This window comes from Oryza sativa, chromosome 9, assembly GCF_034140825.1.
Source record: "Oryza sativa Japonica Group chromosome 9, ASM3414082v1".
NCBI lineage: Eukaryota > Viridiplantae > Streptophyta > Magnoliopsida > Poales > Poaceae > Oryza > Oryza sativa.
In genome coordinates, this window is record NC_089043.1 from 18,976,733 (window position 1) to 19,045,312 (window position 68,580).

A 68,580-nucleotide genomic window follows, 5' to 3' on the forward strand; every position below is an offset into this window, starting at 1 on the left:
TTATCAGCATACGTTGTCCTCAATCCTCATCGTCTCCGCGCGCTGCCTCCAAAGCCCAAATCGATCCACAGCTCGATCCCGTGGTCGTCGACGCAGCAAACAGCTGCGCCTCTGCCACCGCCGCCACCACCACCAGCAGCAGCAGCAAAGCAGAAGTAGCAGGACGAGGAGGAGCTCGCCGCGGTCGTCAGCGGCGGTGGCGCTCTGGCGCCGGAGACGTACGTGCAGTACTACTACGCGGCGCGCACCGACCACAACGCCTCCGCCATGGTCTCCGCGCTAGCCCTTGTCATCCGTGCTGCCACCGACCTGCAGCTCACCCACCACCACCCATCATCTTCATCCGCCGCCGCCCACGCCCACCCGCGTCGATGGGGAGCCCGACGCCCGGCCACACGTCGATGGCGAGCCTGGCGCCTGGCCGCGCGTCGATGGGCATCCGAGCGGCCGGCGGCGCGTCGGGTAGTCCCGGCGTTGCATCGATGGGGAGTCGGCGCCGCCTCACTGGAACTTTGGGAGACAGGGATAGATCAATTTGTCGGGGTAGACGGTGTGCTAATGTTTTCAATCAACAAGTCAAAGGTTATTTTAGTCACTAAAAGAAAATTAAATACACAAAAGGATGCCAACTAACGGCTCTTTGACGGTGATGGCATGAAGCAGAGGTTCAAGAAAACACGATGGTATATTGTTCAACTTAACAAAATCAGTAGTAGATTATAGAAGTGGGGAAAACTCAAAGGTACTAAGTGAATTCTCTCATTTTTTTTTAATAATGATGTGAAGTGTGTAAGGACCAACAATATAACTAACTATTGTATGTATAGGTTGCAAAGTGAGCTATAGATAAGTTAGGTATAATTGTAGCCAACTGACTACTTTACTATTGACCCTGCTCTTATAGTTGACTTATAAGCCACTACTCTAAGCAGGTTGCCTTGTGCTCTTCAGCTGATCAAAAGGAAATGGCAAGGAGGGGATGAATTCTGTAAATTGTGTGGCAAGATTGAGTCTACTGATCATGCCCTTTTTAAGTGCCCTCTGGCTGTGTTTACTTGGTGTGTGGTGAGAGACGCTTTGGGACTAACTAATAGTCCTACAAACATAAGGGATTGCTTGAGGCTAAAACCAGGGGAAAATGTTCAGGGTGTGTGGGTGATGTTCTTTGCTAGTGTGTGCTGGGCTATCTGGCTAGTTAGGAATGATTGGGTGTTCTCAAATATTTTGGTAAAATCTCCCTTACAAGTTGCTTACAAAGCTATGTCTTTTGTTCAGCGGTGGTGTATCATGCTAAAGGAAGGAGATCAAGCTGCTATGAAAGGATGGGGTGATCTACTGATGGCTAAACTTCAACGGCTGAAGCCGTGCTGCCTCCCTGCTTCAGTGTGATGCTGTTGTTTTTCAGTTTGTGTAGGCTTTTGTTTCGGGTGGGATAATATCTTGGGGAAAGGTTTCGCGTTTAGGAGGGTCAATGCCGAAAAGTCTGTGAGGTGTTTGTAAGATTTGCAGCAGTGGTCCAGAGAGAACCAGTCTTTGTACTGGCGTCTGTTCTTTTGTTTTGCTTTTGCTGTTTACTTTCAGCCTGTGTAAGACTCTGTTCGCTGTTTTGGGCTTTCTTTCAAAGCCGGGTCAATGAAAAATTTGATCTGATTTTTTAAAAAATAATAAATCACTACTCTAAGCCCTTGTTTAGTTCTAAACTTTTTTCTTCAAACTTTCAACTTTTCCATCACATCAAAACTTTTCTACACACACAAACTTTCAACTTTTTCATCACATCGTTCCAATTTCAACCAAACTTATAATTTTGGCGTGAACTAAACACACCCTAAGAGCAAGTTTAATAGTATAGTCCAACTAATAGCTCCAAATCATCTATAGCCAATTGATACAATAGTTACCTATAAATATATACTACACTATTAGTATTTGCTCACACCTGTCATACATACATTGTATCTTAAAGCCAGGGTACAAATCTGTAGCCCATTGCTCATCTCTCTCTTTTTTTATCTTCTCGATATATGTTTATAGCTGGCTTATAGTCCACATTTGTACCTGCTCTAAGCCCCTTATCACTAGCCCCAAGGTACCATGTAGATCCATAAGATAATGTGCAAGAGAGAAAAGAAAAGGAAAAAGAATGAGCAACTTCTCTCGTGCAAAGGTCAATCTCTATCCAATCTTTAAGGAATGAGAGAGAGAAGTGGATTGGTACAGACGACGTGTTTAGTTCCAAAATAATTCTTCAAACTTTTAATTTTTTTATCATATCAAAACTTTCCTACACACACAAACTTTTAGCTTTTCCATCACATCGTTTAAATTTTAACCAAACTTCCAATTTTGGTGTGAACTAAACACAGCCAGAGTGTATTGGGAGTAGTGTAGATAGATGCATGGCCCTATCATTTCGCTTATTTAGGGAATAAGCAAAACGGTATATTTATAAACGAAAAATAATTTGTGAATAGAACGTTTATATATGTGTTCTTAGTGATCTAAAAGCAAAGGCTGAAAAATAAACTTCGATGAGAAAACCCTAAAATCAACTCCAAATTTAAGATTGAAAATTCAAACTTTGGCTCATAAACATAAACATAAGTATAAACGAAAAGATGAAGTCGGCAACCTGTTGTATGTGTTAGTTCTAAATTAATAATAATTTAAATAAAATTAGATGTTATCGCTATCCCTATTATAAAACTTGCTCGTATGAAACTTGCGCGGGCAATAACCTTAAAGACGAAACAAGCGAGGAAATCATCTTCCCTTCACAAGGATTCCCATGGCGCGGCGTTGTGGTCTAGCTGCCGTGCCGCTCGCCTGACAAAGTCGGCCACGCAAGCTGAAACACGGACCGAGGAACAACGGCCAATCTGGACGCAACGCAGGCACGGATCGAGGCGATAGAGAGACGCGACCTTTGCCAGGTTGGTTGATGCTTCGAATCGAATCGGATCGCGCGCGTGTCCGTCTTGTCTCTCCGTGCAGCTACGACTCTCTGCGACGCTACGCTGCCCCAAGCAGCGGAAACAATTACCGATGCGGCTACTACTCTGCCGGCCATGGCCGAGCCAAAGCCAAAGCCCAGTGTCAGCTCCAGGTCTCCCCGTCTCCCGGCACGACGTGACGAGCGACATACCAGATGCCTCTCCCTTCTCTCTCTCTCGACAAATCTCGTTCCCGGCTTCGTTTCCTGAAGGTCATTGGTAAAAAATGAACATTTCTAAAATTTAGTAGTAATACTAAAAATGATAGGCTATCGTCGAAATTTTATTTACATCACCAATATTTAATAACTAGTTAAAGGCTTGTTTAGTTTGAAACTAATTTTTACTCTACCAAAATCTTGATAGTGCCAAAACCGTGGCAAGCTTTGACACTACCAAATTAAGTAGTGTTGAATTTGAACTATTGTGACAAGACCAAACATGCATTTGCTATTATTGAAGTTACCAAGAATTTGGTAGGGCAATAAGTTAATATCAAACCAAACAAGCTCTCAATGTAACTACATAATTATTAATTTTACCAAATTAATGGTATGGTTTAAAATGACATCAATCTGAACAGGCCCGAAGTTTGGGTGGGCCGGGCTCATTCATCATCAGCCCATCACCCTGGTCGCGGGACGATGGATGCCGCGGTTGCGGGCGAGAATATTCCCGGCTGCTGCAGCCCGCGGGGGACTCGCCAACGGAAGATCCGGTGGGAATCAGCATCGTCTCGCCTCCCGTTCTCTTGGCGTCTCGCGCACTGCCGAGAGAATTCAACCCAGCACCGCGACACGGGTCTCTCCATCCCATTCCACATTTTCCTTCCCCCTTCGCGCAAACACGCGCACTATTTATTTCCTCCCGCCGGCTAGCCGCGGCTGCTGCACCGCATCGGCCGGAGAGGAGGAAGAAGCTAGCCAAAGCAAAGCAGGAGGGGGCCAACCCTGATCTTGCTCGTTCTGCAAGCTGTGAAACTGTGCTCGCCACACGGGTACGTTGATTGATGGGGGTCAAGCCGTCTCCCGGAGTTCTGGATGGGCTCTACGGGGTGCAGCTTGGCCGTCGGCCGTCGCCGGGCGACGGCGGCGGCGGCGAGGAGGAGGAGGAGGCTGTCAGGACGACCGTCGTGGAGTACTCGGCAATCTCTGATTCTGAAGCCAAGTTCGGGGACGGCACAACGCTGCAGAGATTGCCGATTAGGTAATTCCATTTCGGCTGTGTTTAGTTCATGAAAAAAGTTAGAAGTTTTGGGAAAGTTGAAAGTTCGGAAAAAAAAGTTAGAAGTTTATGTGTGTAGGAAAGTTTTAGATGTGATGTGATGGAAGGTTGAAAGTTAGGGGTAGTTGGAGATGCACTAAACATGGCCTTCGTCAAAAAATAACTGGCATAAGAAGTGAACATGCCGTCAGTAGAAAAGCTCTCTAAAAATTTATACCCTTTGGTTTGCTGAGTCTGACGTTCATATACCGTTGTTGCAAACTGCAGGCGATTGTGGCAGCACAGGCCCTCGTTCTTGAAGCCCGTCCATTGTAGAATCTCATGCGGTAAAGCATCCAAGTTATAGCTGCACCAACATAGCTCTTCTCAGTATACAGTTTCTAACTGAATTTTCCTGCGAGCAGGTGACAAGCATGCTGGTGAAACTATAGCTAATGTAGTCACCTCGCTCCCCTTCATTATTCTCGGAATGCAAACGCCAAGGCGAGCTACTCTAGCTAATTTCTGGTTCTTTTTGGTTTAGATTCTATGCTTCCCGTCTAACGGGGCTGCTACCAGCTTTGCAGGACGAACTTAAACACGGCGCTCTATGCGAATTCGCTAGTCGGAGTAGGGATAGCTTCAAGCTTGTACCATTCCTCCAAGGGAGAAATCAGAAAACTCCTGCGGTGGGCAGACTATACTATGATAGCCACCACTACATTGGTAAGTCATATCGTCGGTATTACTTATTACTCCCACCGTTTCATATTATAAGTCATTTGACTTTTTTCCGCATCAAACTTTATTAAGTTTCACCGAGCTAATAGAAAATTTTAACAACATTTAAAATATGAAATTAGTTTCATTAAATATAGCATTGAATATAATTTGACAATATGTTTGTTATGTGTTGAAAATAGTACTATATTTTTCTATGAATTTAGTCAAACTTGAAAAAAAGTCAAACGACTTATAATATGAGACGGATGGAGTACTCTAGTACTCTCTGTTCACAAAAAAATGTTGTTTTGAACATACAATGTTAACCACTATATTCTATAACAATATATCTATTACAACAAACAATTATCATAATATTATGAAAGTGCTTTCCGTAATGAATCTCTACATACATTTTTTATGATCCAATCTAAACATATATAAAGAGATATGCATGTTTAAAGTTTCAAATGTTTGACTTAAGGCATGCCAAAACAATATTACCTCTATCCCAAATATAAGGCATTTTGCCCATGCATGTAGTTGTACGAGCAAAATCCCTTATATTATGAGACGGATGTAGTAAGTTTTCGTGACCTGATGGATAATTGTTGTTACATTATCTGACTGATGCAAATCATGCCATTGTGACAAGCCTGTGTTTTGTGCAGTGTTTATCAAGAGCACTTCGGAATGAGAACCCGCGATTACTAATGGCAGCATCAGCATTGCTCCTACCATTTCAGCCTTTGATGGTTTCAGTTGTTCACACTGGAATGATGGAGGCAAGTAATATTAATGGCATGGCATATTGGCTAAATAAAACCAATCATCATTTCAACGATCACTAGGCATATTTGCTGCATAAATCTAGACTTCTCTAAAGATCTAGCATTTTCTATGTGCCAGGTTTCCTTTGCAAAAAGAGCATCAATTGAACCAGAGCTCAGAATGGCACATAACCTGCACAAGATGTCGTCTCTGTTAGGAGGCGCGCTGTTCATCGCTGATGATTGCTTCCCAGAGACTCCCTATATCCATGCTGCATGGCATCTCGCCGCTGCGCTTGGCATCGGTACATGTAACAAGCTTCTTGAGTGATATGAGGAACTGCTAGTATCAAAAGTAGTTGACTTCAGTTACTCGGGAGGCCAGACAAAGGAATTTAGCAAACATCAATTTGTCGACATTAAGAACAATTTACAGCATAGGTTCAGACAGAAGAGAAGATTCAAGCATTTTTTAACTTGGAACAGAATAGTGATTTGCATCTCCTAGGAAGGATATAGACAAGAATGAGATGCATTAGATCAGCTTGTGTATGTATTCTGCTATTACTTTATTTTGGTATTCCATTATGACAATGTCCTGAGTTGTCATAAATAGTTTTGAGCACAAGATTAATAAGATGAAACAAGGGATTCAAAAAGAAAGCATCTCATTATCAGAAGTTCTGAGCGATAATTTACTGAAATATACATGTTCCTAGCAGTTTAGCTATAAGTTCAGTAAAAAGAGGATTCTCGGACAATTAAGGGTAAGTAAGAACATATAATATGCTAACCTGAAAAGAAGCAACACTACTGCATAATTTCATGGCTTCACCAGAAGATCAGGAATGCATGCTATACTTTTGCCCCAGCTCAACCTTTTTTTTTTTTCCCAAGGCATTCACGAGAACACCAAATAATTTTGTGCTTGCCATTTCTCTTCAAGCTCCCATGCTTACTCATAGATTCCTCCGAAGTCTTGTTAACGAAACTGCAGAATCAATTGGGCTCATGCCAGCATGCTATGTACCAACATGCTGGATTGGTTCGGATTCACCCTGCTTGTCCCTGCAGGTTTTCCAGCATTCAGGGCAGCTACTCTTTCTCTTACCTTCCCAGCCTGCTCCCATTGTCCAACACCAGCATACATGTTAGCCAGCAGGACAAGGTGCCCAGCTGCTCGCTCTGGCTGCAGCCTAATCAACCTTTCAATCACTTGTGCTGCGAGCTCAAGATTGCCTTCCCTCTTGCATCCGCTAAGTAGTGCGCCCAACACAGCATCATTAGGCTGCAAATGCATTGTCTCCACAAACTCAATTGCTTCACGCAATTGCTTCCCGTGGCAGAGCATGTCAACCATGCAGCCGTAGTGCTGTATCCCTGGAGTGATCCCGTAAAATCTTTCCATACTCTGAAAGTATTGTCGTCCATCATCAACCCTCCCTGCATTGCTGCATGCCAACAACACTGCAAGCAGAGTAGCACCATCAGGACGCTCCTGCATTCTGTGAAACAAGTCTAGTGCCTCCTCGGCGCGGCCATGGATCGCAAGCCCTGAGATCATAGTCGTCCATGAGACGGTACTCCTCCTTGGCATCACCAGGAATAAGCGGTGCGCATCCTCCACAGCCCCACACTTCACATACATATTGATGAGTGCATTGTCCAGCAAAACAGTCCGCCACTGTCGTCCTTCCTGCTCGACATGGGCATGCACCCACCGCCCGAGCCGCAGGTCTCCCTGCTCGGCACAGGCCGTAAGCAAAGCAACCATGGTCACAGCGTCAACCTTCGCATTTGCCTTCCTCATCCTCCAGAACAGCTCAACCGCCTCTGCTGCCTTCCCGGCATTCACGCAACCAGCAATCATCGTTGTCCACGCCACAGAGTCTCTCCCAGGCATCTCATTGAAGAACCACAATGCGGCGTCCATCTCACAGCACCGAACATACGCCGCAAGCATGCAATTCCATGCTGCCACGGTCCTGCCAGGCATTTCGTCGAACACCCTCCGGGCCTCCCCCAGTTGCCCAGCCGCCGCATAAAGATCAAGGAGGCTGGTCAGCACGTGCCCACTGGACAGCACTAGCCCGCACGCTAGCGCGCGGGCGTGGAGAGCGCGGCCGTGTGGGAGCGCCGCGGCGCCCGCGTCCGCGAGGGCAGCGAGGAGCGTGGAGAAGGAGAAGGCGTTGGGGCGGAACCCGTGGCGGGAAACGAGGCGCGAGAAGAGTGCCACCAGCCGGTCCGGCGGCGCGCGGGACGACGCGGCGGCGCGGAGAACGAGGTTGGCCAGGGTGGGCGTCGACGACGAGGTGGAGGAGGAGCACTCGGCCGCGGGGGCGGCGAGGAAGAGGGACTCTGCGCGGGGGAGGTCGGCGGCGGCGGCGGCGAGGGAGAGGAGCTTGGCGAGGAGGAAGCGCTTGCGTGGGAAGCCGTTGAGGACCACCTGCGCGTGGAGCTGGTCGAGCGCGCGGCGGGCGGCGGAGGCGTCGCCGTCGCCCGGGGGGATGCGGCGGCGGCGGTGCTGGGCGAGGAGGTAGAGGCGCTGCTGCAGCGCGCGGGAGTAGGGGACGTGAGGGGGCAGGTTGGGTGGGTGGCCGGGAGGAGGAGGAGGAGGAGGACGGCGGCGGCCATGGCCATCGCCGTCGCGCGGCATGGCTTGCGCGCTGCGCGGGAATGGGTGAATCCGATCGAACAAAGAGAAGCGCCCACAAATACCTTGATACAGTTTGGAGTTTGGACTCTGCCACAAATGTGTAACAAAGTGGCCAAAATGTGAAATGTGCCTCGTCAATTTGAACCGATTTAAGCGCAATTTATAGGCTTTTTTAATTAAAAAAAAGTTCGGTTGACGTGTTTGAAATGCAATAACACTACAAGTACTAGTGCAAATGTGCAATGATGTCCAATTTTTGTTTGTATGAAGGAAAATATTGATTTCAGGAATTGAAGTGATATGACTACTGGTAGAGTGGAAGTCATAATTTTGAATGTTGGCGATAATTCCAACTTTGTGGAGTACTCCGTAAACATCTACTACTATTGCACTGGTTACGGCACAAGGTGCATGTGCTAGAATATCATTTTTTTTCTCTTTTTCTTTCATTAATTTGCTATTGCACAGTGGCATTTTACAAAACCTTCTCTACCCTCAGAAAATGAATAAAAAGTCTCTAGGATTCCCAGAAGATAATTTCACCATTGTCGCCAACTAAACCAATATCCTTGAGTCTCCGTTCTTGGTAGTACTCTAGGCCATCCAGTTCCTCCTCCCTCTGCTTGAAAATGTCATCAATCTGCTGTAGCACTTTCTTCTCACCGGCCCTGACTTCAACGGCAATTTGAAGCCTTGGCTGAAGATTTTCACTTCCCAACAGTTCTTCGTCCTACATATATTTTGACATGTTTCGTAATACTAATTTGGAGATAATAACATAAAAAAGAAAATGAACAATGCTTATTCGGGTTATAAACATACCTCTTCTATGGTAGTGTGGTAAGCACCAAGGGCAGATTTGCAGGCATTTCGGATGACCTGACATATCGCTTCTTCATTATCTTGACTCACTGGCAGTTCAAGGTGGCCCCAAACAGCATTTCTGAAGAGTGCTTCCAAGAGAAATGCATCTGTTCCCCCAAGGCAGAGTAATCGCAGGTAAGGTAGCATTTGAGGAGGAAGAGATTCACCAAGGACAATATCAAAGTATGCAGTCTCCCCCATCCCATTTAGCTCTGCAATGTCAAGCTTGTCATCATAAAATGGATCAGATTCAGATATCTCCAAGGTCAGAGTATATGCATCCCTTGATGAATTTGATTCGGTGAAACCATAATCAAGCGCTAATTCTGCGTTGCTCTTGTCCAAATCATACTGAATATATATCTGTCAAAACATTATTTAGTATATAAATGTTGTCAGTGAACAAAAGTCACAGCTGCACAACTATATGATTTCCTTAAAATGAATAAATGGGAACTTGTACCTGTTCTCCAGATTTAACATTCACCGGTGTTCGCAAAGAAAACACAACATCCCTACCAAAAAGACCCTTTCCTTTGATCTCCCAACTGGACTCTTTTGAGGTTATATCATCGCTGTGATTTACCTGGTTTGGCAAAGCACCAAAATGATTAGAACATAATGGTTTCCCAATATTTTGGTTGGATTTGTATTATATATCGAGGGAAAAGTATTGAAAGAGCATATTATAGTGTATAATAAAAATATTCTGAACGTTTTGGCATGACAAATTACAGGCATGGTTTCCAGTGGTATCTATTTTGCAAAGATAAGTCGGTTCACAGCATGTTGGAAAAGCAAATAGAAAATGCAGGCATGATTGCATTTCAAGATCTTACAAGATCAGCAAATGGTATGAGAGCAAGCTTATCTCCACGGAGCTCCGCAAACACCCGTGATCTGAGTATGCCGAATGCCCATAGGAAATCATTGAATGTTACAGTACCAGGAAAGAGCTCCCTGTTCTCGCTTATGATCTCAGCTTCAACACTCTCAAATTCACTCTGCACATACTCCTTCACACCCATTGTTGTGCTCAGTAACTGTGTTCCTGCAAGGAACAAAAGCATACAGATTTCAACAAAGATACTAGCAACCAGTATGAACAAAACGAGCTCGCTTTGTAATTTAAATTCATGGATTTTGAACTTTTTGCAATGGACGCCCACCTTGTATCTCCAAGAGCTCTTCTTCTGACCTGCACTGGAGGCACGAAGCAAACCACTCAAAAGCATCAGCACGGAGAGGAATGTGAGGTTAATCGTGATGAACCACCCAAAACAAAAAGGAGCATTTCGTCGAACACATGAAGAGCGATGAGCGATCAGCATCACCTCAACTCACCAGAAGATGGTGGAGTCGGTCTGGCGCGGGAGGATGGCGAGGTAGGGCGCCCACGGCGAGCCGGCGCCGCGGGCGGCCTCGCGGAGGAGAAGCAGCGCGACGGCGACCCAGGGCCTGAGCCCCCCGCGGCCGACGGCGCCGCCGAGGTCGGAGGCCGCGACGGCGTCGGCGTCCAGCCAGAGCTTCTTGGGCACCTCGGCGAGCACCTCCCCGCGGGGCAGGTCCCGCGCCGCGACGAGGCCGAGGCCACCCTCGGGGACGGCGGCGGGCGCCGCCGCGCCGGCCCCCGCGTCCGCGCCGTGGGACGACACCCAGCGCCTGAACTCCTGCAGCGCGGCGTCCGTGGGCGGCGGCGCGGCCGCGGTCGACGACGACGTCCCGGCCGCTGCGCCGGACGCGGCCGCGCGGCGGGGGAGCGGGCGCCGGAGGCGGAGGCGGGGAGGCTGCGGGTGGACGGAGAGGAGGCGAGGAGGGAGGAGGTGGTGGTGGTGGATGGCAGCAGCCATGGCGCGCAGCCAGAAGGCGGACGAGAGCGGGGTTGCGGATTAGAGGAGACGACGACCGTTGGTTCCGCGCGCTCTTGGGGGACTATGGATATGAACAGTCGCTCACAGCTGCTCCGTCAAGACCGTCAAGGCCCTTTTATTAGTTTTAGGCTTAGCTTATTTGTTTAGAATTTTAAGTTACTAGTTTATTGGTTTGTATATGATTTATAAACCGATGAATTTAATGTTTTAAGGTTAGTGATGAAGTTATACATCTATCTCACATAAGAAAAAAAACTTCTCCAACCAAGTTTTTGGGTTAACAGTGTTAGAGTGGCTTATGATTTTAAAAAGACATTACTTGTTTGTTTAGTCTTAAACTTTTCGGTTTATAAATTGGCTTATAAGCCTAAATAAAGAGGGTCTAAATTCTGCTTATCGGTGTCGTTAGCTCAAAGCAAGCTACGTACCAGATTTCATTGAATAAAACAGAAGTAAAAAGTTTGTATAGTCGTGAAAGAAAATATCCAAAAAAGTAAAACTGAGGATGAGCTCCGACAGACGTTTCACTCCAACTGAGTTTCACCTTCCTCCTTGATTTTCACCACCCACGCCATTTCCGTTGTGGAGAAGTTTACACAGTAGTATTATGGTTCAATTCAGGCTGAGATCAAGTACTTCCTCCGATTCATATCATAATACTTTCTAGCATTATCCACATTCATATAGATGTTAATGAATCAAGATATATATGTGTATAGATTCATTAACATCTATATGAATATGGACAAATGCTAGAAAGTCTTGATTCATTAACATATATATGAATATAGACAATGCTAGAAAGTCTTATAATATGAAACGGAGAGTAGAACTTATGCTTTCTAAACACTGAGTTGACTGAATATAAGTGTCATCGTCTAAAAGCTCTTGACATTCGGGAGATTCCCAGGACAGCAAGCCAGCAACAGGAAACCACATCTACAAATGCTATGTTACTCGGGATAAATTGCTTATATGGCGCACAAGGTTTACGCATTTTCTAATTTTCAGGCAAGACCCGCCTTGTCGTAAGAGGAGGAACCATCCAATTAGAGACATAACAATAGCTAACAAGATGCCAATTAGATAAGAGACACAGACAAATGCTAAATCTCAGCATATCCCAAATAGATGTCATGCTTGACACCACAGGTTACTTACAGAAAGCACAGTTTTTCAAGACTCTTTCAGAGAGCATTAGAAAGGCTAAACATAGAATATGGATGCCCGTCATTCAGTGCTTATTAAGTTGACAGAGACACGAGGCATCTGCATCTTGTATAGACTGAGGTGCTTCTGTTCCAACCTGAAGCAGACTGATCAGTTCTTCCTTCCTTCACAGAGGATGAAGTGGTACCCATGCCTGAATGTAAACAAACAATGATCATGTTAACTGGTTAATGATGAGGCAGGCGATTAATAATCTAAAGGTGATAACAGTGCAGGCTAAATAATTTAGAAGTCCTTTTATTTTTGTCATAGACCACTTGTTGAAGAAATTCATAGAACCTACTTGCTAGGCCAAAAGGAACACTACGGTATCGCACAGATCAGCACTCATGTCATAGGCGCTACTTGCATTGTTAATAGACCGAAGATTGGAGGAAAAAGGGTAGTAATACAATTATACACATACGTTGACTTAAATGGTGCGCTAGTAGCTCCCACAGGTGTGCTAAATGCAACATCCTGAAAAGGGCCAGCCATTTTTCCACGCGGGAACCATCCAAGATCTCCACCTTTCTTTCCAGATGGACATTCAGAGTATTCTTGGGCTATCTGCAGTATCAAAATAGTAATATCAGTCGGATATATACATAGTGTCTAGTGGGTTATGAAAGCAGCCTGAGCCTACAGACAGCAAGCAACATGTAAGTGGATAGCCCTGTAAGTCAAATAAATGATTTGTTTGAAATTGAAATCAAGTAGAAATATTGTCCTTATTTTCCTTCTGATGTCACACACAAAGCCTCAAAAGTAAGGTAAAATAGAAGTCTCAACTCTCAAGTAGTGATTACACAATCATACAGAGAGTGAGTCAATTCCCATAGAAGGCAGGCCTACAATCAAAACTATATGTTGTTCAACAACTGACTATTGTACGCTTATTCCACATAGGTAATTCCCATAGAAGGCAGGCCTACAATCAAATTTATATGTTGTTCAACAACTGACTATTGTACGCTTATTCCACATAGGTAATCCATCTTTTAAGTGTGTACTGTTTAACCACAATATTCTAATAGTATTATTTGTAATAATGAATAATGAGATCTGGGATCTCATTTTTCAAAAAACAGATTGATCCTGGCCAAGCAAAATATCCTAAGATTTCCTACCACAGTCCTTTGGCTAGTTATTATTCAACCAATTGTCCTAAGCAATAGTACTTTTTTTCCAGCCCGATACAATCATACAACCAAACATACCAAGTTCCACTTCAAGTATCAATATGCAATACTATCACATCAAAGCCAAAAAATCATTGAATGTTAGATACACTTCTCATAAATACCATCTGTGATTCATAGGAGATAACTGGAACTGCAGCATTCAGCTGTGCAAATCCAACAGATATGCATGATTGGTGGAATAGATTAGCAATTGAACCATCGAATCATCAATACTAACATACATAATAAAGTTGTACCATACGAATGTACCAAACTCCTGAAAACTGTAATTCCTTACTCTCTCTTTGGGCCAACCACATTAGTTTTCAAGCTGAGCTGCATGTACATCTGCCGCTTACCTTTGCAAACTCGGCAGGAGGGACCTTGTCCCCGTTGTCCAACCAGCCATCCTGCAACTTCTTGTAAGCTTCATTGATCTTCCCTTGCTTCTCGCACAGTACGTGCCTAGCTGAAAAACCAGTAACAACACAGCAGTCAAGTACCCAAAAAAAAAAAAACAACATGAAATTTACCACGAACAGAATAATCCTAACCAAAAGAGCTTTAAAGCTAACAATAAATCAGCACCGAAAACAAGGTAGGTTCAGGCCCACATCTATTTCAGTACCAAAGACTAAATCCATCCACTTACGATTAGGGACACCCGGTCCCCCCTCCCGCGCACCAAGATCCCAATCCAATATCGCGCCAATCCAAACCGATCTTACCAATCACGATCGAGTCCGAGAACAAATTGCTCGTAATCCGACCGAGAGAACTGGAGATACCTTTGACGTAGGTGCAGGTGCCGAGGCCGTCGGCGGACTTGCCGCCCTTGCCCTTGCCTCCCTTGCCGCCGCCGCCGGCGTCATCGCCGCCGGACGAGCCGGCAGCCTGCTTGCCCTTCCCCTTGTCCTTCGGCTTGGAGTCCTTCCCCATCTGCTCTCCGCTCGAGCAGCAAAAACCCTAGTCTACTGCTCGGATAGAATCGACGAGATCGAGATGAGGCGACGAGGCGATGACGACGAGACGACCAAGATTTTTTTTTTTTTTTTGAGATGCCCAGTTTTCTTTTTCTTTTAGAAGAAGGCCTTGTGTTTGTGGGCCTGGCATAATGGGCCAGATTTTCATGATAAGTGCAACTTGGGCCGAATTTTGGGAGGAACTGAATTTTCACAAGTTCAAAATTTAAGGTACTCCTATGTTTTGATGCTATTGAGACTTTGGAAGGAGCATTTAGAAATAGAATAGAGCAAAATCATCTACAAAACTGAATAAAATTATCACTTTGATATTAATTGCATTTTAAAAGTAAATGCATGAAATAACTGCAAAATTTATAACAAATTTTGAAATGCAATCCAACTCAGCGTAGATTGCAAGGAATATTAAATTAGGCTCGCATTGAACTATTGCCCAGTCCAAGTTCAAGGAAAAACTTCTGTGGAGGGTCAAATTCTATCATGACAAGCAAACGAACTCTGATTCATTCAAAACTAACTATCTTTTCTTCAAGTCTAAGAAGTGTGAAAAAAAAAGTCTTAATCTAAAACTCATCCAATGTAGCTAAGAATAATCTTTACTTCAAACCTCTCCCCCTTTTATTTGCAAGGTACCTTCCTCCGTTCATAAATATAAGCACCTATAGATTCTTTAGCAGAGATTAAGATCAATGAGAAAAAACTTTGACGCCTCTTATTTAAAAGGGGTGTTTTGAGTGAGTTATGATTGGTATGATAAATAGTACTCCTCAAATGCTTATATCTATAGATAAATTTCAAATCCTTCGAATGTTTATAATTGTGGATAGAGGAAGTAGTGGAATACCTTGAAACCTCTCCCTTGAATCCTTCATTTGGTGGAAAGAAACAGTTGGAAACTAGGACTCCGATCCTATCGTTTGTCTTTCAGCTTGCAAGTCCCAGCTAAAATTTAAGTTTTAAACTTAATTTTTGAGCTGATATTTAGATTTGTTTTCATCGATCGTTGTTTATTTCCTATCTTTGACATGCCGGCACGATGCCTTGTGTGCTTCATCAGCAGATCAGCCTGCATGAGAGAATTCCTATATTAATAGCAGACCTGTCTACGTCTGAAGAATGCCGGCTCGGACTCTAAATAATCAGCCAGATAATGAGAGAATTCTATTAATTCTTCTCTCTCCATTCAAGTGCTGTGTGAGAGAAGCTAGAAGAATGTATACTACAATATCTGTGATGAGACTGTGACTGACGCAAGCCGCGATCTAGAAGGAGATCACGCTCCCGTCTGTAATTAATCTGAAGTTCTTCAGAAACGGGAGGGACACTGAACCTGGCCTGCAGTTTAATTTCTTCAGTTTGATTCAGAGCTTGTGAGCTTCGAGAAAGCCTGCAGCCGTTTAACTACTGTTGCGGCGGTCAGGTGATCGCCGCCCTGGCCCAGTCGCGAGCCGCCACCGCGCCATTAAGGCTTTGACTCAGATCTTAACTGGGAGATTATATTAGCCCCCATCATTAGGCTCGATCAGTTACGCTCTTGGCCATCGCTGGCAGAGTTATTTAGTAGTTTGGAATAATGACATATAAATGCATATGAGTATATGAACATATACCGTGGTTGCAGAAGCAAGATGCCAAGATATCATGGTAGGTAAACAGTGTGTTAGGTCATATGAGCGTAATTGCTGTTTCGTGCAAGCCAACTTCAGGTTAAGGGTCAGTCTTTGAATGAAAGGATTTATGTAGTAATTTCCTAAGATTCAAATCAAATCCTATATATGAAAAAATGTTCTATTTGCCCCTTTGATAAAAAAAAATAGAGTTTTACAAATTCTATGAAACATTCTGTTTCATCACATGTACGTAGATTTTAAGAAAACTTAGCAAAAACTCCTCTCTCTTGAAAAATTTCATTTGATTCTATATCTTTTATTTGATTCTTGTGTTTTTCTGCAAACCAATTAACCAGTTATTTTTGTGATTTTCAATCCCTTGTTTTACATTTATATTTCAAAATCCTATGTATTTTATATTACTTCTTTTTTTTTCAATTCCTACAATTAAAAGAGACCCTTAAACTGCATGCAACTGAGAACTGGAGATTTTGTCCAGATATCTTTATCGGAAAATGGGAGGAAGAACAAAAAACAATTATGAAAGTTTATTTTTTCCTACACTTTGATCAGATTTTGTAGGGAATGAAAACCGTACGTTGAACCTCGGTTTTTGGCTCAAGAACAGTTTGGTGAACCTTATGCACTGATCAGTTTGGTGAACACCTCTTGCCACCATTGTTGTGATGTACTGCATCCGTTTCAGGTTATAAGACTTTATAGCATTGCCTACATTCATATAGATGTTATATTAATGAATCTTGACACACATTTATATGTTTAAATTCATTAACATATATATAAATGTGGGCAATGCTAGAAAATCTTATGACCTGAAACGGAGAAAGTACTTGATAGTGCAGTGGCAAGAGGTGTGTGATTTCAACGTCGAGGTCCCGTGTTCAATCCTAACAAGTTTATAATTTCTTCTTTAAAAATATTTGTAGGGACGACGTCTCTCTCTTTAAATCTCGTGTCTTTTTTTCCATGGCAATTTTTGGAGTGAAATGCTAAACACTTTGGAGCATATACCTTGAGATGGCCAATCCATATATATATATATAGAGAGAGAGAGAGTAAAGTAGTTAATGTTAATACCTAAGTAATTGAAAAAGTTTCATACTCATTTGAATTAGGTATATACTCAATTTCAACAATGGTGCCCGGGCACCATGGAGCACCAAACAAAAATATATATATATATATATATATATATATATATATATATATATATATATATATATATATATATATATATATATAGAGAGAGAGAGAGAGGGGGGGATATTGATAATCCAATTTTCTAATATTAATTTGACTTGGTCCAAAAAATATATGATGTCATGCAAAATCTAATCTCACATTTATTTTTTTTCCTCGGGGGAGGGAATGTGTGTTAGAGTGTGTGATGCAAGTTGACCTACAAATCCCTCTGTCCTGATCCTGCAGTGATGCAAGCAGACTAGCAGGGCTCAAAACAAGGTGAACACACACACGGAAGCAACTAATTAACCTGAAACGAGTTAAGTTAATTCATACAAAACATTGACATCGAAGGACAATACTAATAAGGCCTAACTCACTTCAAGAAAAAGACAGCTGAGCCATCAGAACCCAAGAAAGTCACACCAACATCGATCCCTGGATACTTATGTACGTACGTATGTATATACAGACGTACAAAAATGTCGTACATATACATAATCCTAGATACGCGCTGCGCGCTGGTGACTTACACTTCAGAGAGTCCACCCTCAACATGTATAAAAATTCACACCTATACATTCTTCACAACAACAATAATCTATTTATATATGTAGCACAGCCGCATGTCCTTACCGGAATATCACTATTACAATATCGATTTTTCTGGACAAAACACTCTTTAGGTTGTAGGCAAACTATAACTGATTCCGTCTAAAAAATTGATCTCCCCTGCACAGATTCTTAACAGGCCCGCATACGAAAAAAAAACATTATTTTTCCACGCAGTCCTCTTAAGCGGCCTGCATAAGAAAATACCCCATTTTCTTCCCATTCTTTTTTTTCTCCCCTCCTCTCTATCTCCCCTTTCCCGTCCATCTCACAGCTCCACTCCTTCACTCTCCCTACTCCTCACAACCATACCTCTCCTCCATCCCGACGGTGGTGGCGGGCGAGGATGGCAAACGCGGGCTCTGGTGGCAGCGGCGGCGAGGGCAACGGCTGTGGCCCCCTCGCAGATCCGATGGTGGGCTCGAGTGGGAGGCCCACGGAGGAGCAGTGCGTTGATGGCTGTGGCCCTCCCCGCGCCAATCCAGCGGCAACAACACTCCCCCGCCCTCTCCTGCACAGATCTAGCAGCGGGCAGCGACGTCGGCGGTAGGATGGACTATGGCGAGTACCACGACGTTGGTGGTGGCTGCGACGAAGACATCAGCTTGTGACCTAGGGTTTGTGCTAGCGGTGGGCTAGGGTTTGGGGATGAACAAAGGAGTTAGGGTTTCGAATTTGATTTTTTTTTTGAAATTTTGTTTTTTTCAACGAAATTATTTTCGCCTGCAGTTGGCATAGGTGACCGCATGTGCCGCCTACGAAAATCAGTTTTGGTTGTATGCAAAAAATAGTTTTTTTTCTAGTGTATACTCGTGCATGTAGCATGTATACTTTTTTTTTTAAAGATAGTAGAGTTTTTATTTAACTCTCTATATAAGTAAGATGTACATAGCAAAAACACACAACCACACACTAGTTTTTATAATCTAAGAAAGTAAAAGAAATGCTAAGAGCGCCTGAAATAGAGGCGTGTATAAAATACGCAAACACAAAACGTATATTACATGAATGACTACAGTACAAATATATATACAGATACGTGCAAGTTTAATTACAGAGAGGGGACATATTAAGTAGCTAGTGATCTGAAGAAGTAGACATGGATGATGCATATGCATCTAATGATCAAATTATGGCCTTCATATATATCTCGATTGATCGATCTAGCTAGCTAGCTAGCTAGCTGCATCATCCTTCAGATTTTTTTTGGAGAATACGCAAAAGACTTATGTATCTTTTGTATTAAGAGAAGTAACCAGATCATACTTTAGATTTTAGAACATGCCATTGCTCGTTGGATCAAAGGTCCAGCGAGAAGCTCTCGTAGTCGAGAAGCTCTGGCAGATCAAAAGCCGAAGAACAGTTCATCATCAGCAACTCCTCCTCGTCGTGGCCATGGAGGATCATGTCGTCTCCTATGTTGAAATGGTCGCTTGGCGCCATGGACTCATTAGCACCGGAGAAGAAGCTGCAGCTCGCATGGCCTGCGCCGTCCACAGAGTTCGCCGGCGCCGGCGACGAACGGAGATGAGCGTCGTCGGAGGGAAGATGATGTTCTGTAGTTCCCCTATCGTTGTTACCATCTGGTGTCTTCCTGACGAACACCCTGCAAATCACCCACTCACTCTAACAAAAACAACAGAATTCAGCAGAAAATTCGATCCAATTTAGTGAAAACGTTTACAAATTCAGTCGCACAAGACATTCGAACTGTTGCATTTCACTCACGCGGGCGACAACTGTCGTCGGCGTCGGGGAAGAAGAGGCGGTGGCGGCGGCGCCGCCGTGCAGGAGGCGGTACTCGTGCATGACCCAGCTCGTCTTCTCGCCCCTCGGCGCCCTCCCCCTGTAGAACACGAGCGTCTTCTTCACCCCCACGGGGCGGCCGCCGCCGCCGCCGCCGCCGTGCAGCACCGCCTTGTCCTTCCCCGTCGACTTCCAGTACCCGGTCGCCGTGGCCCTGTTCGTCCTCGTTCCCGACGGCCACCTGAAGCTCCTCGTGCAGAAGAAGTAGCCGCACCGCTCCTCCTCCTCCTCCTCCTCCTCCGCCGCCGCATCACCTGCACACATCGACGACGACGACGACGACACATCGATCAAAGCCAACGCACGCACGCAGCAATGTCTCGTCGCAATCGATCGACTAACAACGCGGCGGCGGCAGGAGGTCCCAGGGCTCGGCGCGGTACAGGTCGGCGTCGCGGATGGCGGCGGAGGTGAAGCCGGCGTCGGCCGCCTTCCGGGCGAGGTAGTGGGCGACGAGCTCCCCGTCGGTCGGCCGGAACCGGAAGCCCGGCGGCAGGAGTCGCGAGATCATCGCCGTCGACGACGACGACGGCGCGCGGTCGCCGCCTCCGCCTCCTGCCATCGTGACACCGCCGCGCGCGCTCATGCATGCAGAATGCGCGCGAGCAATTACCACTCTACCAGGGCAATTAACGTGTGCACTAGTACACTATTTATAAGGGATTAATGGATGGATTACCGCGAAAGCTTTGTCTGCTTTTGTGCGCTTTGCATGCGTCGGCGGCGGCTGTGAGCCCTGATTCGGCTAGTCAACAACCGCCTGTCCCGGCTGGTCAAGAAAAAAAAATACTCTGCAGTCTACACCCTGCTTAATTGGCTGCTTCGCCATTGTCTATAAATCAAACAAAACAATATATATCTTTTTAAACTTGAATATATGGTCTTGTGTGCATGGTTAGTGGATTTATTAGTCCGAACTGCTAGAAAACATGTGACAGTTTTTTCTTCCCTAGTTTTTAAATTTTCAATCGTACGATGATATGTCAAATTTCGCGCTACACTAACGTAGCGCATAAGTTATAATTATATTATAGTTACAATAAGTTGCAATGATTATAACTCATTGGTACTGTAACTACATCATAATATCTATACAATTTAGATAAAAAAATTTATATACATTTTTAAAGTAGTTGCATGCAAGTTATACATTTTTAAAGTACTTATATTATAATTATACTATAATTATATTAAAAAAATCACTTCGATAATTACTGCACTACCCACTGGGTGGCTAGTTCCAGACACAGGTTCAGGGGGAATGGGTGGCTAGTTCCAGACACAGTTCAGGGGGAAGAGAAAATCACAAAAAAAAAATAATAAATAGTTCCAGACACAGATTCAGGGGAATGTGTGGCTAGTTCCAGACACAGGTTCAAGGGGAAGAGAAAATCACAAAAAAAAAACTAATAAAACAAAAAATAATAAAAAAAACTAATAAAACAGAAAATCACAAAAAAAAACTAATAAAACAAAAAATAAAAAAATAATAAAAAAACTAATAAAACAAAAAAAATGGCCCATGCAGGTCACGAACCTGCGACCTTCGCGTTATTAGCACGACGCTCTAACCAGCTGAGCTAATAGGCCTTGACGTCTGAGTACATCAAGAAACTTTTATAGATTCGTGTACACTTGCAATGAGATCTCCTCGCAAGGCTGCAGGCTGCAGCTTTGCATGTTAATTATGATCACACCCTGAACACGGTAAGCTGCATGAGAAGAAACCAATGTATATGTAGTGATTCGTGGTAATGCATTAGTAGTATCATGCATGCATCGATCACAGAACAAATTCGATCTTCTGATTATATGGATAGCGTGTAATGAAAATCAATCCACGCGCACCTTTTCGCTCCAGATGCATATATACGTACATAGGAGAAGATCGAGAGCTTGGAAAACCTGACATCTTTGATCTAGCATGAGAGGAGGAGGCAAACATGTAGCCTGAAATGACTTGCCGGCGCCAACTTATATATGCACGCACCATCAACAGCGTGAAACGCCGGCAATTCATCCTTGGCTACACGATAAATTCGATCATCCTGATGATCATCATTGGCCTCCTCCCCACATGCAAGAACTCAAAGACGTCGCTGGGCTCAAAAGAAAAAACCATGTTCTTCAGGCATTGGTACTCATCCATCATGGAGCTAGCTAGAAGAAGCTATAGCAGCAGATGAATCAGAGAGGAGAAAAATAGCAGCTAGCTGACGAGAAGCATTCGCTGTGCCTTTTATACACACAGGGAATGATTGCAATAATGCAGCTAGCACAGAGTCTAAGGGGTGTTTAGATCCGGGTGTAAAATTTTAACGTGTCACATAGGGTGTTCGGACACTAATAAAAAACTAATTATAAAATCCATCGGTAAACTGTGAGACGAATTTATTAAGCCTAATTAATCCGTCATTAGCAAATATTTACTGTAGCACCATATTATCATATCATGGAGCAATTAGGGTTAAAAGATTCGTCTCACAAATTAGTCGCAATCTTTGTAATTAGTTTTTTTAGCATATATTTAATATTTCATGCAGGTATGCAAATGTTCGATGTTACAGGGTGTAAAATTTTTTTTTTTTGCAGGAATCTAAACATGCCCTAATTTCCTGGATTTTGGAGTGACCGGTAGAACGAAATCTGGTGATACATGTGACGTTGTTGGATTGGACATACGACGACGTGGGAGAGCAGTAGCAATTAAATGGCTCTACTATGGAGGCCAGGTACCCCCAGCGGCCATAGCCGAGTGTGTAGAGATAGATAGGAGCGTGCAACTCCATCACCCTACCCTACTCGCTGCTCTTTTCGATCGGCCATGCAACCAAATAGTAACATTTGTCCTCGCTCACATTCCCGTCGGAAATTTAGAATTTAGAACGAACCACAATACAAATCATACAACAATTTAGCAAGTTTTGCTCAAAATAAAGCTAGCCTACAGCTGATCGTTTGGCCTACACAGCTGATATAAGCCGTAAAACGGCATATAAACAACTTTAAAATAATTTATGCGTAAAATTGTTATATCTATGTTTGTTCGCTATTTAAAAGTTAATGCTAAAAAACCATTAAAAACACTAAAATTAAAAAAAATAAAATTTTGGTAACAGCATATAAGCTGAATGGTATGTAGACAATGGGGACATGCACGATGAATCAGAAAAATTCAGAGTTACTACATGCATACTCCCTCTGTACTCGTAAATAAAGGAAGTCATTTAAGACAATGTTTAAGTCAAACCTTGGTAATATAAATCACAAATAACTCTCAAGTTGTTGAGTTTAAAAATATAAAAATTATATGAATAGATTTGTCTTGAAAATACTTTCATAAAAATATACATATATCACTTTTCAATAAATATTTTTATAGAAACAAGAAGTCAAAGTTATATTTTAGAGACCGTATCACCGTCCAAAACGAATTCCTTTACGAGTACGGAGGGATTATAAGACAGTAAGAGAGAATAGGAAGTTAGTAATGGAGTTTGTTAAAATTCAGTTCTTGTCTTTCCCAAGCTGACGGGGGTAGTGAATTCTGCAAGCATTACGTATACATGATCAGTATAAACTCAAGTCAACTCACAACAGTGGGGGAAGCTGTTGCATGGGGGCTGCCTCATCACTTCATATCTAACTCATGTCATGCGTGAATGCAGAGAAATATGGCCAGTGCTCATCAGTAATGCAAGTTCCTGCTGTTCCCTAGTAAGCCAGTCATGCGTCCTAGTACTGTACTGCAGATGCTCGAGCAAAAAAAAGCCGGGGAAGCAGGGCATGTTGCCCATTGTCTAGTCAAAAACCAGGCGCAGGGTTCTTTATTCACAATAAATTTGTCTGGAGCAGTGTTTTCATCCTACTCCTGTTTAAAATTAGTACCCAATCGTGTTATTACTCCATCCCTCCCCCCCCCAAAAAAAAAAAGATAAACCCTGAGAATGTTCATGTCCAATATTTGACCGTCTGTCTTATTTAAAAAAATTATGAAAAAATTAAAAAGACAAGTCACGTTTAAAGTATTAATCATGTTTTATCATCTAACAACAATGAAAATACTAATTATAAAAAAATTTCATATAAAACGGACAGTCAAACATTGGACACAGAAACCCAGGGTTTGTCTTTTTTTTTTGTACTGAGGGAGTATGTATCTTTTATCTTATTAATTTTTCGCAAAATAGAGAGTTGATGTTTGATTTAAAGAGCTGAACAAATTAGACAAAATTTGCTACCGAGATTCAAAGGTTCACAGTCTTTGCTATAGAACACGGAAAAACACGTATTTGCTACATTACACTAAAAAACATGATAATTAGCTGCTGGCTAGACATTGAATGTATTATTTTATTATGTGCAAATAGAGAGAAACAATGCAAAAAGTATGAATTTGCCCCTATATCCATCAGCTTGTAAGGAGATTCTTCAGTTTTGATTTTTGAAGGAGGAAAAAGGTCTATTTTGCCTCCCTTAGCTCGCAGTCGGCGCTGGGAGCGGCGGCCGGGAGCTACTCCACAGATTACCGCCGCTACCCGATGAGGCGTCGCTGCCTTGCTCCTCGCTCGACGTTTGGTAAAAGCTTTCCGAAGAGCAACCCCTCGCTTCGCTTCGCAGCTCGATTCGATCGCCTGTGCAGGAGGTGGCGGCGGCGGCGGGGACGAGCATTCTCATCAAGAGAACTCGCGGCGGCGATGATCAACCGAGTGGCGCTCCGCGTCGGGAGCCTGGCAATGGCGGTAGGCTCCGTGTGCTTGGGTGCAGGTTCCTGACCATGGTGCTCGTCGTCAACATCGTGCAGCTCAAGCTTGTCCGCCTCGGCTGCTCGCGGGGCGCCGGTGGTGGGTCGCCGTCGTGCCGGTCGTCGATCACGCTGGTACCCACCGCCATGCTGATCTACATCGGCATCTGTACTTTTCTACACCTCCACCCACTACATCAACAAGCACAGCATTGCTGCCGACACGGCGACATGTAGAAACAACTATGAAATTAAGGGCCTCTTTGAATCACAGAGTTGAAAAAATGGAGAAATAGGAAAACACAGGATTCTAATAGGAATGGAAGTGTAAAACAGAGGATTGCAAAACACAAGAAAAACACAGGAATGGTCGTTTGATTGGAGCGCAGAAAAAACGCAGGAATCGGATGAGAGAGATAGACTCAAAGGGAATTTTCCAAGAGGTTAGAGCTCTTGCTATATTTCCGTCAAAATAACATACAATGTGCCATTCCATAGGAATTTCATAGGATTTGGAAAACTTCAATCCTTTGAATCAAAGGGCCAAGTAGGAAAATTTACTATAGGATTTGAATCCTACGAAATTCCTAGATAAATCCTTTGATTCAAATGGGCAAATCCTACGAAATTCCTAGATAAATCATTTAATTCAAATGGGCCCTAAGTGTATGCTTGTGGCGGATTCAGAGGCCGTCCGGTTCTCGCGGACCTCAACGTAGTTGGACGGGTTGAGCGAGACGGGGCGGATGGAGAGGTGGGGAAGGAGAAAAGGAATTGACACGTGGGACCACCATATATGTTGGTTATCATATATCACTGGCAAGTGGACCATATGCAGAAACCGCTTCCTAAACCATATATAGGAGTCAATTTGTACCGATTCTCAAAGCTGAAGGATACGTTATACACCTGATTTTGTTGTTGAGAGACGCAATACAATCAGGAGGAAGAAGAAAGGATGCAAAATAGACGTGTTCCTTTGAAGAAAAGCCCACACCTCATCAATTCGAAGCCCATAAAAGATCTGGGCTTTCGGTCCAATCAACACATCAGAAAAGCGCAGCGGTCTCCGTCTCCACATCTCGCTGAGCTGATTTTATTTCCGGGCGAAAAAGAAAAATATTTGGTTGTTTCGTGGCTGGGTGAAATGCCTAGGTTGAATTTCATTTGGTTCTGCTAGTTTATATAAATCTTGAAGCGTTTCTGCTGCAGATGGAATCTTTCAATACATACAGAGTTTGGTAATAGGGATGACAATTTTATCCATGGGTCCGGATATCCGTGGTACCCGATCCGATGGGTATGGGTGTGACTTTTTACCCATGGGCACGCCCACCCGAGACCCAATCCGATAGGTATGGTGTGACTTTTTACCCATGAGCACGCCCACCCAAGACCCGAAGACGATATGGGCAACAAACAAGCTTCATTTTTTATCCGTAGGTAACCCAGATACATATGTATTAGCTAATTTTGACTCATTTTTTATTTCTTATACCCTTTCTGATGGTTCACCTTCTTGGGCACGCCCACCCGAGACCCAAAGACGACATGGGCAACAAACAGGTTTCATTTTTTACCCGTAGGTAGCCCATACCCGATCGATACATATGTATTTATATTAGCTAATTTTGACTTATTTTTTATTTCTTATACCCTTTCTATTGGTTCATTTGTGATGCTAACTGATACTAAGTTATGACATAATTTAAATTATTGTTGATAACCAATAATTTGATAAATATTGATCTTATTTTTCTTTGTTAAATTATATATCTTTCAAGTTATTATTTATATGTGATCCATAGTATACCCGCCGGACATATCCGTGCCCACCAGGCATGGATACGGAACGGAGTTTTACCCACTAACTCTAGTGGATAGGGTTTAAGTGGGCAATATTGGGAATCGGGTCAGATATGGTTTTGCTCTAACCGTGCCCAACCAGTCCTATTGCCATCCCTAATTAATCAGGTTGCAGCTTACAAATTTCTAGTGTTTTCCTTCCGTGAAGAATTCAAAAAAAAATGTATTAGCTTCATGAGCTTTCTGAGCAATCCCCTGAGGAAGATAGCCTGAAAATATTTGGAGTGTACTGTTCAGAATAAATTGTACCAAAAAACTCATATTTAACAATGCATTCGAGATGAAAATGGCCTCAGATTGTAAGTATTTTTCACAGCGAGCTGCTCAAAGTATATTTAACACCATCATAGGCAATTTGCACCAAACGAACTGCAGATACAAAAAAACTACAAACAAAAAACAAACAAACGAAATAAAAAAACCTGGCAAATCAAAAGCACAACAGTAGATGCTTCTGAAAAAAAAAAGAAAGGCTGAGCTGAGCTGCCTCAGTGGTAGTGACAATATTTGTGTGAGATCGTCACGGAAGAATCCGATAATACGTGCATTTGTTTATGCATCACTGGCAGCAACACGAACCGCAAATTCACGTATTAATTAAGCTAAGTACCACAGAACACCAATCAAAACCAAAAGGAGAAGAGAAATAACGAAAAAAAAAACAAAGCAGATCTGAGTTGGGGGGAAGGTAAAAAAGCATCAGAGAGATTCCCATTATAGACTTAGTCGATCATTCCCATCTCTCTCAAAAGAGAAGAGGGTGCTGATGTCCCTGTCTTGCTTTCATCACCTGCTTCAACCCATCGAAAATCCCCCAAAACCAAGATCCCAAATCCCAAGAGAGAAAGAAACAGGAAGTTGCTCGAAAGAGAAACGAGAGGCGCGAACAAGCAGCTGAGCGGGAAGAGAGGACGCCGGCGACGGCGAGAATCAGAGAACCCTAGAGACGAATCGGAGGAGGGGATCAGCTTCCCGGCGGGCGGCGGCGGCGGCGATGGGATGAAGCCATTGGGAGGAGATGTATATATAGCGCTCGTGGTCGTGGGGTGGGGGGCCATGTGCTAGGGTTTTCTGGAGGCGGGCTTTGCTGCTCCGATTTTTGTATTGGGCCGAAAGCCTGTGGGAACCTGGAATTTGGCAGTTGGCAGCATGAAGGCATCCGGAGTATCCGACGTGGTGGCAGTCACTACGAGCGGCGAGAAGGGCCGACGATCCAGTGCGGTGGCTGCTCTCTCCGGCCGTCGCGCTTCGCGGCCGAACCCCCTTCCTCGGCAAAAAGAAACGACGGCAAGAGAAGGAATAAAAATAATACTCCCTACTTCTCTAAATATTTAACGTCGTCGACTTTTTAAAACATATTTAATCGTTCGTCTTATTTAAAATGTGTAAAACTATATGTATACATAAAAGTATATTTAACAATAAATCAAATTATAGGAAAATAATTAATAATTACTTAATTTTTTTTAAATAAGACGAACGGTCAAACATTTTTAAAAAAGTCAACGGCGTTAAATATTTTGGGATGGAGGAAGTAAGTTACAAACAAAGATGGGGTTTAGAAGGGGAGTGGATTCTAATCCCTCGAGGGGATATCCCCTCGTATACCTTTTTCTTTCAAATTCGATGTAAATAGTTGTGAAAAAATCTGAAAAAATTGACAATGTAGAGTATAATGATACCTACTAGTCGACCAAAATTCATCTTCAAATTCGATCTACACATCGAGAAACAAAAAAGACAAATTTAGATATAAACAGTACGCTACTATTCATACGCTGAATTTGTCTTTTTTATTTCTCGACGTGTGAGTTGAGTTTGGACTTAAGATTTTGTGAAGTTATATATATGTGTTGTATGAATGTTGTCAAATTTTTCCAGAATTTTTCATAACCATTTAGATGGTTTTTGAGCAAACAAGGAAACATCCCCTCGAGGGATTAGAATAGTTTCCCGTTTAGAAGAGATTGCAACTCAGTAGCTGAGGTCCTGCAGAACAGGCTATAATCTATAGTGGTGGTATCGAGTCCGCAACAAATACAAGCTGATATATAGGGATTATAAGAACTACGCACATGAATGCGTTTGCTTTGGATATGATATTATGGGCATGTTCAGATTGTAGCTAAAATAAGCCATGCCAAAATTTTAGTAAGATGACAATATTACCAAAATTTGTCTTTGACAAAATTTTGGCAGGATTTCTTATGTTTTTATCAAATTTGGCAACGAACTAAACGTAGACATTTTTTTTGGTAACTTTGTCAAAAAATGGTATGGTTAAAAATGACATCAATATAAACAGCCCCTATATACTTAATCAACTAACTATGCTATAAAGTTATAATTTTTTTCTTTCCTTTCATTTTTTTTACAATATCCGTTGTAACACCTGCTTTTAGCTAGTAAAATAAAAGCATTTAGGGGGATTTAAAGGCTAAAGCTCGTTGGTCAATATCTATATCTATCTTCTACAATGAAATTTGCTTCTGCCTCTTTCCGTTGTGCTTGTGTCCAGGAAGATTCTTCTATTTTGTTCAAACCAAATGATCCACCATGACGTGAGGAGAGCTCCAAGATTTCAATGACTGACATTCTATTTTACAACTTATAATTGTTTTATATATGCATTATGACTCGCTCGGATCAATCCGTAGTTTTGTTGTGTTGTTTTCTTTTTTAGCTGAAATGTCTGAGCCCGGGATTGAAATTTTGTTTCGAAATTTCGGACCCCCCTCCTCCCGCAAGTCAATATCTTGGTCGAAATTTTCGGTTTTTTTTCTTGAATTTAGTCAAATTCAGTTAAATTGTGTCAAAATTTTAGAAAATTTTGGTTCTGCCGAAATGACCGAAATTTTAGCCGAAATCGAAATTGAAACCTGTCTAACCCTGGGCCAAAAGCACTGCGAGGAGCTACAGCTTCGATTTCGATTGATAATAAATAAACTATGCCTCGAAACTGTTACTGCAAAGCAAGAAACTAATGCAGCGAGGGTGACTAAACACATAAACCACCTAAATGGCTTCCACCTAAATGGCTTCTATAGTAGAATCATATCAGAAACATCTAAAAATTCTATGCTTCGATGATAATCTAGTCCTGGAAGGCCCACGCGTTCTCCTTGCGGATCTCCGCCTCCTCCTCGGGCGTGAAGTCGTTGGCGATGTTGAACTCGGCCCTGATCTCCTCCACCGTCTTCCCCCTGATCAGGTCGGCCGCGCGCTGGCACGCGAGGGCCAGCAGGCACGGCACGTTGAGGTAGTTCGCGGCCAGGATCAGGTCGAACAGCGTCGCGTTGTCCACTTCGATGAACGCCGCGTCGAAGCTCTTCAGCTCCTCCACCTCCTCGCCGGCGGCGGCGGCGGCGGCGGCGTGCTCGCTGCAGTACTCGAGCACCTTGGCGAGGACGGCGGAGGGGACGTTGGGGAGGGGGACGCCGTTGTCGGTGCACTCGTCCTCGACCATGTTGCGCACCAGCCTCGACATGCTCGCCACCGCCTGCGCCACCTCGAATCTCTGGCCGTCGGAGCTGATCAGCAGGATCATGTCGCCGGCGGCGGCGGCGGCGCCGGCGACCTCCTTTGCTGCTGCTTCCGCCATTGGAGATTTTGGTTTAGTTTTCTCGTAGAACACGCGTGTGAACTGTTGTTGATCACGGACGAACTCGTTGAAGCGTCTGTGGTGCTCGACGATCTGTTTGGAAGTCTGTATTTATTGCGGAGTCCAAATTAAATCAAATCCGATTCGAATTAATTTTAGAATTTTTGTTATTTCTGGGAAGATTGATAAGTTCTCTTTCCGTTTATTACTAGGGTTAGGGTTTAGGCTTGGGTTCCGTATAAGGGCATGTACAAAGGTAGAGTCTAATATGAGCTCTCTGTATTAATTAATATCACTAGAGACCGTCCTCCTACAATAGTAGAGACAATAAGATTTATAAATCATTAATGCACTAAATATTTTTTTTATTATACTTCTTTCCTTTACTATACCCTCATGCAACAAACTTTCCGTTAATAAATGCATAGCAACGATGTTTCTCATTTCTTCCCTCTCTTTCCTCCACGTAACCAAATTTACTTGCATGATAACGAAAAGAGCCCGCTATTAAACACCATTGTACATGCCCTAATCTCTTTCCGTTTCCGTACATTTTACTAGGGTTACTGGGTTCCTGGTTCGAGAACCTGATGTAAAACAACCCCACCTATTTCCAAAATACTGGCTGAGAATGGATGCAATCCAATCCAAACAACCTGATGTCACAGATTCTGCTTCAATTGGAAGCTAGAGATGAACCCCAGAAACACGAGGTTCCACCACACATTAGCATCATCGCTTAATTATCCTCAGCATGGCAAATGGCACTTTCACAGTTTCACACAGTATTGGAAACGTTTTTTATGCTACGATGACAAATACAAAAGGTAGAATTGTATATACCCAAAATGGGATTAAACAGATGCTCAAGTAGAGCAGTGGAAACTGATAGAGATCTCAGTTTGTGAAAACCGATCGCTATTAGCTAGCCGGTTTTCGTATGGCATTGACCAAATAACCATCGGTTTTACCAGTTTTCGGTAAACGGGTGAGGTGTGATTTTTACCTCGAACTTGAAATCGAAAAGTTCAACCCTGGTGGAAACTCAACATGTGTGCTTACAAGTTCACGGCCGAAAGATCCATGTTTACTTACATATGCACAGAATGTAGTACGGAAAGGACAAAAAGATACAATATGCCAAGTCTACATCACTCACGAAACTACAACCTTTACACTGAATGTGGAACGAGACTGAATTTTTTTTCTAGGGTAAAAATTAAGTCAGCTGAATGCTTGGGTCAACCAAAACTTCTTCCCAACCCTATATCCAAAGAACCTTGTCGTCCTAAGAAACTGACAACAATTAGAACCTCATTGTAACATTCACTGGTCGCCGAGCAAAAATCCTTCAGCTTCACACACTAAAGAATCTAGTCTTTTGTTGCAAAATTTAGCAGTCTACCCTTGACACATACAGTCTGGAGCAGGGTAAGTATAAATAGATTGCTTTGGTTTCCTCAGTCTGATTTGCCCGTATCTACCCTTGTGCCCTGCTTGTACAGCCTCCTGAAATTCCAACCACTCCATGCTCTTGTTAACAAAGATGCGCCCAAGCAATGCCATGTTTGGCCTTATGGTCTTCATATTCTCAAAGGTACGGTGAGCCATCTAAATTTCAACAAATTATTCTAGTCAGGACCAGTAACAAAGGAAGCAATCAAGCAAATTCAAGATCGAACAGAACATACCAGTGCGTTGTGCATATTCCCAGGAGATGCAGAGATGAAAATGTCGCTGTGCATGCTGATATAGTAGTCAAGAGCTGCTAGAACAGAAGCCTTGCCTTCAACATTAGTCAGCTCCTCTTCCGACGCAAGGCTCCTCTTGTCCTCCATTAGGGGGAAAAGTTTGCGCAGGCTAGAAATTCTGGCTTCCCCGCCGTATACCTTAATACGTTATGTATATTAGACCTTCCTAATACCACCAGAAAAAAAAATGGTAAACACACAGAAGAGTCAAACCTTGTGAGAGGCTAGATAGATTCGAGTTCTGCTGTCAAATCCAAGAGCTGCCAGTAACAGCCCAATTTCTTCTGGAGTCAATGGGCAGCGTCCCAAGTTCCGAAGCTCCTCATCAGTTAGCTGTGAATTTAATACCCTCCCTTGCCAGATGACTTGTCTGTACTTAGCCAGAGCTAATCTCTCAGCTCTGCCACCACCGAAGTCACAAGCAGAATGTGCAGCCATATCCTGAAAAATTGATCAGAAGCAGAAATGTTTTAAAGGGCACAACAATGCACATACACTGTGGATCCACAGAAAAAATGTATTGGAGAAGTTTCCATTTACCTTATCAAAACGGAGATGCAAAACTGCATATTTTCCGGCTTGGTTTGTGTCTTCTCCAACTTCTTGGATAAGTTCACCAGATTGGCCCTGGACGGGAGATCTCAAGCGTTTCACAAGAGTCTCCCCCAGTGAGATAATGTGAGGCAGGAAAACAAGAGCTTGGAAGTTAACTTTGCAACGCAGATGCTGAATGTCCACAGGCAAGTCATCAAATGCAAGACGGTGAGAAAAGGGGGCAATGGCAGCAATGCCATAGCTGCAAGGAAACAAATGGAAGGTAAGATGACTGCTAAACGATTTGCCTTGTAAATTGACCAACTAACAAAGTTATTAAACAATGACAGGATGTCATGTTAACACATATGGAGCTAGACCAGTGGAAATTGACCTAGGCTAAATGTTATGACCATTTCTCCGTAACCTTAATTGACCACCAGCTACATATATGAAGACCATTGCAAGGCGTGACTTGAGCCAATTATTTCAGAGAAGTCTATGAAGCTGACTCAATAAACAAAGCGCATGTTTGACTAATAGAGAAACAATCCAAGTCAATTTTTTTCACAAACCTTTGAAGGATAGGACTGACATTCTCCAGATACCAACTTGCAGAGGCATGAACAGGTGCGGTTTTTATTCTTGTAGCACGGATGCCTGTACCATAGTACTCTCTTGTGCTCCAGGAAAATTTTTTTGGGAGAACTTTGACTATTGAAACTTCAGCTTTTAAGGTGTTGATAAAATGATCCACATCAAAAATTTCTTCAAAGGAGCTACAATACAAAAAGGTAAACTATACTTAAAATTCAACAGTGGAAAATGGAAATTAAAAATATAGTGCTCCGAGACTCCAAAAGCACCTTGTGTCTTTCCAAACAGGATTTACTTCAAGATGTGGGATCACAAGAGACGCATTCAGAATTTTAGCAACAGCAACCGCATCACATATCTAAAGAACAGAAAGGAAAGAGTTGGATAATCTAAAGTCCCAAGGATGCCAGTTATGTTAAGTTATATATCATAGCATCAATGCATAAGAAGTGTGTTACCCCCATTCTTTGCTGATTCAGTCCACCATCAAGAAATACTTGGATATATCCAGTGGGTTCCAAAGGTACCCCTATAATTTATCAGAACAACTGATCAATAATCGATTTTCTATCGCTGCGGCTGTCGGAATCATGCCATTTCAGTAGGTTACCGTGAACACTTGATGACTTCAAGCATGGTTTCCAACCTTGGTACGGCAATGGTGACCACAGCTCTCTCTTTTGTTCGTTTGACTGTACAAAATACAAGTTACAGATGGGCTCCAACATAAATACTCCAGTTTTCAGCTAAGTATTATGTACTCACAATTGTTCGCCGCAAAGCCTCATTCAGAAGAGACTCATGCATTGGCTTAGGGGCATTCCACTCCTGCAAACAATTGACAAAACCCTGCCTAGTTAACCCTCAAAGCAAATATAAGATCATAAAACCTAAACTAGAAGAGCACAAGCAAAATTCTCATCAATTAGACACACCAATTCTTCCCTCATACACTACAAGGAACTAGCTATCTGCCAAAATGGAAGACGACCTTTGCTCATCCCAAGTGATTGGGTCCCTGGAGCTACCAATCATAAATCTACGAAGAGTAGCTTTGAATCTTACTTCACAGCACATCGGCTCCAATTTCGGGCCGCGCGAGGAGGAGAGAGGGGAGGAGGGGGGCTCACCGAGAAGAGGGAAGGGAAGGCGCGGCCAAGCGGGGTGAAGATCGCGGGGAAGATGGACGGAAGTAGCACGACGACGGCCGCCGCAGCGGCGAGCGCCGGGCCCCTCGCCGCCGGCGGCGAAGGCGACGGCCTCCGCATCTCCCCGTCTCAAGTCAGGTGGGGGGAGGGGAGACGACGACGACGACGAGCCCGAAGCCCACCAAGCGACAACTTAGCCGAGCCGAATAGGAAATGGGCCTTATGGAGTGATCTGGATGGGCCAAAATTCTTCGCCTGGCCCAACTATGATCCGAAAAAGAGGAGGAAGGATCCGCGGGACTTCTGTACTGTACTGCTGTGCTGTTCACTAGCCACCCTGCTAAAAACATCTACAGTTACCTGAATATGATATGCTAAATGTATATTTGTAGGTGTCGACGTTTGATGTCGCAATTCTGGTATTTGCATGGTATGAGGATCGTCGATGCTAGGGTATACGCGAGATTAAGGTAAAAGAGATGGAGACAGGGATTTTTATACAGGTTCGGACCCCTGAATTGTCAGGTAATAGCCCTACATCCTGTTGGCCGGAGCCGATGTTGCTTTTTATTCACCATAATCACACCAGTACAATATATGGGGTAGCCTATCTAACTGTTGTCGACATGGCGGTCTGAAGGTCTGACTCGTAGTCGACAACAGGGTAGCCTTCCTCCTCGAGCTCGCGCCCGACGGAATCAGAGACAGTGCTAGATCCCTACGGCCGGCCTCTGAAGGTACCGGATAGGGTCGATCCAGGCGTATCTCTGATGTCGATATCCGGCGGCTTGTCTTGGCGTATGTTGGCTTGTATGTTGTGGCTTCTGGTGGGTGTATGTTGATTGTGTTGGTTCTCTCTGGTGGGTGTCCGCTCTCTTCCCCTCCTAGGGAGTCTTGTATTTATACCCATAGGTGTTCCCTTGTCCAAGTAGAACTAAGGAAACCAATATGGATACAATCCGAGTAGTACTTGTCGTTTCCATGTAGAACCCTGGTTGTCTTTCCTTATTCGGAACTCCTCCTATATCCGAAGGTTGCTTTCGTATAGGACATGGTATGTGGTGGGTCTTGCCGAGATTTAGTCAACTACTATTAGATATGTGGTATCCATAACCCTGACAGTAGGTTAAATCATACTACAAATATACATTTAACCTGAATATACATTTACAGCATATCATATAAATTTAACCTTCAGTAAAAATATACATTTTTTAAACATATACAAATATATATGAGTATATCATATACAAATATACCTGAATATACATTTGCAGCATATCAGATACATTTAACCTACAGTAAAAATATACATTTTTTAAACATATCATATTCTCTGTATTTATTGTAGAGGATATGATATGCGTCCATTATAAGACCTAAGAGGCGTGGACTTGCCAGGGATGTTAACTGAGCAATTATAAACCCATGATTCCAAAGCTTTGAAACATGAAAACATAGGAATATATTACCACGTACTTCATCCGTTTCACAATGTAAATCATTCTAGCATTTCCCATATTCATATTGATGTTAATGAATCTAGATATGAGAAATGCTAGAATGACTTACATTGTGAAACGGAGGAAGTGCTATGTAATATCATAAGATTTCAGAACAGAATAACACTCGAGATAATGTGTTTAGATGGCTCAGAGGAATTGAAACAGAAAGAATTTGGGAGGAAAACACATGCAAAAGAGCAGTATAGCATCGGACTTAGTAAAGAAAAATATCCTTGAGAATTTTACAATCCTATTCCTTTATAAAGATGCATTTTTTTTAGAAAGTGTGCCTTTTGTTATGGCATCACAATTTCCAAAAAAGAAGTCGTCTTTTGTAAATTACCTCTACACCTATAATGTAAGTACACTGCAAGTTTATAATTACATTGTAAGAAACATTTACAATGCAAATTTTCTAACACACAATGTATAAGAAAATTAGGATTAAACGTGTTTATTATTTTAGGTCGTGTGCATCTCCAGTCGATGCAGAGACCGGGTGTAATTTCAGTTCTAATACAATTATTCCCATTATTAAAAAAAAGGAGTATTTATTATTTACATGAAAGATGAGATATGAGAATTAAAAGCTTATACCTACAAATAGGAGAACAATGGACTAAAATTAAGTGAAAAATGTAGCGACCTTTTTTTTAGCAATCCTGTTTTTCTTCTCTACAGATTCCAAATTTTTAATCCTCTAAAAATTCTACTATAAGTTTCCTTCAATCTAAAGGAGCCCTGGAAGGTTTTGATGGGCCTGAATATCAATTGTAAACTAAAATCAATGAGAGTTCAATGATCGGAGACATGTTTACCATTTATATAAAGGCTTAATTAAATCAAATTGAATCAGTGAAATTTAAACCTCGTTCATATTCTCTTACTAAGTCCTTTCCACATGTACGGAGCCATCGTTGGCATATTTGCAAATAAAAAGTAATTGGTAAATAGACTTTTATATACGTGTTCTTAGCGATTTAAAAGCAAAAGCTAAAAATAAATTTCAATGAAAAAAATCTCAAAATCAACTTTAAAATTTAAGGTTGAAAATTTAAAATTTGTCTGATAAGCATAAGCAGATGAGGCACATGCTTTAGGTAGAGGATAGAAAAACTGTTCGGTCTGTTTTTTAAGCCAAGGGTAAGGAATTTGATTCAGGGATAGAACCCAAGCACGGAAATTGTCATTTCAATTCGATTTCCATCGATTTCAGTTCAAGTAAAACACAACCCGTTTCTTGGCTCTTTGTAATGCCATGATCCAAACAGCACCTAAACTGATCATAAGCATACACATGCTGCCGTTCTTCATTCGGCTGAGCGATCGAAGTCGATTAAAGAGAAAAATAGAACGAAAGAACAAAGAATTTGCAGAGAAGTGACGCCATGGGAATCCTGTGGATTCCCTAGGCCGCAGCCGTCTCCATGAACTTGAGGAACTCGCGGAAATCGACCCTGCCGTCCTTGTCCGCGTCGTAGGCGTCGATCATGCGCTGGCACTCGGCGTGGCCGGCGCCGGCGGCGAACCCGAGCGAGGCGAGCACGCTCCCGAGCTCGCCGGCGTCGATGAAGCCGTCGCCGTTGCGGTCGAAGACGCGGAACGCCGCCGCGGCCTCCCCCAGGGTGGCCTCCTCCTACTCGAACAGCGCGGACGCCTCCTCGAACCCCACCGACGGCGCGGCGCCGCCCGCGCCGCCCATCAGGCCAAGAACCGTGTCCAGGTCAACCGCCGCCGGCGGCGCCACCGCGGGCGCTGCAGCGGCGCGGCGCCGGGAAGACGAACTCGATGAGGAGGAGGAGGAGGATTTGACGAGGGCGGAGAGGCCGATGGCGATGACGTTGAGGGAGATGGTGAGCACGGCCTGCGCCATGGAGAAGTGGAACGAGTAGGTCGACGACGTGCTCGGCGCCGAATACGCTGCCTCCATGGCCAAATAAATCAGTTGCTTCCGTCCGCTTCTCTTCTCTCGAGAGATTGTCTCCTCTACCTTTGCTTCGTCCGCGTCTCCGAGTTGGGTTGGGTTGCCGGTTGTGTCTTGCGTGTGCCTTGCCGGGATCAACGGCGGGGACGGCATATATAGCTCTGGGCGTAAGGCGAGGCGAGGCGAAGGCGGGAAGGAAGGAGGGTTCGCGGAAGCCGGAAGGAGAGAGTCGCGTGGAAAAGGAAGGAAAGGAAAAAATAGGAAATTGAGGCGGTCTCGCGGGGAAGTGGGAAAGAAATGAACGGTCGTGGTCGTGGGGAAAGACGTGGAACGGGTTGGTTTGGGTTTGTGGGGGAGAGAGATGGTTCGCGGGAGGTTCGGGGGTTGGGCGTGGCGGGGGGGAGAGCGGACGGCGACGTCGCGGGCGGGCACGCAGCGAGGTGGGTCAGCGTGGGGACTTGGCGTGCGGTCGCGTTCGGGGTTTGGAAGGAGGCAACGTTTGTTTTTTTTTTCCTTTCTCCCTTTTGTCTTTTGTCTTTGTTGTCATTTGCGCCTTGTTCTCTACTGCTCCTCCGTTCTTTTTTTTTTTTGCATTTCTCGGTTGAATTTGATGTGTCTCACGGTGGGGAGAGGGGCGAGTGGGATCCGGTGGACGGGGGGCCAGGGGGTGGTTAGGGTGGTCGAGCGGTTGACTGAATGTCTTAAGATGTGTGATGACAATTTCGTATGGACGCTATCTACTAGTGGGGGCAGATTTTTTTTTCTACAGAGATCTACGATCGATATATAGGGTTGATCGGCTGGTCATTGCTGTGGTAAACCCTTGGTAAGTTACATTCAACAAAACACTTATAATTTTCCTTATTATTATCCTCTAGGGTGGTAATTTTTGTAATTCTTTTCATGCTCCATGAATATAAAACATTGCATCGCCTGATGCTATTCGTTAAAAAAAAACACTTATACGTTGGCAGCATCTGATGCTGGAGGTAAAAGGAAATGACACGATAAGAATGCATTTTTCTAGTCTAAGAGAATAAATAAAACGGTGAGGAAATTTTGGCTGGAATAATCAAAAGTTTTACTACCTTTATATGTTCATCAGGAAAAAAATTAGAATTTTTTTGCCTTTCTTCACGCGGAAGGACATGACGGTATTGCTATTATCTCCTCTTCACCAAGACAAGAGAAAAAGGCACACAAGATCATAGAAGAAAAAAAAAAGAACCATCTATTTTGCGGTCTGTTCCTTCTCAAAAAGTGGTGTTTTTACTTGTCATACAAGATTAATTTGCAGTGCAAGGGAAAAATAGAATTGGCTTATGCCTGCTGCATTTCTTCCATCAGTAATTGCATCCTGCATATAAAGTGGGTAATAAAAAATAAAATACTACTTCTATCAGGTTGTATACATTGTGAAAGTAGTAAGTAATAAATACTAGGTAATATGCTTACTACCTAGCCATAAGTAATAAACAAATGATTTTTCTCATCCCTCTCTCATGGCTATTGGTTGTGCGGCCCAGCTTACTACCCACTTTTGTTATTTCACCATTGTAGCTATAACAAGAACTAATACCCATTAACATAGGGCCCACCCTTATTCTCAAAGTAGGTAGTAAATATTGGTGATGCCCTAACACTGTGTACGTGACTGTGGTTAGGGTGGCAAGGTGGCACGGTGAGCCAGGGGGTGGTTAGGGTGGTCGAGCGGTTGACTGAATGTCTGAATATGTGTACGTGATGACAATTTCGTATGGATGCTATTAGTGGGGGTAGATTTTGTTCTACAGATCTACTATCAATATATAGCGTTGATTGGCTGGTCTTTTTTTCATGAACGTAAAAAAATTACACGTCAATATATTAGCAGGAAAAGAGTTTTTGTTATACAAAGAAATAAGCTAGACTGGCTTATGCCCCAGGGGGAGGGTTGATTGGCTGGTCATTGCTGTGGTAAACCCTTGGTACGCTACATTCAACAAAACACCTATAATTTTCCTGATTATTGCTCTCGGTGATAATATTTTTATTTTTTTCATACTCTATCAGTATAAATCATTGCATCGTCTGATGTTGTTAATTAAAAAAACACTTATCTGTTGGCAGCATATGATGCTGGAGGTAAAGAAAAGAACACGATAAGGATGCATTTTTCTAGTCTAGAGAATAAATGAAACAGTGAGGAAATTTTGGCTGGAATAATCAAAAGTTTTACTACTCCTACTTTTTATATGTTCAACAGGAAAAAAAATAGAAATTTTTTGCCTTTCTTCACGCGGAAGGACATGATGGTATTGCTAATATCTCTTCTTCTCCTAGACAAGAGAAAATGGCACACAAGATCAGATAGAAAAAAAAATAGAACCATCTAATTGCGGTCTGTTTCTTCTAAAAAAGTGGAGTTTTTACTTGTCGTACAAGATTAATTTGCAGTGCAAGGGAAAAATAGAATTGGCTTATGCCTGCCGCATTTCTCCATGGTGATTCCATCAGTAATTAACCACCTAACACTATGACCAGTCAGCTCTGACTGCTATGTATCATGTATGGTCCTGATGAGTCCTAACAAAACACTAACTAGCATTATTAAACATGATTTGGATCGCCCGAAAGATCAGTTGATATAGATTGGTCGCCTCCTGGGAATTTGACGCAGCCACATATTCTCAGCCGATATGCATATGGTGCCTGGGTCAGTTTAATACTTCTTTATTTTGTTGAAAAAATAAAAAAAATGCTACTAAATCCTTTAGAAAAGCACATGGTAAAGGAAAATCATAAGCCAAATAAGCTGACGCGTCATGCATATACACAACAAGGAAGCCAGTTTCGTACTTCTTTTTTCATCGTAATCTGTATTGATTTTTAAACTACAAATAATATCGATATAAAAATTTCGCACATAGATTTTTTTTTACTTCGTTATTTCCTTACGGCTTACCAACCGTAGCTCGATCAAATGATCATAGACGCTTTCAACGATAGATACATGTGCAGCATCTGATCATGCATGTACACAAAAATCACAGAAAAAGAATAAGATATGGAGTTATTCTTCCCTCAAAAAAAATTCCCTAAAAAAAGATATGGAGTTATTATAGTCTGGAGAACCATATAACTGTTCTGAGAAAATTTGGACGAAATTTGAATCTTCAAAAGTTTTGGTTGCACATATATTCAATAAATACACTATTGTTTTTTTGCCTGTGTTCGTGCTAAAGGACCTGGTGGTACGGTATTGCTTTTGTCTCTTCTTCACGAGGACAAAATAAATACAAGTGTGGAAAAAATGCACATATCTGTTTTGTCTGCTTCTTCTCACAATTGGTGTTCTAATTTTACTTGTCGTGCTTACTTTTTTTTTTCACTTTTTCCGCAAAGGAGGGTAGATTTATTAAATAAGAGGAGAAAGTATAACCCTTCTGTTAGAAAAACTAGAAACAAATTAAATCTCTTGAAAAACTAGAAAAACTAGAATAAAACAAAGATGCTTCACATCTTGAAATACCACAAGATACCATAAGCAATACGAACGGACGATTGCAGTCACAACAATAACCAATTCTGAGATAAGTAAAATGGAAGAAAAACCCCAAAATTAATTTCTAACAGAACAGCAAATTAATATCATAAAAAGTTGATGATCCCAAAATCATTGTGTCGATCTGATCATCGAACAACCTTTCAAACAAATTAACCCCAGTACGTCTTAATGGATGACCTTTTGGACGAAATAGCCACCACCAAGGAAGAAATAGAAAAGACAAAAGTCTTTGAAGAAGCCTAACTCCAAAAATATCATGGAAGACAAACCCTAAATTATCTACAAATCTAATCTATGAGGATTGTATAAAAAAAACCTAAAAACTAAATGGAGACGAACAATAGATGGAACTTAAAAAACCAAGGCAATGAAAAAAATAAAAGAATAACTCATAATTACTTTCTCCACGATATGACTCCATCAACAATTAATCGAACACCATGACCAGTCAGCTCTGACTGGTATGGTCCTAACAAAACACTAGCAGATTATTAACTACGGATTTGGATTGTCTGAAAGATCAGCTGATACTGAAATGAGTTGGTAGTTTCTCCTCCCGGCAAGCAAAATGAAGTATCTTATAAGCGCATGGTTAATTAAGTATGAACTTAAAAAACTTAAAAATAAATTAATATGATTTTTAAATATACTTTGCTATATAAATTTTTTATAAGAAACACACTGTTTATCAGTTTGAGAAACGTGCGTGTAAAAAAGAGAGAGTAATACAAGATGGGAAAAGGTACAATCGAACGCACCATGTATTATCAACTACTTCTGCATACCTGAGTCAGTTTAACAGGTTTTTTTTCAAAAAAAAATGGAAATATCGGAGAGGCTCCTACATTGAGTAAATATATATAGTATAAAAAGATTACAAATTACATATGTACATTAAAAAAAAATCAAAGGTTGTCTAGCCATTCCGACATTAGGAGTTTGAGACTATCTTTTGCCCTATGCCCTAAGGATAACCAAGGCAAATTATTTTTTGAATATATCCTTACATATATGAAAATAAGGATTTATGCCTCTGAATATCACGTTGTTTCTTGAGATCCACATACTCCATGCCATCGATCTATCATAGATCCACATACTCCATGCCATCGATCGATCAATATGATAGTTGTTTATTTTTGTTGAAAAAATAATAATAATGAACTTCTACTAAATCCATTAGAAAAACATCTACCTTTTAGAAAGGAAAACAGGAATGCTAGGGGACGGGATACCGTTGCTCTAACGGGATAGCTTCCCCTCCACCTCCATCAGCCGCAAGAGCACAAGGCACAAGGCCCGAGCCAGCGACGGGGGGAGAGCGGTGGTGGTGGCCGGAGCCGAGGGAGAGAGCAACGGCGGTGGCCGGAGCCTGGGCACCGGCAGCTGGAGCCAGAGAGCGAAGGGATAGGGCGGCGGCGGTGGCCGGAGCCAAAGAGCCGAGGGAGGGGTGGCAGCGGTGGCCGGAGCTGGGGAAGGGGGCGGCGACAGTGGCCGGAGCCGGGGGAGGGAGCAACGGCGGTGGCCGAAGCCGGGGGAGGGAACGACAACGGTGGCCGAAGCCGGGGGAGGAAGGGGCAACGGTGGTGGTAGCCGGATCCAGGGGATGGGAGGGGATGGCGGCGTTGGCTGGAGCCAGGGTAGGGGGCGGCGACGGTGGCCGGAGCTGGAGGAGAGAGCAACGACGGTGGCCGGAGCCAGGGGAGGGAGGGGCAACGGTGGTGGTAGCCAGATCTAGGGGATGGGAGGGGGTGGCGGTGGAGTGGCGGCGATGGCCGGAGCTAGGGAGGAAGGGGCACTAGGGCGGCAGTGGTCGTCAGCGTCGATGTCGGGTATGTATCGCGTGATACCTGGCTGGTATCGCGTGATTCCTGATAGGTATCACCTGATACATCACAAGTATCATCTAATAGGCATCGCGTAATACCTGATAGGTATCACCTGATACCTCGTAAGTATCACCTTATATGTGGCAAAAATCGCATGATATCTGATAGGTATCACCTGATACGTCGTGAGTTTCACCTGAAAATATGGTAGAATCGCCTGATACCTGATATGTGTCACCCGATGCCGGTTCTGATAACTAACCAGTATCATCCCGTTCGAAAACGGGATTCCATTATCGATTTTGCTATATATTTGTCGACAAATTTTTCCCTAAAAATTTGACGGATGTAATTACAGTACAATCGTAGTGTAATTACACTGTATCTTACATGCAATTACACTGTAACTATAGTGTAACTTGTATGTAACTTTCAAAAATCTCTACGTAACATGTTATTTCGGTAAAATGGAGGTCGTGGGAACAAATTCTTTCACATATGTGTGTGCTATGATTTGTTTTCTTCCTCACCAAAACAAATCTTGTAATAGATCTAACGATTCAAAATTATGTGAAACTTACATATAAGTTACACTGTAGTTACATGCAATTTACAGTGTAATTACACTACGATTGTACTATAATTACATCTGTCAAATTTTTAGGAAAAAATTTGTCGACAAATGTATAGGTAGTCCCTTCCTTATATAGCAGCCCTCAAAGGAAAAATGACAAGCCGAATCAGCTCAGGCGTATAATGGGCCTACCGGCCCATCCAGCTTGCTCACACAGCCTAGCTTCCATTGGACGTAAGGCCCATTATATTTCAGCCCGATCACCGGAACAGGGCTGTGTATTAGTCCTACAAAGTTGGGCCGGCGAACGGGACTATTAGATCACGGGACGCGTGGATGCCGGAGAGGAGTGGGAGGTTGGAGGGTGTCACGGCAATGTGGGTGACACTGCAATTTTTTATTTTTAACTCATACTAAAAAAAAATGCTCGTGCGTTGTAACGGGTAAAAATATTTTTTATCCTACGCACTATACTCCCTTTAATGCCCGTACGTTTTGGACCAAACAAACGCACATTCCTTCTGTCCTTTTCAGCTCTAGTCTTAGTACAGTCCGCTATCTCCCTCTGCTTAGTCTACCTCTCTTTGGCTCAGTCCACAAATGGAGTTGTAGGCCCAAGTCGAACAGTATCGTGTCCATACCATTACAAAGCCGATCCTCCCATCAAATCCGGTAATCCGCTCGAGCTCCCATAGTCTTATACCATGACGGAGCCGATCCTCCCATCAAATACGGTAATCCACTCGAGCTCGCTTAGTTCCGTACCCGTACGATGACTAACGAAGCCGATCATCTCTATCAAATCCGGTCGAATCTTTCTCCATATCCAAAATTATTGAGGGATTTTTATCCACTTGATCTCCCTTTTCCCCTTTTTTTATTAAAATTAAAGCAATAAGCAAAACTCGGGATAAAAAATGACGACAATTAAATGGTTCATCAAAATCGAAGCAATCTGCAAAACTTGGGATACTTGGGATAAAAAATAACGATGATTAAATGGAGATTCAATCTGGTGAATTAAAGCTGAATCGAAAGGGGAATTCATGGGGAAAATAATGAGAGAGTAGATTCATGGGGAAAATAATGAGAGAGTAGTGAGGAATCGGTTATTGCAGTAAATAGGAGGAGGAAGCATATGAGGAGGAAAATCAACGTGGCGGCGGCGCTGGGTTTGGCCCGATGAAAAAACCGCAAAAAAATATAGCGATAAAAGAAATAAACAGAAAAATTGGTGAAAGAAAAAACGGCGAAAAGAAAATACGCAAAAAGGGGAAAAGAAAACGGACAAAGAAAACCGGAAAAAAAGTGAATAAAAAAAAGAAACGGGAAAAGAAAATAAAACGGAAAAAAACAGAAAAAAAGAGAAAACGAACAAAATTAGATGGGAATCGGATACGGTAGTTTTTTTTATTTTCGCCACTTTCTTATGGGGAATCGGACTTTTTTATTTTAGGTTTTTTTTCTATTTTTTTATTTAGACGGATGATGGAAACACCTCTTATTTTTATTTCTTATAAGTAGTATAGTAGAAGTAGATTCATTAACACGTGGGTCTCATGTTAATTTTTTACTTTAAGTGTTACGTCAACACCAAATAAGTGTCACATTAACTAAAACTGCCGTCCAACCTACCATGAGACCTTATTTGCACTAATTTTAAGAGCCTGTTCGGCTGTCATTCATGTGGCAGCGCTGCAGCTGCAGTGCTTGTGTTCGTGCAGCTGTAATTGTGTTGTGTTGCTTGCTGCTGCAGCTAGTTGCCGTGCAGCTGCAGAAAATATCAGCTAAACAGGCCCTAAGAGTTTAGGAACGCGTCGTATTTGGTATTACGGTTCATGGACGAACTTCAGATTTAACCACAAATTAATCCTAGATTACGAGAAGCCCATCAGCGACGTGATTTTCTATCTTCTTCGCGTTGTTTGTTGGCTGATGCCTCGGATGCACCGATGCACGCACAGCACGGCACAACCACACCACAAGTGAATATGTGATCAGTGATGTGTGCGCACGGCTAGCCGGCCCGGCTACCACCGTTGCCGCTAGCCTTGTTCCGTCGCGACGCCACGCGCACTCGTGCAGCTGTGAGTACACCGCTGCCAGGGCCGGCCCTAACTTTTTGGTGGCCTGGTGCGGAACAAAAAATAAAAACCCCCATTCACCATAAAAATACAAGATAATATTTAAAAGCTTATTGTCATTAACGAATTTCACACTAATAAGTCTAAAATACAACCAAGCAGTCATAATATGCTCGATCGTCGATCGGTCTTCTGTCTTTCCTCTAAGCCTATCAGGTCTGATACCATAATATATATATTTTGGAGGCCCCTAATTTTTAGAGGTCTAGTGCGGTCGCACCGTCTGCACTGGCTCAGGGCCGGCCCTGACCGCTGCACACTCTCGAGCTCGTTTAGCTTGACTCGGCTTTGAATGCCAAATGAGTCAATCCCAAGTCTCTTTTTCAGCTCGTTTCTGAAACAAGCCGAGCCCGAGCTGGCTCGCAAGCCGTTTTATTTGGCTCGTGAGCCTAGACCATCATGCATTTATATGGATGATTTTATTTTATTAGTGGAGTTATTATTTGTCAATATGTAATTTATCATCTATATTTGATGAATTGAATATATAAAGTTATTTTAATTTTACATGTTGATGATTTGTTATTGTTTTTCTTAATGATTACAAATTATACAGCTTCAACGGAAGGCTCACCAGCCAGCTCGAGCTGGCTCGAGCCAGGAAACGAGCCGAGCCAAGCTCATGTTTTAGCTCGTTTCCCTAACCGAGCCGAGCCAAACCAAGCCTAACTTGTTATGAGCCATTGTAACTGGCTCGGCTCGGCTCGTTTCCACCCTACATAGTACCCACTACTAGTTGATCAGTAGCACAAGACTGGAGGCAAAAAAAGATATGCGCAAAGGCCGGAATAATTGAGCAAAGGCCAGAATATTTGGCTGGAGCTTGTTGAAGCAAATGCCAAAATATTTTATTCCATTATCTAGAAAAAGTTATGTGCTCTCGCTGACAAAGTGTTTGACAAAAGAGGTCGCAGTTCTGTAATTTAAAAAATCGCTCAGGCTGAATGGCTGTGGAGATGTACCAAACATAGGGCGCGTTTAGTTTACGTCAAAATTGAAAGTTTGATTGGAATTGAAATGATGTGATGGAAAAGTTGGAAGTTTGTGTGTGTAGGAAAGTTTTGAGATGTGATGGAAAAGTTGGAAGTAAGAAAAAGTGGGAACTAAAACAGGCCATACTCTGTTATTTTCTCCAAATAAACTTTTGGATAAAAGTGACACACTTTTCAAACTGTTAAATGGTGCATTTCATACGAAAACTTTCTATATGAAAGTTGTTCTAAAATATCAGATTAATCATTTTTCAAGTTTATAATGATTAAAACTCAATTAATTACACATTATTATTATCTCGTTTTATGTGAAACACTTAATATTTATCTTCGTCTTTTATCTCTAGGAGATTCAAACACCACCTATGCCTCTCCCACCATATCATCACTCTTCCGTGTATAATTAAAAAAAAATGTTCAGACTTCAGCTGGAGTTGACACACAATCACATGCATGCATATCCGATGAGACATCTTATTCCCTTACGGCCCTAGTACTATACATATGACAAAGACACACTCATGCATATGTCCTTCTCGAATTCTCGATGACCATGACCTGCAACGTCGCGACGAAGAAGGGCATGCACACAGATCAATCGACTGGACTTTTTACATTTTATTTATTTTCAAAAAAATATTTTACAAATATACATATGTAAAAACTTATTTCACATATCAACCCCTTTTTTCGGTGCTAAGGTTATTGTTGTCGAGGTCTAACGTCTCGACGCCAATGACGCTGGCGCTGACGCTCTGGTCCTTTTGCGGAATCTAAATCACTGTTACGAAGGGGAACGGCGTTAATGACATTAACGTTGATAATCTATTTACAAAAAATATTTTAAAAATAACTATAATATAAAAAAAGTCTTACAAATGGGTCCTCCGATACAACATATACTAGGGTTACTGACGCCGAGAAAAAGTCCATTCTCATAAAATAAATTTCTTCAAAGATCTATTTATAAAATAAGTTTTAAAAATAAATGAAAATCCAGCACAGATCGATCCAATCCAACAGAGTCGTCGTCGGCCGGCCTAGCCAGCTGCTGCTCAGGAGTACTCTCTCCGTCCTAATTTTAGATAAACCTAGGTTTTCATGCCTAACGTTTAACTGTTCGTCTCATATAAATTTTTTTTATAATTAGTATTTTTATTGTTGTTAGATGATAAAACATGATTAATACTTTAAGCATGATTTGTCTTTTTAATTTTTTTTATAATTTTTTTAAATAAAACGAACGGTTAAATGTTGGACACGAAAATCTATATTTATGTTTTTTTAGACGGATGGAGTACTCTCCTGGAGCTGGAAAAGGTCGGCAGCTAGCTTCTGAACTATGATCAGATCAGGCCACCCCCAACTTGCTCTAGCTTTTGTCTGCTGTTCCATCGATCACGACGTCAAGGCGTCAAACATATCCGAATATCACCAACGGCATTTGTGCCGATATGCCGGCATGTACGCCGCAGTATACACACTATACATACGCGACTCATGTCAAAACTGTAAAAGAAAACAAGGGAAAGTACGAGACAAGTCCAGTGATCCAAGATTTCTAAACTGTGCAACTCACATTTAACAAGAGGTAAACTACAAACTGATGAGTCAAAATGCTTGACCGATTGGCACGAAAACATCCGGGACCCACACCTAGGAAGCACTTAAATAGCATCTCTTCCATTTCTGAATAATTTATTAAGTTTCAGACAATCAGATCAATCTGATGGTTTGTGCACATGCAGGAGCGGATCCAGCATGGGGGCGGCGGGGTCTCGAGCCCCCACTACTGGCGTGAAGACTATAAGAGCCCCACGAAAACCCCATTAAATTTTTTTATCGTATGTAGATGGGAGGGGGACTATAAGTTCAGACCCCACTACTATTTCTTTCTGGATACCAAACACATCCATAATTCACATATGCAAAGGGGAGGCAATCATCAATTCGGCTGTGTTCTTCGCTCAGGTTCCTAACTCATCTTCCTCGTGTTCCGAACGTACGTTTTTTAAACTGCTAAACGGTATATTTTTTTTAAAGTTTTTATATGAAAGTTGCTTAAAAAATCATATTGATCCATTTTTTTAAAAAATAGCTAATACTTAATTAATCACACGATAATGTACTGCTCCGTTTTCTGTGCTCCCTTTTTTTTAGCACTGTGCTTGTTGGGAACGGGCCGAACGGCTGCTTCCGAACACAGCCACAGCCGTCCTGTTCATCCATCCTACTACTATTCTACTCCTACCTCTTTCGATCGGAGCTAGTTAGGCAATGTGACGACGAAAAGAATGAGAGATAAAGCTCTCCTCTTCTTGGTTTGGCCATCCATGGCTCCATCTCCATGCAAATTAATCTCTCAAGTCTCAAGGCTGACCAAATTAAATGAAGATGTTTATAAGAAATTCTTCTCCCTTTTTTTTTTCCGTTTTGGCATCGCCGTGGACAATTTAGTTTTCTTTCTGCGTGAATGCGTCATCGTCGGATGGATGCATTGATCGGTGAGTGACCGACCCATCACGAGCTTGACATGTTCCAACCGATCAAAAGAATCTACTAAAGTATAACTACTTCACAAGGTGGCCTATTTGATAGAACCAAACATTTGAAAATTGCAGATATTTTGAAATATTTTGGTCTGAAATATTTCAAAATTTGAATAAATTTTGTTTAATTCATTTTTTTTTGCAAAAATCTTATTTTTTGGATGAAATTGTTTCCTTTTTTTTTCCTACGGGGAGACCATCTCTCATTTAATCTATACCCTTATCTAAATGAATCTGGCCATTTAATTTCACCTCTCAACTTAATCGATATTTTTTTTTCAAAGGTGCTTACTTTCTTCATCCCAAAATAAATAATTTATGTCATGTGGTCCATCCTAATATAATGAATCTAGGATGAATCTTTTCTAGATTCATTTTATTAGGATAGAGAGAGTACATTGATGGAGTAGCTAGCAGCTCAATTTGCTAACTGGTGGCACGTCACTCAGCTAGTCAGCCCACGTACACTTTCCTGCAGTTTGGAGACGGGCATCATGGCTTGATGGACTTATATCCGAGAAAGAAAATGAGATCCGATCAGACTAAAACTTAGGGTTGGTGCAGATCAAACTAGAATTGAACTTGGAGATCACATTCTGCAGCAGCCAGCCCGATGAGTTGACCCAGATCGATGGCCAAATATTCATGTATGTGATCGATGCTCATATAGTCATATATATGGTGTTGTGTTGGTCAAGCAAGCAATGATTTTTTGGTATCCCTAGTTGCAAAAGCATGATTGGTGCTCGAAGAAAGGGCACACAGCTAATTCAGCCAATGAAAAAAACACCTAGGATCGGACGATGACATCAAACTAAGGCAGGATCTTTGATCGAGAACAAAGAAGATTGTCCGAATATATTTCTGCTGAATCAAACCGTTTCCATCGTCAATTTCACCATGTAAGAGGTCTGTCTGAAAAGTTCATGATCCTTGCAATGTAGACGAGCCTAAATTAAACTAGTGTACCAATTTTCATCATCACCTTGCTTGCAACCAAATTTCAAATACTTAAAAGAAAAAGAAAGAAACCTTGCTTGCAACCAACGACGATGCACACCGTGAGGAAGCTTAATTAACATCAGAAATGCAAGCTATAATTAAGTCTCGCCGACAATGCATGCCAAAACATGTCTGAAGTTCTGAACAGTATCGTGTTTCATTGACCGTTGAGAATGAAGATGAGTTGACCACATTTGCAAGAGCAGTCCAATAACTGAAGATGAATGATTTCTTGGCTCTTGTTTAATTAGCTTAACTAAACTATAAACTATATTTGTGCGCGCTCACTGAAAAATGGTGTTCTAATTGATTTCACATGCACAAACCCAGACCGTTCAGTGGTCGACAGAGATAGATATAATGTTGTTAGTTTGTCACATCCATGGATAGATATATATATCAAGTTATACAGGAATAAATTAAATTCACGGAAAATGGAATAGAGACGAATAACTGAAGACAAAAAAACACTCTGTTACATCCAACAATGACACATTATTATTGATGATTTTATTGCAAATTACATGGATCGGTTGTGATACAACGGGGACGAAATGCAAGACACATCAACATTACACACACGCACGTGTATACGTTCTAGTAACAATTAATCGTCCAAATTAATCAAACAAAACATTGTTCAGAATCTCATAATAATCAATCAACGACGATCAACATCAGACACGCAATAATCACACACACACATGACAGACAGTCAAGCACAAGTCTAGCTAGGTCTACTTCAATAATTGGCTAGTGTGTACGCCGCGCATACGTATACGCGTACATGTATACGTATGTACGCGTACATGTATACGGTCACTGCACCGTATATGCCCAAGGAGAAGAACGCCGTCAGCTTATTCCGATCCTTCCTCTTCCTCTACTACTTAATTACGCACATGTATTCCGAATTTATACGCCGTATTTACTACTACTAGGTATTTATACGGTAGTACAGTATATATAGTGTATTTATACGCAGATACGTCGCCGGCTGACCGGGGTGGAAGGAGACCGTAGATCGACGGTGGTCGGCGGCGGTCAGTGCGCCGGCGGCGAGTTGGGGTCGGTCGGGGGGAGCACGCCGCCGCGGGGGTTGGTGTTGGGCTTGGGATCGGAGTAGTCCGCCACCGTCGACACCATCCCATCGCCGGCCTGGAGGGCCGAGCGCCACCGCCCGTAGCGGCGCGCCGGCTTCACCAGCTGCACGTCCTTCGCTTCCCCTGCATCGATCGACCGCACACACCACACCACACCAAATCATGAAATTAACCAATCGAAGAAGGAATCTAGTTAACACAGCGAGAGATCGGTGAGGTGAGCGCCTGCGTACCGTGCGAGAAGGAGAGGGCGAGGAGGAGGGCGGCGAGGAGGAGGAGGGCGAGCAGCCTCGGCTTCGCCATTGCTGTGTGGAGGAGATTGGGGAGAGAGATAAGAGGGGGGGGGGGAATGGGATCGAGGAGGGAGGGAGGGAGAAGGAGGTGGTGGTGTTTCGTGGGGGCTTTAAACGAGGCTTTTGGAGGGTTCGATGGCGCCGGGATGCGGCGTTGCGTGCGGAGGGGCCAGGTTGGCCTGCCTAATTTCACGTGCCACTTCACAGCCACTGCTAACTGGCCCCACTAAACTATGTGTTTGGAGGTGGGTGTTGGGAACGGGAAACTATTTTAACAGCTCGAGTGGATGTCCACCCGTTTATTACATGTCATCTAAATGGTTATGAAAAAAATTAAAAAAATATTAATAAGATAGATCAATATGTAATGTATCAATCCACAAACATGCAAGTTAAAATTCAACTTCTACAGATTGTAATAAAAATAACAAACAAAACTCAAATTACTATATGTATATTTACAGTTAAATTTGTTATTTTTGTTACAACTTGTAGAAGTTGAATTTTAACTTGCATGTTTGTTGAGTGATATATTACATATTGATCTATCTTGCAAATTTTTTTGAAAATTTTTCGTAGCCATTTAGTTGACATGCAATAAACGGGTGGACGTCCACTCGAGCTATTAGAATCCATCCCCGTTGGGAACCCATCTCCTATCCACGAAAAACGGAGCGGTCCATTAACACGTGATTAATTAAGTACTAGTTAATTTTTTTTTCGAAAATGGATCAATATGATTTTTTTAAACAACTTTTGTATAGAAATTTTTTTCAAAAAACACACCGTTTAGCAGTTTGAAAAGCGTGTACGCGAAAAACGAGAGGGGAGTGTTGGGAACTTGCTCTTGCAAACACACCTGGCTCTTGCAAACTAAGTGAAATCCAGAGTATCATAAGAGCAAGTTTAATACTCCCTCCGTATTTTAATGTATGACGCTATTGATTTTTATCTAATGTTTGACCATTCGTCTTATTCAAAATTTTTATGCAAACATGAAAATATTTATGTCATGCTTAAAGAACATTTGATGATGAATCAAGTCACAATAAAATAAATGATAATTACATAAATTTTTTAATAAGACGAATGGTCAAACGTTGGATAAAAAGTCAATGGCGTCGTACATTAAAATATGGAGGTAGTAGTATTATAGCTAACTATAGGCTCCAAATCAACTATAGTCAATTTAATAGCCAATTCATGTAATAGTTATCAATAAACATGTAATACATAATTAATGTCTGGTCCCACCTGTCATACACACATGTATCTTAAAGTCCATGCTGCAGCTGGCTACAAATTTGTTGTCCGCTGCTCCGTACGTCCCAAATTAGATGTCGTTTGACCGTTTATTTTATTTAAAAACTTAGTGTAAATATAAAAAAGATAAGTCATAATTAAAGTATTTTTGATAATAAAGCAAGTCACAAACAAAATAAATAACTATTCTATAATCTTTTAAATAAGACGAATAGTCAAATATTACAAACAAAAACTCAAAAAAGGCTATTTTGGGACGGAGGTAGTATCAAAGTGGCAAATTTTGCAATAGGACACTGTTATTGTGTGGTTTTAGTCGTGAGACACTGCTCAAACTCACTTTGGGGGAAACACTCCATAAACATGGTAATTTGCCAATGGACACCGCGCCGATTAAAATAATGATTTCCGGTTGAGGAGGAGAGAGAAATCACATGAAATGTCAAAAATGCTCTTGGGCATGTCAGCTGGCCATCTCTCTTCCTCTCTTTCTTTTTCTTTCTCCAGGGCTTCGGCCACCGGCGTGCAGAGTGATGACGCAGCACCGGCGGTGTAGGAGATGGAGACCGAGACGGTGGCCTAGCGGTCCACCACGCCGCCGATCCCCGACGCGCCGTCAACTCGTCGCCGATGGCGTGGTTGGTCCGGCCGTTGCCGGGGCGCTGGTAGAACCGCGCGGCTAGGCCGCGGTCCAGCTCCGTCATGCACACCTCCACCGTGAGCCGCGTCGCGCCACGAACGACGACGACGACGAAGATGCCAAGTAGACGTGCCACCTGTGCGAGGCACCGGGCGACGACGACGGCGGCATCACGGCGGAGTGGCGGAAGAGTAGGACCTCACAGGGGAGGGCGCCGTCGAGGTACGCCACCTCGTCGGCAAAGTCAGCGTGCGGGAACGGTTGCGCCTCCGGGAACAGGCACTCGCCGCAGGAGTACCTGCACGACTGGAGCCGGAGTGCCCGGCTGAGCCCGCCCGCAGCGGCGGCACGCAGCAGTACGGGCACCGCGCGCAGCAGCGGCGTGGTGCCGCACGTCTTGAGCACCTCCCTGCCGCCGACACGACAGCACACTGCGCCGCGTCGAGCACCTCCCGCAGCGCCAAGGGAGAAAGAAAAAGAAAGAGAGGAAGAGAGATGGAGAGCTGACATGTGGGCCCAAGAGCATTTTTAACATTTCACGTGATTTCTCTCTCCTCAACCGGAAATCATTATTTTTATTGGCACGGTGTTCATTGGCAAATTACCATGTTTATGGAGTGTTTTCCCCTAAAAGTGAGTTTGGACAGTGTCCCGCGGCTAAAACCACACAATAGTAGTGTCCTATAGCAAAATTTATCAATCAAAGTAGTACTGAAATACCGCATCTAAAATTTGGTAGTCCTAAAACTTTAACGATATTTTCCTCTCGGTGATCGTATTTTTTTTTGTCTAAAATTTGTTAGGACTGCACACATTATAGATATGTGTTTGTGAGATACTCCATCCATTTCACAATGTAAGTCATTCTAGCATTTTCCACATGCATATTAATGTCTAGATTTATTAATATTAATATAAATGTAGAAAATACTAAAATAATTTACGTTATGAAATAACTTACGTTATGAAACGGAGTGAGTATTCATGATTGTTTTCATAATAATGTACTCATGCCTTCTAGTCGTCGCGACCTATTTATCATAGGGTAGTGTGTTTGTACACAGTCTTTATTATCACCGATGACATTTTTAAAAAGTTGTGACTTATGATCCATCTACCAACAGGATTTGCGTACACCGCCTAAAGGTATGTCACGTTGCACAAGGAAATAAAAGAAATGCGAGTCTTTGCTTTGGAAAAAAAAATATGACCTCTTCTTGCTTCTTGGGAGTAGAAACTTCTGTAATCGGAAGCTAGATTAGAAGAGATTCATGCTGGGTTTTGGTTGGCATCCCTTCTCAACTTTACCAAGATATAGGAGTGTTTATTTTGCTAAGAAAAAAAATGTGTTGACCGTAGACGCAAAAGCTATTCGCCCGAGCTAGGTATGCCACACTTATATGATGCTATATCTATCGCTGATGTGGTACACCATGCTATCATCTACTAAGAGCAAGTTTAATAGAATCGTCCACTACTAGCTCCAATTCATCTATAGCCGATCTAATAGCCGATCTAATAGCCAATTCATACAATAATAGCTTACTATACTATTAATATATGGTCCCACATGTCATATACGTATGTTATTTTAGAGTCCGTGCTGCAACTGGCTACAGATCTGTAGCCCACTGCTTTTATCTCTTATCTTTTATCTTATTAAAATATGTTTAATAGCTGGCTAATAGTCTGCTATTATACCCGCTCTAAGCATGTACTTTTTCTCATGCAAAGTTTTTTTTTCCATTGATAGAATAAATGGCACTAATAACTAGGCGTATTTCTATCCGGTATAACGTCGCTTTGTCAGCATAGCATTCCCCAGTTGCTAGGCTATTCAGAGTTCTTTTGAACCTTGGGCCTTAGCCAGTGATCTGGACTGTTTCTCACTCGACGATGAAGATCTGGTGATGGGCTTATCCTTCATAGTCTCACTGGCCGACTTTATTATTGGAGAGAGAGGATGATTGTGGTACGTAGGGTCAAACAAACTTTGATACTTCAACAGAACATAATGACTTCCAACATACAAATAGAAGAAGACAACGATGGTAGGGTTGAGCAGGGAAGGGGACTAGCTTTGTAAAATAGATGATAACTCCTAGAAATAAATCTTATTGATGATATATTGGACTACTCATTATTGGTGGCATGCACAACTAATCACCGAACTTAACTCCAGTCAAATTTGTCCAAATTTTAACATTACAGAATTTCAGCTGAGAATCAGCCCAACCCAAAACCCTTTGTTGTCTCTCCCAAGCAAAAATTGGAAAAAGTCCACTTTGACTCCCTTAAATATCGGCCGAATCTAATTTGTACCCCTTAACAAGAAAACCGGATAAGATGGCTCCCCGAACTATTAAAACCGGTGTAATTTGACTTCCTCGGTGGTTTTAGAGGGTGGTTTTGCTGATGTGGCGCTGATGTGGCAGTGTTAACTTGGTCTTCGTACCACATGACGCTTATGTGGCATTAGAATTTAAAATATATATGTGGGACCCATTTATCATTCACACAAAAAGAATATTATGGGACCCACATGTCATCCTCTCACTCCAACCCTTCTTCCTCCTCCCTCTCTCTCCTTCTCTTTTCTTTTTCCCTTCGGCTGTGGCGGAGGCAGGCGGGTCGACGGCCGACGGGTGCTGGAGCAACGGCGGCGGCACGGCCTCCACGAGATTCATGTACATGTCGCTACGGCGCAGCACTATGACCTCGAACCGCCCCCCGCCGTCGGGGAGCTCTTGGATCGACAGGGTGATCTCGTCAGCTCGACGATAGAGTTTGCGATGGAGAGCAGCCAGTCCATCTCCCCGCATCCACATCGCCTTCCTCGCCAAAGCCAGCGGCTCTAGCCTCCACAGCTCGCTCGATCTCCTATCCCTGCACCAGCTCCGGCGCCGCCACATCGCTGTCGTTCCCCTCTCCCTACCCCACACCTCACACTCTCTCTCTCCCTCTCCTCGCATCATCGTATCATTTCCTTTTTCCGGGAAGGAAGGGACGGCCGAGAACAATGCTAACGCCTCTCCGCCGTCGCATCCCACCTCTCTCCTCGCCTCGAAAACACCCAAACTTGAGGCGGACAGCCTGGCCCCCACCGGTGCGAAGCTCGTTCCTCTCCTCGTGTCCCTCGCGGTCGGCCTCGCCGTGCGCTTCCTCGCCTCGCACCCTGCCGAGGTGAGCCCCCAGGCGTGGCAGCTCCTCTCCATCTTCCTCTCCACCATCGCGGGGCTAGTGCTGGGCCTGCTTCCCGTCAGCGCCTAGGCTCCCCGACGACGCCTTCGCAGGGCTCCTCGAGCACGCCACGGACGATGACACGGAGGGCCTGCACCGTGCGCTGGAGCGCGCCCCGCCCGCCGCCGCTGCTTGTTGCTGGGGCTCCGCGCCGCCGCCGAGAAAGAGAGATAAGAGAGAGAGAGAGAGAGGGGGGGGGAGGAGGAAGATGGGAAGTAGAGGGAGGATGACCTGTGGGGCCACATGTCGGTGGGTCCCACTTCTTTTTTCCTCTTATTCCATGTAAGCGACACGTGGGATGAAAACCAGGTCAGCACCGCCACGTAGGTGCCACGTCAGCCAAAACCGCTTGCAAAACCATCTAGGGAGTCAAATTACACCGTTTTAATAGTTCGGGGAGCCATCTTATCCAGTTTTCTTGTTAAGGGGTATGAATTAGATTCGGCCGATATTTAAGGGATTCAATGTGGACTTTTTCCGCAAAAATTAGCCGGGTGAACGGTGCCCAGAATGTAGCCCACAAATCGTGTTCAGTAGACCGTAGACATAAGGCTTCTTTCCACCCAGTAGACATGCGTACGTGCAGGATCATATTTGGGCTTGAACATTACATTTGACCTTGGCTACTACGGGCCACACTTTCAGATATCAAAATTTGGCTAGTGGGCTCTCTATGCCACTATGGCGTATGGGCTGTCCATGCATGCATGACAGATTAGAATAAGTCCACCTATCATCCCTCATCTTTACGTCGAGTTAATTTAATACCCTAACCGTAATACCAGAAATCATAATCTCCCAACTTACAAAACCGGGTTAAATTAAATCCTCTAGTGGTATAGATATCTGGTTTCACTGATGTGGTGCTTATGTGACAATAAAAAAAAGAGAAAGTGGACCCCACATGTCAACCTCACTAATCATAGATGTATGTATTCCACTAAGCAAGAATATAGGGTCACTGATAATATGTTGTTCGAAATAAATAGTGCAACCATAGAGCATGAAACTGTGATTGTAAAAAGAGATGAACCTCTGATCGATTCTGAAACGTTGGAGGCGTCGTGGTTGGTGGCAATCGATCAAAGGCAGCGGCCGGGATGGTTCGGCTTCGGTTTGGTGGCAGGATCGATCGCATCAGGCGCGCGATGGGCGAGAGTTCCCCAAGGCAGCCCCGATTGGCGAAGGGGAGGATCAGCTGAGCGTGGAGTTGCAGTTGCAGTGGACAAATGAAGCAACGAAATCCAGAGTAACCAATCCTAATTTAGCACAAATTAAATTAATTAACTTTAAAGCTCCAAGCGAAGAGTAGATAGAGGCAGGTAAAGCATTATGCATTATACTAATTCTGCTTCGGTGCGATGTTGAGTGGAATTTACGATGCAACATCGAACATCACATAAGCAGCAGCAGACAAAATTTGAAGGGGGAACAAATACATTGGTCTCATCAGGTATTAGATCAGCAAACTGAAGTGAAGGGAACATGTGGGAGTGGAACCTGAAGTGCTCACCAGTCGCGTGGACGAGGCACCGTTTGGTCCGTGGAGGAAGGCCTCCATGACCATGACCATGGTGTCATCATCAGCTGCCGCCACTAAGCTCCCGCCACGTCCCGTAGTCCAGAGAGCTCAAGACGCACGACCGAGGGTGGTAGGGGCGACGGATCCGACGACGATGGCGGGCGGTAGGGCCTGGAGCAGGCAACACCGGCGCTGTTGCGGATCTGGCTCGGAGGACGGCGGCGGGCTGCATAAATAGGATTTTTGCATGCGGTTGTGCTCGCCGCATGCAAAAATCACATTTGGCCGCTTGCAAAAATGATTTTTTTAGTTTGGCTTGCTTACTTGCATTTGATCATGCACTACGCTAATTAAGACAAATCAATTTATTAAATAAGTTATCACCTCCATGGGTGCATCACAAGTGTCTAACAACTTGGGCTATCTCAATTAGCTAGGCTGCAGCTTTACTGGTACTTGGAGACTTGAAGCAGGGAAGCAGAGATGAGAAGGATATGTAAGGTTCTCTGCATCCTTTACCTCTCACCCTGCTGTACAATATACACGATAGAGTGATACATTTCTTAGACCCCCTCTTTTCTCTTTGGGTTGCTCGGATGGCCTTCAAATGTCAACTTTGTAGCAGCTTCAGTGAGTGCGCTGCATGGGTCTGAGTGTGGTGACTAGGAAGGGAAACGAAGAGTGTACTAAGAAGGCGACAAGTGGATTACACAATTTTGTTGACTTAACCAAACTACTTGTGAAGTCTATGCCATCAAGGATTTACAAAACCAACGAAAACTGAACTTCCTGGGCTGGCTCGGGAACACATACGGGTCAGTTTCTTACTGAAGTTTTTTAAAAAATCAAACTGAATTTAATTTTTGACAAAATTTGATCGGATTTCACTAGTAAACAACGGTTTTTTTTTTGTGAAAATCCCAAAACCACCATGGTCCCGTTTTTGTGAACCGTAATACCATCACAAGACTATATTTTTACAGTGACCTAACATAAGGATTAATATAGTCCGATCATTACTTTTGATCCGATCCGATCCGTTTTGTATGACTTGTCACAATCATATTGAACTAACACATGACTTTTAGAAAGTAAACGGGGATTGAAACACATAATGGTAGACTAAATTCACATTTCATATGTCATGTTATAATAGATACTTCCTCCGTTTCACAATGTAAGTCATTCTAGCATTTTTCGCTAGCATCTATATGAATGTGTGAAATGCTAGAATGACATACATTGTGAAACGGATGGAGTAAGAAAAATAAACAATATTGAGGTGCGGATGAAATTAAAACCACACAAGTATATTGTTTTGTTTTCATTAAAGAGTATAAATTGCACATGTGATACAAGAACTTGGTAGGTGGGTACGATCTAGTGTACTAACTTAAAAAATGAGTAGATTGGTATGTAAACTCGGCAACATTTTGGTTAAAAACATTGTTATGCACCTTTGATTAATCATGTTTCGTTATTTGTATTATAAGCTTAACAAGATTGTTGGCTCCTGGATTAATTTTGTGTTTTGCAGTGTATTTGTCACCGGAGACAATGATATGTATGATTAGTCTAATAGTTTGGAAACTATGTTAGTTTGCATACACACTTACTTTTGCTAATCATTATATTTTTCAGTTTCAAATCGATATGCAATTTTATTATACAACCAAGAAAAAAAACAATACATAATACATGTAGATCCTTATCGAGATAGTCACAACATAATACATGTAGATCCTTATCGAGATAGTCTGAGTGACTGCTTTTTTACATCGCTAGCTTAAAAAGTATATATGGTGTGGAATATTGATTTTTTAACAAAAATGTACACATTATCCAAGTTATCGCACCTCTATGCTTTTTTTTTAAGTTCTTGCATTAAATTACATCCACCTCAAGTTTATATACGTACCATAGACACAATTTACTACTTATTAAATAAACTTGGTTAGCACTTGAGCACGAGCTTATAGAGTGCACTATCTAATTACAGAACTCGTGGACTAATTGCACCAACCATCTAGTAGCGCTAACTAAAACTCTAATAAAGATCCAATCATTCAACACTCTCAGCATTTTAAAAGCACAGATCCACTCCTATAAGAAACCACCCCATTGCTCAGCCGAAATTCTCAAATCCACTGCATGCATGTCCTGTCCCCGTTGCAAATATACAAAAGTGACCACCTTTCCAGCACCATATCTCTCGCCACTCTTGGATACCAACCGTACTTACCAACGCACAATCAAAAGTTCTTTTGTGGACTTGTGAAATTCCCATGGGTTTTTGTTCGTTCCAAGACAGACGCCACCACCACTGCCATGCCAAACAAGGAGTTGCAGCCACTGGTTGTTGTGGATGCTTAGCTTGTGCATCCACCACTATGGATGATCCATGCATCTCCCAATGGAAATATCTCTCTCAGTTCATGCGTAATGCCGTGCATTATGCATAATTGAGAATAGTTCATCAGAAAGCCGTCCCATTAGTTTTGTTGTGACAATGACATGCATATTGTCTGAAATGCAATACAGCTCTGGACTTTGAAATTTTCGTGTATGGCACTTTGTTTTGACATAGAGGCTGGAAATAGCTTTTCTTGTTCAGGACTTGTTGCTACATTGAATTTCACCGCAAAAATATTAACAACGTGATGGAGTAATTAAGGATTTTAATTTTTTCTTTGTTTAGACCAAGTCGGTGGATTTTGATAAATATATCTAGTTATATTAATGTGTAAAATGAAATTAAGATGGTGACAATTTTTCCTTCAAATTAAGCAAACACCTCTGAAAACACAAGATACCCATGAAGTAGCTACTTACATATGACTTACTAATTAGTCTTCTTTTAATAGAAACTACACCATCTCTCACTCTCTCCTCATTCAACAAATGGCATGCCATGACCAAATACAGCAATATGAGATATGGACTAATAGAAGCACTTCATCAACTAGTGGACGGGGAAGAAAGGCAGAGAAAGGTTGGGCTAGTGCCAAATTCCACTGATTAGACTTTGTGAATCTCCACCTTGCCTTTTTGACTTTGGCTCCTAAATGAATGATCTAGGTTGCATGACATGTGCAATAAAAAGGGGTTGAGGGCATGACCAAGAAGTAGTGCAAGGGCACATGAAGCCAGCAGAGATTCCATTCCATTGAGAACTTGAGATAGTGCTGCTCAACAGCCTTCTATAGTGCATGCATACAATGGGGAAATCACCAGCACTACCACTCTACTATCTTCTTATCACCTTGTTGGCATTCTACTTCTTGATTGTTCCTTCCAATGCTATACCTCTCTCAAGTGAGTTCAGAATCACACTCATTGCCTTCCTTGATTCCTTGATCCATTTGGTTTTGTTGTTCTAGCATGTAAGATCAACCTGTTCATTCACATCCCTTTTGATTGCAGGAGTGCAAAGGCTGCACTTGCAAGAGTCCAGTGAGATGCCATTAGTCAGAGGCAGCACAGCAAAGCCAAAGGTATTTTAAATAATATAATATTATCTTCTCATTCTTAAGGACACATTGTTTCCATCCTTTTATCTTAATTTCCCTGGGTTTTTTATATGCATGCATATATAAGAGCTCATGAGAGGAATCCTATAAACCGACGCAGAGCATCTTGCATAATTCAAAATTTTCTTAGATGTTTGTTACACGTTTTTCGTACATCAAAATTTGTTCTCCAGTGAAGAAAAGGATTAGTGGTTCATAACCTGTTGCTAGTGCAAGAATTGTGTATAGGAATAGTTTTTCAAAGATTCCCATGTTAAAAAGGTGGATAGTTAGCATGATTGATATCCCCAAGATATGTACTGTTGAATTAGAGATGCATCAATTTGCGTCGAAGGACCTAGGTACACAAGTACTCAATCTACAACCTTATCACTTTCCTAGATATCGTTGTTATGGCCCAACCCATAGCCAACTTGAGAGAACCACTCCGTATTGAGTTATATATCAAGAGAGATGGTGGATTCATATCACATGGAAGTCAGAAAAACACTTACTTTACTATACACAGCATAGAATTGTTCGTTTTCATCAATGATATCTCTTTCAGATGGAAATGGAGAGACCAGTTGTTGCCCTAGAGGAGGACGCCATGATCAATGCGAGGATGGCTTTGGAGACACAGGACTATGCACCCTCAGGCCCAAACAACCACCACAAGCCACCGGGTTGGAGCTGAGCAGCTAGCTAGCTAGCTAGGATTCATATATATCACCTATATCAAAGTGTGTGCTTATATCTTACTCATGCAGTCTCATGTGCATGTGCCCTTCCCTTCATGACGATTTTGCAAAACCTCTTGATTGGTAGTCTGAGTCTTGTGACATAGCTTATGTATGAGATGTGGCTGTGAGTCAGCACAGGTGGCAACGATCACGTGTAACAAAAGGTGAATTATATTGCCAAGGCCTCGTATTTATTTGAGTTAGTTTGGGTATGTGAACTCTAGCTTAACTAGTCATATATATACTTCTTCCAAAGAGACTGAATATAGGATCAACTGTTCTTTCATCTGAGTAGTGTTGGGGGATCAGAGGCTCATTCTTATCCTTTCTTTCTCTCTCCTCGTTTGAACAGTGCAAGAGAGCTCTCCAATTCTTTCTCTGTCTCCGATGACCGTGGGTCGCTAGGGAGGGGATGGGGGAGGGGGGAGGGTCCAGGGAGCGGTTGGGCTTGTCCCAGTGTCGGGTTTTTTCCGTAGTTTGTGTAGTTCAATGGAGGAAGTTGTGTCGTCCTTCTTCGTCCTGGAGGTGCTTAGCCATGGATGGAGTTGTTGAAACTTATTCCTGTACTCTCTATTCCAACGGTACTCATTGGGTAAGTACTAGACGCCCTACTCTTCGGTGTCTGCGGCTTCAAGTTCACCAGATTTGCATGCAAAGAGGTTATGTCGGCCGTCCAACTTTTCTCTGGTGACCAACACAGAAGAACGGTGTTCTTTCCTTGGTATTCGGTTTTTCGTCTTCTGGGGGCAGCTGTGGTTTTCTTGTTTGGCCAAGGTAGCTTCAACCTCCACTGCGGAGGCCCCGACTGGGTTTGCTCCTCGGCTCTCTCCTTTGCAGCTCGCCATGGAATCATCCTCCCCATCGACGTCGGCACAAGATGGCTCGCCGTTCCTGTGGAAAAAGTAGGATCCGATTGCTTTTTAAGTTTTTTAAGTCCTCTTTTACATATTTTGTGTTATAAGGTTAATTTGCCCATTTCTTAGGGTCTTTTCTACAATCTGGAAGTTATATGTGTCGACTTCCTCTCTCATGTACGTTGTGTACCTTTACTTTAAAGAAAGTACATAAGTTTTTTTTGAAAAAAAAACATTGTTCATTCATCTTAATTAGACATCATACTGGAAATGATATTTTATTTGTATTATTAGTAGCGCATTTTACCTATACTGAGTACATATTTTTAATAGCATACTTTTTTATCATAAATTCATAAATATAACCTTAAATTACTACTCCCTTTTCCCATTTTAAGTGCAGACATGATTTTCCGTGCACAACTTTGACAGTCTGTTTTATTTGAAATTTTTTTGAAAAAATTTAAAAACATAAGTTACGTATAAAGTAATATTCGTGTTTTATCATCTCATAATAATAATAATAATACTAATTCTAAAAAAATTTTAAATAATACGGACGGTCAAAGTTAGACGCGGAAACTTATGGTTGCACTTAAAATGGGACGGAGAGAGTACTCAATAATGAATGAAAGGGTTAATTTTGGTAGATCCAAATACAATTTGGAGTCTCCCTTTTGCTATTGTTACTACTAGAAAAGCAATTTTCGCAGGCGGCCAAAATTGCTCTTTGCAGGTGGTCACACACGCCGCTTGTAAGCAAAGGCATGCGAAAATATTATATCTTCACAGGAGGATGGCCGCTCACCTAGAAAAAGCTATTTTTGCAAACGGATAGATGAAGACGGCCGCATGTGGAAATAGGTTTTTCATAAGCGGTGTCCTTATGTCACCCGGCTAAAAAATATTTTTTTTTCAAAAGAAAAAGAAAATTAACCGCATAAAAGCCGTTCCACCGACATAAATAGAATGGTTTAGAAATGATTTTTTTTCCTCGGATTCATCAACAACAGCACTAGCATGCATGCATCAACAGCAAACAAAACACGGACAGCAATAGCTAGCATCATACTCCCTCTGTTTCAAAAAATCTAACCTAGCACTTGGATGGAACACAATTAATACAACGGATTTGAACTAGATTGGATTCTTTTGAGTCGAGTAATCATCAACAATTCAACAGCAGTATAAAGGCATTCATGCAACAACATCCTCAGATCTGGTTCGTATGGGCTCACCGGCCGGCGAGCACGCTGGCAGCAGCTAGCTCGCACCACTCCGCAACAGCATCCGCAGCTGGACGCTTTTGGCTACAGCGTCCACCTTATATTTTACGAAATCTTAGCAACTACTCCCTCCATTTCACAATGTAAGTCATTCTAGCATTTCTCATATTCATATTGATGTTAATGAATCCAGATTAAACGGAGAAAGTACAAGTAATTACCACTTATTCAGTTTCAGGATTATTAATTATTGAGAATAGAAAAATAGGGCCCATGTTCATCACCTAACGTGACAAAAAAAATGCAGAAAAAGTACGCTGAAGGTCACTCAACTTATCATCGAGTTACAAAATCATCTTTGAACCGTACATTGGTGGAGAAATGCTTTTTAGTCCCGGTTCGTAACCCCCCTGTAGTCCCGGTTTTTCAACCGGGACTAAGAATCCGGGACTAAAGATCGCTATCTTTAGTCCCGGTTCAAATAACCGGGACTAAAAATCAATCTTTAGTCCCGGTTGGTGTTACCAACCGGGACTAAAGATGGGAGCATCTTTAGTCCCGGTTGATAACACCAACCGGGACTAAAGATATTTTTTCTTTTTTTTTCTGCTTTTAATATTGAATATTGATTTCACACCATCCCCTCCCATATCCAAATCATCACATATTACAGAACATCTCCAAATCCTCAAACAAATCATCTCCAAATACATTACAAACTCTTAAAAAAATTACATCACAGGGTTCTAAAAAATTCATCACAGATTCACATCTCACACAAAAATACATCACAGATTCACATCTCAAAAAAAAAAGAAAAAAAATCTGGCCGGCGGCCACTGCCGCCTCCCCTCCTCCCCTCTGCGCCGGCCGGCCAGCGCCGCGCCGGTTGCCGCCGAGCGGCCGCCCACCGCAGCCGCCGCCTCCGCGCGGCCTCCCGCGCCGCCGCGCCGGCCGCCCACCGCCGCCGCCGCGCGGCCCCCCGCGCTGCCGCGCCGGCCGCCATGCAGGCCGCCTCCGCGCCGTCCCCTGCGTCGCCGCCTCCACGCCGGCCGCCTGCACTGTGGTGAAGGAAAAAAGGAAGGAGAGGAGGGGAGTTAGAGATAAGGAAAGAGATAAGAAGTTAGAGAGGAAAAAAAGAGATAGAGGGAGGAGTTTGTTGTGTGGACGGGAAAAGAGGATCGGTACTATGGATTATATAGTGTGTTTTGATTTTTATTCCCGGTTAGTAACACCAACCGGGACTAAAAATAGGTTTTTAGTCCCGGTTGGTGTTACTAACCGGGACTAAAGATCATAGGGCCCTGACACAGCCTGACATGGAATCAACCGGGACTAAAAATCATCTTTAGTCCCGGTTAGAGTTACCAACCGGGACTAAAGATGATTTTTAGTCCCGGTTGGTAACAACAACCGGGACTAAAGATCTTCCTCTTATTAACCGGGACTAAAAATCATTTTTAGTCCCGGTTTTTAATGGAACCGGGACTATTATGGATATGGGTCGACCGACCAAAGATGGTTTCTCTACCAGTGGTAAAATCGGATATGACGTATCCCCCAATTTACAAAACCAGTGCAAATTATATCCCTCGGTGGTTTTGACCCCGGTTTTGTCAGATGTGGTAGCTGACTCAGCGTGGAACCCACGTGGGCCCCACACGTCAGCCTGTTCTTCCCCTCCCATCTCTACCTCTCTTCCTCTCACCTCTCTTCTCCACGAGCGGCGGCGGGTGAGCAGCTGCATGGGTGGTGGCCGGTGGGGGAGCAGCTGGGCGCGGCAGAGCAGCGCGTGGGCAGGCGCAGGCGGCGGGGGGAGCAGCTGGGCGCGACCGGCGGGCGGCGGATCAGCGCGCGGGAAGGTGGTGGCCATCCCTTCCTCTCTTCCCCATCGTCTCCTCCGCCTAGTTGACCCACCAAACACATCGCCTATAGTTTGGTTGGAGGGAGTTTTTAGGAGGGATTGGGAGTTTAGAGGGATGAGGCTATTAAGTGTTTTGTTTGGTTGGGAGACATGGGAATTTTGGTGGGATGGGGATGGGGATGGGGAATTGAGGAAGGAACTCCCTCCTTTTCAATACGTGGGTAGGAGCAGGTAATTGGGAGGGAATTCCTCCTTTACTTAATCTAAGCAAATCTCAGTCATCCATTTTTATTAATGATCTAATCTCCAACTAAACTCCCTATCAATTTCCATAACCTCTACCAAACAAGATATTGGGATTAAAAATCAAATTCCCATCTTAATCTCATTATCAATTCTCTCGTGTAAACTCTCAATCCCCTTCCCTCGAGTTACCAAACAAGCTTTGAAGGGCCTTCAATTCCACCCCGCTCGCCGCCACAATCCCCGTCCGCTGGAGGAGAGTGAGCAGTGTCCACACCACACCCTCCGCCGAGTCCACCCATTGAGACCGCTGCCGTGCCCGTCGAGGGCTGGTGGCTGGAGGAGCTTGCCGAGGAAGTCATGGGCTTGAAGGGAACGAGAGGAAGAGAGAGAGAGAGGAGCCCCTGCCGCCATCGCTTGAGGAGACCCGCGCTCGACCTCCTCCCAGGTTCTACCCTTCTAGTCATCGTCGTTTGTGGCCTCATGGGGACCGCCATAGCCAAGGAGGCCATGGCGCGGCCATCCCCATCGATCGACGTCCTCCGCCTGATGAGCACCCGCTACCCCGTGGCCCAACTCCTCTCCCGTCGGCCGTTGCTCGCGCCCGCCGCACTGGCCTGCCGCGCGCCCGCGCCTAGCTCCTCTTCGCCGGGCGCTGCCCGTGGAGAGGGAAGGAGAGAGGAAGAGAGGTGGAGAGGGGAGGGGAAGAAGAGGCTGACACGTGGGTCCCACGCTGATTCAGCTACCACATCGGATAAAACCGAAGTTAAACTGCCAAGGGACCTATTTTACACTGGTTTTATAAGTTGGGGGATACGTCATATCCGGTTTTGCAGTTCAAGGACGATTTTGTAACTTGATGACAAGTTGAGGGACCTTCGCTGTACTTTTTCCAAAAGATGCAGATGCAAGTATCGAGCGGGCCGGGCCCGTTAGGCCCAACAGCAACCGCAGCGTGTGCTTTCCCCCACGACCAAATCGCCGTCGGCCGTCGCGCGCCGCCGCGCAACCTCCATGGAATGGCCGCTCTCCACCTCCACGCCCTCATCGCCGGCGGCGGCGGCGCCACCACCGTCCCCCATCTCCGGCAGATCCACGCCCATCTCCTCACCTCCGGCCGCTTCCCCTCCCTCGGCCCCGTCCTCCTCCGCCGCCTCATTTCGCTGCCCAATCCCCACCTCCACCTCGCCCACCGTCTCCTCCTCTCCCTCCCCTCCCCATCCCTCGACCTCTTCAACCTCCTCCTTCCCCCGCTCGCCTCCTCGCCGGACCCCTCCACCGCCGCCGCCCTCTTCCTTCGCCTCCGCCGCGGGGGTCTCCGCCCCGACGCGCACACGCTCCCGCACGTCCTCAAGGCGCTCGCGCGCCTCGCCCCGGGATCCCTCCCCGTTGTCGGATCCGTGCACTCGGAGGCCGTCAAGGACGGCCTCGCCTCCGCGGTGGTGTACGTCCCGAACGCGCTCATGGCCGCGTACTCGGCCTGTGGGCAACTGGAGCGCGCCGTGCAGGTGTTCGACGAAATGCCGCGCCGGACCGTCGTGTCCTGGAACACCGCGCTCACCGCCTGCGCGGGCAACGGCCGCCACGAGCTGTGCGTCGAGCTGTTCGCGGAGATGCTAGAGGCTGGTTCCGTGCCGGACCCGACCACGTTCGTGGTCATGCTGTCCGCCGCGGCCGAGCTGGGCAACCTGGCGCTCGGCAAGTGGGCGCATGGACAGGTTGTTTCCCGGAGGCTGGACATGACGCTTCAGCTTGGGACGGCGGCAGTGAACATGTACTCCAAGTGTGCCACGGTGAGTTATGCCCTGCGCTTGTTCGAGAGGATGCCCGCGAGGAATGTCTGGACATGGACTGCCATGATCGTAGGGTTTGCGCAGAATGGTTTGGCTCAGGAAGCGCTGGAGCTGTTTGACAGGATGAAACTCTCAAAGATCATACCCAATTATGTCACATTTCTTGGTCTGCTTTGTGCATGTAGCCATGCTGGCCTGGTTGATGAGGGGCGCCGGTTCTTCCACGAAATGCAGCATGTTTATGGTATTGTGCCGATGATGACGCACTACAGCGCCATGGTTGATGTCCTAGG

General features: G+C 43.4%; 9 protein-coding genes, 4 non-coding genes and 1 pseudogene across 16 annotated transcripts in view; 3 read left to right on the forward strand and 11 right to left on the reverse strand.

The window, feature by feature from the left end:
• The first annotated feature begins 3,882 nt into the window (after positions 1-3,882).
• LOC9272171 (uncharacterized) lies at positions 3,883-6,355 on the forward strand. The gene is made up of 6 exons (XM_015795847.3): positions 3,883-4,199; positions 4,485-4,543; positions 4,622-4,700; positions 4,784-4,922; positions 5,591-5,704; positions 5,829-6,355. Exons 1-6 carry the CDS (start codon positions 4,003-4,005, stop codon positions 6,018-6,020), a joined length of 780 nt encoding a protein of 259 aa, XP_015651333.1. The 5' UTR covers positions 3,883-4,002; the 3' UTR covers positions 6,021-6,355.
• On the reverse strand, positions 5,178-8,377 carry LOC4347034 (pentatricopeptide repeat-containing protein At5g56310). 3 transcript variants are annotated; one of them, XM_015795843.3, is made up of 3 exons: positions 6,484-8,377; positions 5,883-6,029; positions 5,178-5,690 (listed from the first exon to the last, which is right to left on the reverse strand). In XM_015795843.3, exon 1 carries the CDS (start codon positions 8,343-8,345, stop codon positions 6,699-6,701), a length of 1,647 nt encoding a protein of 548 aa, XP_015651329.3. In that variant the 5' UTR covers positions 8,346-8,377; the 3' UTR covers positions 5,178-5,690; positions 5,883-6,029; positions 6,484-6,698. The 3 variants fall into 3 exon arrangements, with proteins under 3 accessions (XP_015651329.3, XP_015651330.3, XP_015651331.3); XM_015795844.3 differs by having other exon boundaries at positions 5,518-6,029; XM_015795845.3 differs by lacking the exon at positions 5,178-5,690 and having other exon boundaries at positions 5,895-6,032.
• Positions 8,378-8,759: 382 nt separating this feature from the next.
• Positions 8,760-11,182, reverse strand: LOC9266797 (fructose-bisphosphate aldolase-lysine N-methyltransferase, chloroplastic). Its single transcript, XM_015795846.3, has 6 exons — positions 10,554-11,182; positions 10,379-10,407; positions 10,049-10,260; positions 9,673-9,795; positions 9,168-9,572; positions 8,760-9,075 (listed from the first exon to the last, which is right to left on the reverse strand). Exons 1-6 carry the CDS (start codon positions 11,057-11,059, stop codon positions 8,863-8,865), a joined length of 1,488 nt encoding a protein of 495 aa, XP_015651332.1. The 5' UTR covers positions 11,060-11,182; the 3' UTR covers positions 8,760-8,862.
• Positions 11,183-12,144: 962 nt separating this feature from the next.
• Positions 12,145-14,466, reverse strand: LOC4347035 (uncharacterized). The gene is made up of 4 exons (XM_015795677.3): positions 14,262-14,466; positions 13,833-13,942; positions 12,717-12,859; positions 12,145-12,443 (listed from the first exon to the last, which is right to left on the reverse strand). The coding sequence occupies exons 1-4, from the start codon at positions 14,410-14,412 to the stop codon at positions 12,401-12,403; spliced, it is 447 nt and encodes a 148-aa protein (XP_015651163.1). The 5' UTR covers positions 14,413-14,466; the 3' UTR covers positions 12,145-12,400.
• A 6,737-nt stretch (positions 14,467-21,203) lies between these two features.
• Positions 21,204-21,277, reverse strand: TRNAI-AAU (transfer RNA isoleucine (anticodon AAU)). The gene has a single exon. It is a non-coding gene; the product is annotated as a tRNA-Ile (tRNA).
• A 5,304-nt stretch (positions 21,278-26,581) lies between these two features.
• Positions 26,582-26,654, reverse strand: LOC112936506 (small nucleolar RNA Z267). Its single transcript, XR_003238811.1, has one exon. It is a non-coding gene; the product is annotated as a small nucleolar RNA Z267 (small nucleolar RNA).
• A 127-nt stretch (positions 26,655-26,781) lies between these two features.
• On the reverse strand, positions 26,782-26,865 carry LOC112936519 (small nucleolar RNA snoR122). Its single transcript, XR_003238824.1, has one exon. It is a non-coding gene; the product is annotated as a small nucleolar RNA snoR122 (small nucleolar RNA).
• Positions 26,866-26,990: 125 nt separating this feature from the next.
• Positions 26,991-27,094, reverse strand: LOC112936508 (small nucleolar RNA R44/J54/Z268 family). Its single transcript, XR_003238813.1, has one exon. It is a non-coding gene; the product is annotated as a small nucleolar RNA R44/J54/Z268 family (small nucleolar RNA).
• A 2,297-nt stretch (positions 27,095-29,391) lies between these two features.
• On the reverse strand, positions 29,392-29,975 carry LOC107275695 (SKP1-like protein 5). The gene has a single exon (XM_015755701.3). It carries the CDS (start codon positions 29,896-29,898, stop codon positions 29,392-29,394), a length of 507 nt encoding a protein of 168 aa, XP_015611187.2. The 5' UTR covers positions 29,899-29,975.
• A 958-nt stretch (positions 29,976-30,933) lies between these two features.
• Positions 30,934-34,092, reverse strand: LOC4347038 (O-fucosyltransferase 31). Its single transcript, XM_015795882.3, has 10 exons — positions 33,911-34,092; positions 33,546-33,608; positions 33,391-33,472; positions 33,239-33,309; positions 33,050-33,138; positions 32,759-32,962; positions 32,190-32,445; positions 31,863-32,090; positions 31,590-31,787; positions 30,934-31,509 (listed from the first exon to the last, which is right to left on the reverse strand). Exons 1-10 carry the CDS (start codon positions 34,046-34,048, stop codon positions 31,300-31,302), a joined length of 1,539 nt encoding a protein of 512 aa, XP_015651368.1. The 5' UTR covers positions 34,049-34,092; the 3' UTR covers positions 30,934-31,299.
• A 2,507-nt stretch (positions 34,093-36,599) lies between these two features.
• Positions 36,600-37,538, reverse strand: LOC4347039 (uncharacterized; annotated as a pseudogene). Its single transcript, XR_001539690.3, has one exon. The product of XR_001539690.3 is annotated as an uncharacterized protein (transcript).
• A 12,931-nt stretch (positions 37,539-50,469) lies between these two features.
• Positions 50,470-51,418, reverse strand: LOC4347040 (uncharacterized). Its single transcript, XM_015755316.2, has 2 exons — positions 51,331-51,418; positions 50,470-51,220 (listed from the first exon to the last, which is right to left on the reverse strand). The coding sequence occupies exons 1-2, from the start codon at positions 51,398-51,400 to the stop codon at positions 51,039-51,041; spliced, it is 252 nt and encodes an 83-aa protein (XP_015610802.1). The 5' UTR covers positions 51,401-51,418; the 3' UTR covers positions 50,470-51,038.
• Positions 51,419-61,164: 9,746 nt separating this feature from the next.
• Positions 61,165-62,510, forward strand: LOC4347042 (uncharacterized). Its single transcript, XM_015755319.3, has 3 exons — positions 61,165-61,370; positions 61,479-61,549; positions 62,133-62,510. The coding sequence occupies exons 1-3, from the start codon at positions 61,265-61,267 to the stop codon at positions 62,259-62,261; spliced, it is 306 nt and encodes a 101-aa protein (XP_015610805.1). The 5' UTR covers positions 61,165-61,264; the 3' UTR covers positions 62,262-62,510.
• Positions 62,511-67,434: 4,924 nt separating this feature from the next.
• The window catches only part of LOC4347043 (pentatricopeptide repeat-containing protein At2g36730), a 1,744-nt gene continuing 598 nt past the window's right edge, over positions 67,435-68,580 (forward strand). The window contains exon 1 of the mRNA XM_015755418.3: positions 67,435-68,580. This exon is cut by the window's right edge and continues 598 nt beyond it. Coding sequence (XP_015610904.3) covers positions 67,514-68,580 — 1,067 coding nt within the window. The 5' untranslated portion in view covers positions 67,435-67,513.

Excerpts from the sequence above, each read along its gene's own strand:
- LOC9272171 (XM_015795847.3), top strand. The coding sequence starts at position 4,003 with ATGGGGGTCAAGCCGTCTCCCGGAGTTCTGGATGGGCTCTACGGGGTG. Across the intron at positions 4,200-4,484 it reads CTGCAGAGATTGCCGATTAG|GCGATTGTGGCAGCACAGGC; the intron begins GTAATTCCATTT and ends TGCAAACTGCAG. Across the intron at positions 4,544-4,621 it reads CCATTGTAGAATCTCATGCG|GTGACAAGCATGCTGGTGAA; the intron begins GTAAAGCATCCA and ends TCCTGCGAGCAG.
- LOC4347034 (XM_015795843.3), bottom strand. The coding sequence starts at position 8,345 with ATGCCGCGCGACGGCGATGGCCATGGCCGCCGCCGTCCTCCTCCTCCT.
- LOC9266797 (XM_015795846.3), bottom strand. The coding sequence starts at position 11,059 with ATGGCTGCTGCCATCCACCACCACCACCTCCTCCCTCCTCGCCTCCTC. Across the intron at positions 10,408-10,553 it reads ACCGACTCCACCATCTTCTG|GTCAGAAGAAGAGCTCTTGG; the intron begins GTGAGTTGAGGT and ends CCTCCAGTGCAG. Across the intron at positions 9,573-9,672 it reads ATGTTAAATCTGGAGAACAG|ATATATATTCAGTATGATTT; the intron begins GTACAAGTTCCC and ends ATGTTTTGACAG.
- LOC4347035 (XM_015795677.3), bottom strand. The coding sequence starts at position 14,412 with ATGGGGAAGGACTCCAAGCCGAAGGACAAGGGGAAGGGCAAGCAGGCT. Across the intron at positions 12,860-13,832 it reads CTCCTGCCGAGTTTGCAAAG|ATAGCCCAAGAATACTCTGA; the intron begins GTAAGCGGCAGA and ends TTGATACTGCAG. Across the intron at positions 12,444-12,716 it reads AGCGCACCATTTAAGTCAAC|GCATGGGTACCACTTCATCC; the intron begins GTATGTGTATAA and ends GTTTACATTCAG.
- LOC107275695 (XM_015755701.3), bottom strand. The coding sequence starts at position 29,898 with ATGGCGGAAGCAGCAGCAAAGGAGGTCGCCGGCGCCGCCGCCGCCGCC.
- LOC4347038 (XM_015795882.3), bottom strand. The coding sequence starts at position 34,048 with ATGCGGAGGCCGTCGCCTTCGCCGCCGGCGGCGAGGGGCCCGGCGCTC. Across the intron at positions 33,473-33,545 it reads AGGCTTTGCGGCGAACAATT|TCAAACGAACAAAAGAGAGA; the intron begins GTGAGTACATAA and ends TATTTTGTACAG. Across the intron at positions 32,446-32,758 it reads GTCAGTCCTATCCTTCAAAG|CTATGGCATTGCTGCCATTG; the intron begins GTTTGTGAAAAA and ends GTTTCCTTGCAG.
- LOC4347040 (XM_015755316.2), bottom strand. The coding sequence starts at position 51,400 with ATGGCGAAGCCGAGGCTGCTCGCCCTCCTCCTCCTCGCCGCCCTCCTC. Across the intron at positions 51,221-51,330 it reads CGCCCTCTCCTTCTCGCACG|GGGAAGCGAAGGACGTGCAG; the intron begins GTACGCAGGCGC and ends CGATCGATGCAG.
- LOC4347042 (XM_015755319.3), top strand. The coding sequence starts at position 61,265 with ATGCATACAATGGGGAAATCACCAGCACTACCACTCTACTATCTTCTT. Across the intron at positions 61,371-61,478 it reads CAATGCTATACCTCTCTCAA|GAGTGCAAAGGCTGCACTTG; the intron begins GTGAGTTCAGAA and ends TTTTGATTGCAG. Across the intron at positions 61,550-62,132 it reads GCAGCACAGCAAAGCCAAAG|ATGGAAATGGAGAGACCAGT; the intron begins GTATTTTAAATA and ends TATCTCTTTCAG.